Source organism: Dama dama, chromosome 21, assembly GCF_033118175.1.
Source record: "Dama dama isolate Ldn47 chromosome 21, ASM3311817v1, whole genome shotgun sequence".
NCBI lineage: Eukaryota > Metazoa > Chordata > Mammalia > Artiodactyla > Cervidae > Dama > Dama dama.
Genome location: NC_083701.1, coordinates 18483377 through 18555465, shown reverse-complemented (window position 1 = coordinate 18555465; position 72089 = coordinate 18483377). Strand labels below are relative to the sequence as shown.

The 72089-nt window shown below is 39.1% G+C and overlaps 1 protein-coding gene across 1 annotated transcript; it reads right to left on the bottom strand.

Moving 5' to 3' along the window:
- Positions 1-15195: 15195 nt before the first annotated feature.
- LOC133042565 (hyaluronan synthase 2) lies at positions 15196-46260 on the bottom strand. Its single transcript, XM_061123276.1, has 4 exons — positions 45691-46260; positions 31981-32607; positions 19723-19824; positions 15196-18066 (listed from the first exon to the last, which is right to left on the bottom strand). The coding sequence occupies exons 2-4, from the start codon at positions 32605-32607 to the stop codon at positions 17137-17139; spliced, it is 1659 nt and encodes a 552-aa protein (XP_060979259.1). The 5' UTR covers positions 45691-46260; the 3' UTR covers positions 15196-17136.
- Positions 46261-72089: the final 25829 nt, after the last annotated feature.

Here is a 72089-nt window from a genome sequence, read left to right as displayed (position 1 = left end):
CTCATGGGCTCTGTCTCTATAGGTCACTTTTTTGTGGCCATATGTACCACAGTGTCAAATCACTACATGAAATCTTTCCTGATCTCTCAATCAGATGTGTTTTCTCCTCGATGTGAGCCCCCATAAAACTTGACTAATCCAGCTGCAGCATAGTCCAGCTCAAGGCTGTTATATTTGAGAATTCCTGAATTAAATTTCATCCACTCTCCTTATTAACACTGTCACTCTGAGTGGTTTTCTTAACATTTCTGAAGCAAGTTTTCTTTTATATCAAGTTTTCTTTGTGTGTGAGGTGAGATTAGAGTTCTTACCTCAAGTATCTAACTCCATGTCTGATGCATACTCAGTTCAGTTCAGTCACTCAGTCATGTCCAACTCTTTGCAACCCCATGGACTGCAGCACGCCAGGCCTCCCTGTCCATCACTAACTCCTAGAGCCTACTCAAACTCATGTCCATCATGTCGGTGATGCCATCCAACCATCTTATCCTCTGTCGTCCTTTTATCCTCCTGTCTTCAATCTTTCCCAGTGTCAGGGTCTTTTCCATTGAGTCAGTTCTTCGCATCAGGTGACCAAAGTATTGGAGATTCATCATCAGTCCAGTGAATATTCAGGACTGATTTCCTTTAGGATTGACTAGTTGGATCTTCTTGCCATCCAAAGGAGTTTCAAGAGTCTTCTTCAACACCACAGTTCAAAAGCATCAATTCTTCGGTGCTCAGCTTTCTTTATAGTCCAACTGTCACATCCATACATGATTACTGGAAAAGCCATAGCTTTGACTAGACAGACCTTTGTCAGCAAAGTAATGTCTCTGCTTTTTAATATGCTGTCTAGGTTGAAATAATAGCTATTATTTTACATTTTTATGGGCCAGATCATATTTCTCCTTATACTGCAGAGAGTGACTGTAAATAGTGAAATTAGAAGATACTTGCTCCATGGAAGGACAGCTATGAAAAATCTAGACAGAATATTATATTATATTAAGAAAAAGAGAATGGGTGAAATTATACCATAATTACAATGCTGTAATCCAGGAATGTCTACCTAGAGTTCTGAATTTATCCCAAAATTCTAATGCATACACAACATAATATACACACTAAAATAGGTACTTTAAAGAGTGAAATTTTTATTGAAAATATAAAAGAATGGGCAAAATACTAGGAAAAGTTTTGATGGAGTGTGATGGCTATTTAAAAAAAAAAAACAGTATCTCAACTGTTTGAGTAGTCTTATTTAGCACTTAGAAAAAAATATAGTAAAAACTAACGTAAGGAATGAATGAATTTGCACACATTGGGATGAAAGGAAAAAGTTTAGAATTTAAGAACTCTTTCAAAGCCTTTGACTGTGTGAATCACAATATACTGTTGAAAATTCTGAAAGAGATGGGAATACCAGACCACCTGACCTGCCTCTTGAGAAACCTATACGCAGGTCAGGAAGCAACAGTTAGAACTGGACATGGGACAACAGACTGGTTCCAAATAGGAAAAGGAGTATGTCAAGGCTGTATATTGTCACCCTGCTTATTTAACTTATATGCAGAGTACATCATGAGAAACGCTGGGCTGGAAGAAGCACAAGCTGGAATCAAGATTGCCAGGAGAACTATCAATAACCTCAGATATGCAGATGACACCACCCTTATGGCAGAGGGTGAAGAGGCACTGAAAAGCTTCTTGATGAAAGTGAAAGAGGAGAGTGAAAAAGTTGGCTTAAAGCTCAACATTCAGAAAACTAAGATCATGGCATCTGGTCCCATCACCTCATGGGAAATAGATGGGGAGACAGTAGAAACAGTGTCAGACTTTAATTTTTTGGGCTCCAAAATCACTGCAGATGGTGACTGCAGCTATGAAATTAAAAGATGCTTACTCCTTGGAAGGAAAGTTATGACCAACCTAGATAGCATATTAAAAAGCAGAGACATCACTTTGCCAACAAAGGTCCGTCTGGTCAAGGCTATGGTTTTTCCAGTGGTCATGTATGGATGTGAGAGTTGGACTGTGAAGAAAGCTGAGTGCCGAAGAATTGATACTTTTGAACTGTGGTGTTGGAGAAGACTCTTGAGAGTCCCTTGGACTGCAAGGAGATCCAACCAGTCCATCCTAAAGGATATCAGTCCTGGGTGTTCATTGGAAGGACTGATGCTGAAGCTGAAACTCCAATACTTTGGCCACCTGATGCAAACAGTTGACTCATTGGAAAAGACCCTGATGCTGAGAGGGGTTGGGGGCAAGAGGAGAAGGGGACAACAGAGGATGAAATGGCTGGATGGCATCACTGACTCAATGGGCATGAGTTTGAGTGACCTCTGGGAGTTGGTGGTGGACAGGGAGGCCTGGCGTGCTGCGATTCATGGGGTCGCAAAGAGTGGAACATGACTGAGTGACTGAACTGAACTGAACTGAACTGAACTTTCAGCTCTATTCTGTAACATTTTAGATTGTATCTATAAATTGTTTGATGGGCATAACTATATGTTCTAGTCAATTCTATATAAATCCACATTTTAAGTACTTCATCACTGGCATGTTTGAATGTGGACTGACATTTAATTTTGTTAAATAATTTTGTTAAAAATTTTGTTAAAATAACCATTTAAATTTTGTTAAAATAACCATTTAAATAAATCATCATCCTATCTAAAATCTCCAAAGGTACATTATTATCATATGCCTCAGAGCAAAGAGAAATCTGTAGGGGAAACAAACAAAAACAAACAGCAACAACAACTTTGAAATCTACAAAGAGCATTGAAGTAGCTCGGCCTCTTTTCAGTTGCCTCCTTTTTTCAATCAACCTCTTGGCTTCACTCTAAGGCTGAACTGAAAGTCAACATGGAGTGATGCCTCCAATTACGGGAAGCCCTCCTTGGCCGACCAAGACTTCCAGATTGATTGCATCACGCCTCCTCTCTGGGTGTGATGTCAAAGGCCATTCTGGTCCAGCCAAGTGGATTAGAGGAGTGGAGCCTTTTGGGGCAACTGTTTAGGAGAGAGCGGGCAGCAAAGGTCTTCAAGGGTGGGCAATTTATTGGGCAAGGAGAGGTCAAAAGGCTCCTATGTGCACCTTCTGGGAGCAGGGTTGTAGCAGCTCACAGTGGGTGAGTCCAAGTACACTAGAAATTGTGCAATAGGACCCAGGTCTTGTAAACCCTCCTCCCCAAGTACTGCGTCCAGCTCCCTAGACCCTCTTTCCAGCCTTAATCATACTATCAGAACCATATCCTCTTCGTGGTTGCTTCAATGGCCAGAGGAAAAGTTTCTCTGGCCTCCCCATCCTTGCCCTTCACGTAGATCCCACTTCTGGACCTGCCCTCTTGTGCACACCAACCTATTTCTGAGCACTTACTCATGCTGGGCGGGAACCAGCAGAAAAACTCCACTCAGGATGTTGATTCAGTTCATTGCAACCCTGACTCTGGCTCATCTACTATATCAGGGAAGGAAAGCTGTGACTCTGGGATAAGATGAAGAGGAACCATAGCTACACTCTAACTTTCTGTGGTAAGTGCAGTCTTCTATTAATCCATATTACTTAAATATAATAACGCATTGTAGCGTCTTGTGATGGACCCATCTTATATTGGGTAACAGGAGTTGAAGCTTTAAAGAGCAGTCTTTTACAGCTTCATTTAACAACAAATTTGTCCATCTGTTTGGTAAGAACTTCTCACCACTTGCAGGTTTCTTGGCAACTGAACTATTTTTACCTACAGAGAACTAAAGAGGAGCTGGAGGGTATTTAAAACAACAAATTCCCAACTGTTAGGAATTATGAGCCTGTGTCCTTGTGTAATACCTTCCTAGACAGCTGGCTGTGGCCTGACCACCCTGGAGCCCTGCTTTCAACTGACCAGACACTTTCTGAAGCCTGCCGTGCATGGTGTGTGGAAGCCGTCAGGCATCCCAGGCCTTGTACCGATTATGAAAGATGCTCTTTATATGTTTGTCAGTGAGAGATGGCGCAAAGAGACAGGGATGCAGCTAGCCCTGGGGACTCGCTGCAGTTTATCCAATTATTTTTCACATGCAATTACTGATTACCGCCACACCTGCATTGCACATGGGCCTGAATTAAACTCTGGCTCAGAGATTCTCTGCTTGCCATACTCAAAAGGTTTCCTAGCCTCTTTGATGCTTCAGTGTCTTCACTGATAAAATTGTAAAATGATCCCCATCCAGCAAATTTGTTAGGGAAGTCACCTGATAACAGGGCCTGAGTATGAATTAAATTTGAAGAAAGAGGGTAGAGAAACCATTGTTTGATTGCTTTTTTCTCTGTCCCTTTTCTTTCACCAACAACCCAGCGTCTGTGAGGTCCTAGCTTGGGTTTATTTTTCAAGAAGTGGGAGCTTTTTTCCATTTCCATCAGATCAAGATGACGAGGTACTCCATGGTCCTAGATACCTGTGCTCAAGAAGCTGACCTGTGCGTGGCAAAGACAGATGTATATTTTCTCAAACTGCATCATTATCACCATCATCACATTCTTATAACCACCACATTGTCATCATCCTCATCAATAATTATAGCTAGCACTTAGGAGGGCTTCCCTGGTGGCTCAGATGGTGAAGAATCTGCCTGCAATCCAGGAGACTGGGGTTCGATCCCTGGGTCAGGAAGATGCCCTGGGGAAGGGAATGACTACCCACTCCAGTAAGGTCCAGGCCCTATCCTTACTTGTTTGCATAGAGCTCATTCACACATCACTATACCCCTTTCAGTTAAGTACTACTCATTTCTATCAAAGTTGGAAAAGCAATACAGCATAGTAATTGGGCACTTAATTCACCAGAGCAAGATGTGCTGTGTATAATCCTTGTCCACTGAGTGCTAACCCAGGACATGTAATTAATCTCTCTCTGTGCTCTGTTATTATTAATAGAATTATTATGCTCAATAAAACAGTGATTGGTATGACTTGTAAGAATATTTAAAAGATTACATGAGTTGAAAGCATATTTCAGAGAGTAAGAATTACACCAATGTTCACTATTTTTTTATCTCTGTATTTTAGATGGAGAAACAGACTTGGGGTTTAACTTAGTAGAATAAGCTTATGCAGTTTTTAAACACAATGCACTGAGATTTGGCCATAGGCAATCAGATTCTGTAGCTTCTGTTTAAAATCCTTTACACTCTATATCTAAATAGAATTTAATCACTAAACCCATCAACCACCGGGTGAACCAGCACCATGAGTCTAAACCTAAGGGCCGGGACTGGCACAGATAACAGGGCCTCACGTATCCCCACAGGCTGGAGTAGAATCAAAATACAACTTGGCTTGGAGATTTCCGTGATTCTTTCTAAACAGGGTAGAGACACATTGATTTGCATGCCTGTGTATGTGCTCAGTCACTAAATTGTGTCCAACTCTTTAAGACCCCATGGACTGTAGCCTGCCAGGTCCCTCTGTCCCTGGGATTTACCAGGCAAGAATACTGGAGTGGGTTGCCATTTCCTTCTCCAGGGGATCTTCTCAACCAAGGGATCAAACCCATGTCTCTTGCATTGCAGGCAGATTCTTTCACCACAGGGCCCATCTGGGAAGACCCAGAGACACAATAATTTTTTTTTAATAACATTTTTTTACATTTATTATGCACTTTCTTTTCTTTTTTTAAAATAATAAAAGGTACAATTTACAAAGAAGCTAGACATCATAAACCATTAGACACCTTAACAATAAAGAAACAAAGATACATAAAGCAAAAATCAGAAGAAATATAAGGAAAAAAATATATAATCATAGTGAGACATATTAACAATTCTCAGAATATTTTATCAAGTACAGAAAAAATAAGAACAGGAGAGTCTAGAATGATGTAATCAATAATTTAAATATAATAGATTTATATTTAATTAATTTGTATTAATCATATCCTACACAAATATATTTAAAATTTTGTATCTCAAACATTGTTATTAGATGTCCATAGGACATTTAGAAAAACTGGCAAAAAGATTAACATTACTAAATTTCAAAAAGTAGAATTCTTTTTTGTATAAGACTCACTAATTTAAAACCCTTCAAATCCTAGAGATTGAATTGCAGAAAAGGCCAAGAGCAGGGATAGAGGAATCTCTCATTCGCCTTTAGAAACCTGAGCTCAGATGGAGAGTGACAGGGCAGACAGAAATCCCTCCTTGCCTTCCCTGTTCTCTTCGGTTCAGAGATGAAGCCTCAGGACAGCCTGTTCCGAGTGTGGGTAGAGAGCAGGGGTTGGACACCCCGAGAGGCTTAAGTTACTCAACCAAACATGGAGTCCATTCTCTCTGTTGGCGATAGCTGATGGTCTGGTTTCCCTACCTGAGTAGTCCGGATCTTGAAGTCAACAGCGTTGTCAAGCAGTGATTCATACAAATCCCAACCTAGGCACTCAACTGGCAGCTCTTTCTCAAATGCATTTTAAAATGGCTGTGACTGAAGTTTAACAAAGAAGTGTAACTATGAATTAAGTTACTGATTCCATATTTTAAAAGAACAAACACACTTTTTCCCTCTGTTATTTTTTATTATGTCCTTGAGCCAAATTTTTCTGGACTTCAGGAGTATTACTTTTTTTTTTTTTTCCTTTTTCTTTGCTCAAATCTAACACCCAAGTATAGCATGGGAAAGTTGATTCAGAAGCATTCTCCAAGTCGTCTAATTGGGGGGTCCAGTCAGCCCTAAATGAAAACCATCATGGCAAGTGCTGGGGGGGGAGACTAAAGTTGGAACACGTGCTTTGTAATGGGGGCAAGTTGCCAGGGACTTTCCTCTTTGCTGCAAAGATCTTAGGATACTCAATTAGGTGTTTCAGAATGTTTCCTGCTGAGCCTCTAGAAATCTGTGTACACAGCATATGGCTCCTTGACTTATTTTTTAATTTGGGACCTTTTTTTTTTTTTTCCCAAAAATGAAAACAGAAACTTGGGCATCTTTAAGAAACCCCTTCAGATAAGTGGTAACCTTGGAATACATGAAAGTCCTGTCTGCAGGAATTAAATAAAGTAGAATCACTCCCTCCCTCAGACCACCTCTCAGTGTTTCATTGACTCCTTTCTACAGCTCCTAGGGAGCCAGACTGGCTATGGCTCTTTGCTTAGAGCATGGTCTTGTGTTGAGTTTTGTAAACTGCTTCACGAGTTCTATATGTCTCATCTTCAGGGTGTCTAAGCTGTGACTCGGGATCCAAAAGACCCCAGTGTACTTTCACTTGATGAATCTCATGTCTGAATAAAGGATTTCAGTCTGTTACTTCATTTGACCTTTTTAGTCCCAAGCTGTCCATAAAATTAATAAAGAATCATGATTGTAAAATAACCTTTGCAAGCTCCTTTCCGCATCAAAGAGCTAAATACAACACACAAACACTTCAGTACCAAAAAAAAAAAAAAACACTTCGGAAATCTAAGATAAATGGGTTGTATCAATGTCAGTTTCCTTATTGGGATAGCATACTATGATTTTGTAAGTTACTACCATCAGGGCGTGAGGATTACTGGGCAAAATGGGTAAGATCTCGCTTTATTCTTTCTTCTTTTTCCTTATTTTTATTTTTTTATTTTTTTTGCCCGGCGCCCAAGGGTCCCTTTTTTCCTTTTTTAATTGAGTAAAAAAAAAAAAAAAAAACTAGCTAGTAAAGTTTTTTCTTTACAGTTTTATGGAGATTTACTAGACACGCAGCACTACATAAGCTTAAGGTGTACAGCATAACAAATTACATTCATCATGCTATAATTAACACTTTAAGTTTAGTGAACATCCATCATTACATACAGATATAATAGGAAATGAAAAAAACTTTTTCCTTGGGAAGGGAACTCTTAAGAGTCACTCTTAACAATTTTCATCTATGACAAATAGCAGCGTTAATGACATTAACCATGTTTTGCATAACATTCTCTTGTACTTATTTATCTTATAACTGGAAGTTTATATCTTTTGACCACCTCCATCTAATTATTTCTCTGCCTACTCCCCACTTCTGGTAACCACAAATACAGTCTCTTTTTCTATGAGTTCTTGTTTATTTTTTGAAGTGTAATTGACCTACGACACTATATTAATTCTTGGTTCACAAAATGGTGATCTGATATTTCTATACATTACAAAATGATCACCATGGTTAGTCTAATTAGAATCTGTCATCATATAAAGATATTATTTTATTATCTGCTGTGTTCCCCATGCTATACATTTCATCCCTATGACTCATTTATTTTATGAGGTCTGTCTGGACCTTTTAATCTCCCTCACCTATTTTACTTGTCCCCCAACACCTATTCTCTGGCAACCACATGTTTGTTGCTTGTAACTATGACTCTGTTTCTGTTTTGTTCTGTTTGTTTGTTTGTTTTAGATTCCATGTGTAAGTGAAATCATGGTATTTGTCTGGCTCTATCTGATTTATTTAGGTTAGCATAATACTCTCCAGGTCACTCCACATTGTCACAAATGGCATGATTTCACTCTTTATTATGGCTGAGTAATGCTCAGCCATAATAAAGAATGAAATAAAGATTAGTGGTTATGGAATACCACATACTCTTTATCCATTCATCTATCAATGAGGACTTAGGTTTCTTCCATTTTTTGACTGCTGTAAATAATGCTATGTTGAACATAGGAGTGACTATATCTTTATGAATTATTGTTTTTGTTTTCCTTGGGAAAGTGCCCAGGAGTGGAATTGCTGGATTGTATGGTAGTTTTAGTGTTACTTTTTTGAGGAATCCTCATATGGTTTTCCATGGTGGCTGTACCAGTTTACATTCCCATCAATAGTGAGCAAGGGTTCCTTTTTCTTCACATTCTTATAAACACTTTATTTTTTGTTGTCCTTTTGATAACAGCCATTCTGACAGGTGTGAGGTGATATCTTATTGTGGTTTTGATTTCTATTTCCCTGGTGATTAGTGATGTTGGGAATCTTTTCAGGATGTATTGACCGTCTGTATATCTTCTTTGGAAAAATGTCTATTCAGGTCTTCTGCCCATTTTTAATTTTTTTTACCTTGATTTCTGTGTTCTTTGTATATTTTGGAATTGACCCCTTATCAGATATTTTGTTTTCAAATATATACTTCCATTGAGTAGGCAGCCTTTTAATTTTGCTAATAGTTTACCTCATGTACAAAGCTTTTTAGTTTTATGCAGTTTCATTTATTTATTTTTGTTTTTGATTCCCTAGCCTGAATAACCAAAATAAATGACTGATGTCAAAATTAATAATGCCTGTGTTTTTTCTAGTAGTTTTATTGTTTCAGGTCTTACCTTGAAGTCTTTAATCCATTTTGAGTTTTTAGTGTGAGAAAGTGTATATAGTATGAGAAAGTAACCCACTGTGATTCTTTTCCATGTAGCTGTATAGTTTCTCCAAAACGATTTATTGGTGATATTGTCCTTCCTCCATTGTTTATTCTTGCCTCCTTTGTCTTCCACTGATTGATCATGTAAGTGTGGGCTCATTTCTGGGCTCTCTATTGTGTTCTATTGCTGTGTGTCTTTTTTACACCAGTTTTGACTTAGCTTTATAGTATAGTTTGAAATCAGGGAGTGTGATACCTACAGCTTTGTTCTTTCTCAAAATTGTTTCAGCTATTTGGGGTCTTTCATGTTTCCATACAAATTTTAGAATTATTTGTTCTAGTTCTGTGAAAAGCATCATTAGTATTTTGATAGAGGTTGTATTGAATCTGTAGATTTCCTTAGGTAGTACGGTCATTTTAACAATATTAAGTCCCCTCAGTTTCAGTTTGTATGTGTCTTCATGTCTGAAGTAGATCTCTTGATGGAAGCAATTAGTCCCTTTATATGTAAAGCAATTGATAGGAATCTACTTAATGCCGTTTTCTTAATCATTTGGAGGTTGTTTTTGTATTCTTCTTTGTTCCTTTCTTCTAGTTTTGCACTCCTCCCTTATGACTGATGATTATTTTTAGTGTATTATTTGGATTTCTTTTGTGTGTATGTATTATACTATTCTAGACTTTTGTGTTGTGGTTACCATGGTATTTATATGCATGTACCTGGTCTTCCCAGGTGGTGCCAGTAGTAAAGAATCTGACTGCCAATGCAAGAGATGAGGGTTCAATCCCTGAGTCAGAAAGATCCCCTGGAACATGAAATGGCAGCCCACTCCATTATTCTCGCTTGGGAAATCCCAAGGACAGAGGAGTCTGGAGTCTTTGCAGTCCACAGGATTGCAAAGAGTTGGACAAGACTGAGTGACTAAGAACACACACATACCTGCTGGTACGGTATTTGAAACTCATCAGGACTTCAGGAGTTCTGGGGCTGGTGGGGCCCACTGATGGGTGAGGCTGGATACCAGCATGTCTGGCTTCAGTGACCAGGGGTCCCAGGGCTGATGCAGGCTCACTGGTGAGTCAGTATGGTCCCATGATATCTAGCTGTAGGGTCTAGGGTATCTCAGAGCTGGTCCTAGTGCACTGTGGCTAAGTTAAGTCCACAGTGCTAATTGGCTAGAGCAAGGACTCCAAAACGGCACCAGCTAGCAGCAATGTACTCAGGGCAGAACAAGCTCCCCAAATGGCTGCCACCTCCTGAGAAAGTTCCAGTTGCCTCCTGCCTCTCTGGGAGGTTCTCTAAGTTTGGCAGGTGAGCTTGACCCAGGCTCCATTCAAATGACTGCTTCTGTGCTAGGACTCAGAACTTGGTAGCTTTTACTGGTGCCCTTTAAGAGCAGAGTCTCTGATTCCTACAACCTTCTGATTCCCTTGTACTCAAGTCCCAACTGTTTGCAAAACCAGAAGTTCTGGAAGCTCATGCTCCAGTGCAGAACCTTGGGGCTATGGAGCCCACTGTGGAGCTTGGACCTCTCTCTCCTTGGGGATAACCTCTGCAATTGCAGTTATCCTCCCACCTGAAGGTCACTAACCCAGGGATGTGGATATGAACTACACTGTGTCTCCACCCTTCTTACCTGTATCATCATGGCTCCTTCTGTATATCTTCAGTTTTGGGAAACATTTTCATCTAGTCTTCAGGTCCTTCTCAATGATAGTTGCTCTGTAAATTGTGATTTTGGTGTGTCTTGGGAGGAAGTAGGCTCAGAATCTTCTTATTCTGCCTTCTTGGCCACTCCCGTCTGTATTATTTCTAACAATGTTGTTGAATCTACAATTATCTTAACATGAAAAGTTTAATGAAAAAAAAAAAGTTGACCCCAAGAAGAAATGTTTTGTGGTTGACATGTGGAGGTCATGCTAGTCCAGTTCTTGCTGACTCTAGCCGGCTGTGCTGTGCTGTGCTCAGCCCTACTGACTCTAGCATCTTTGCGACCCCATGGACTGTAGCCTGCCAGATTCCTCTGAATTTAGGTCTGTTAGTCACTCAGTCATGTTCAACTCTTTGTGACCCTAGGGACTGTAGCCCACCAGGCTCCTCTGTCTATGGAATGCTCCGGGCAAGAATACTGGAGTGGGCTGCCATTTCCTTCTCCAGGGGGATCTTCCCAACCCAGGGATTGAACTTGTGTCTCCTGTGTCTCCTGCATTGGCAGGTGGATTCTTTACCATTAGCACCAGTGGGAAGCCTTATTGACTCTAGTATCAATAACTCTAGAAAAAGGATTTATCTTATCTGAGAAAGGATTGTCTTGACTTTTTTCTTAAGTAAGAGGGATTGGAATTGATTAAGCTTTCTTGCTCCATGGAGGATTCTCCTGCTGTATAATAAGAGAACATGCACAGATTTTCTTTGTTACACTTGTGAGTTACCTTTGCCTACCTTAGCTTGGTAGAGAGGATTCTTGGATTTGTATTTTCAGAAAACCTAAATTTAAGTATAGGCCATGGCACCAAATTTACTTTGCTTCTCCTTTCAGATCCAGAGTCCACAGCATCCTTAGTTTACTCTTCTGAAATACAAGAAGATGTGAACATAAAGAATGACAATGATTAGACAATCTCTCTAACTTCAACTTCATCTAGAAGGTTGTGACTCTGGACTTCCAATCTTAGTGCCAATGTTCTTTATAGGCACAAATAACCCTCCACATCTGGGCTTCAAAGAAAACAGCTGGAGGTACCATGCTTACTTGTGTGTAATAAAGCATATTTGTACAGAGCAAGTCTTGGGACAACCACTTACCCAGTTTTCATTCAAGAAAAGCCAAGAGTTTAAGTGACAGACCTCCAGGAGACCCTGAAATTTCATCCCAAGTTTTGGTAATAAATTGCAATGTTTTATCACAGATTGGTTAGAGCTAGGCTTACTGCCTTTTGGAGTGATCGGCATTATTCTACAACCACTTCAGGAAACAAAAGTAGAGAAAATTATGAGTGAGAAGCAATGTAAGGAAAAATGAAAGGACCTTGTACTTAGGAACTCTCAAGTGTTAGAGAAGTCCTAAATCTAAAGATCCATTGTAGGGACTTCCCTGGTGGTCCAGTGGCTGAGACCCTGTGCTCCCAGTGCAGGGGGCCCGAGTTCAATCCCTATTTGGGGAACTAGACCCCTCACACCACAGCTAAGATATATATATATTTTTTTAAGTGATCCATTGCGGGCAATCTGGCAAGCAGAAGGTCTTCTGATAAATAGGAAAATTCTGATGGAGAATGGGGAAAAGAAGAATATTAAGAAAAGTGTTCTTCCAGTTGAGACATTGACTTCAATGTTTATCAGAATAATTTTTACCAAAACAGAAGCAAAAAGTACAAGAGAATCACTGTGGCTGTTGTTGAGACGTATATATATATATATTCCTAGGGTTTCCCAGGTGACTCAGATGGTGAAGAATCTGCCTACAATGCAGGAGACCCAGGTCTCCTGCATTGATCCCTGGATTGGGAAGATTCCCTGGAGAAGGGCATGGCAACCCACTCCAGTATTCTTACCTGGAGAATCCCATGGACAGAGGAGCCTGACAGGCTACAGTTCATGGGATCGCACAGAGTTGGACACAACTAATGCAGTTTCACTTTCACAGATTCTTAAGGTCCACCTAGGGTCTATTAGCTAAGAAGCTCTAACTACCTAGGAATCTGATTCTTAATGGGTACACTCTAGGAGAGGCAATTTCTATTTCTCTGCTTTAGGACAGAGGTACTTATGCTCCCAGTCACCAACAGTACTGGGGGCTTCCCAGGTGGTTCAGTGGCAAAGAATCTGCAGGAGACATAGGAGATGCTGGTTTGATCCCTGGGTTGAAAAGATCCCTTGGAGGAGGAAATGGCAACCCATTCCAGTATTCTTGCCTGGAAAATTCCCATGGACAGAGGAGCCTGGCAGGCTATAGGGTTGCAGAGTCGGGCATGACTGGACACAGAGCAATTAGTACTGACTGTTGCTAAATGAGTTGAGTTACTCTCCTGGAATTTCCAATTGCTGAAGTGAGCTTCTTTGCCCAAGGCTGAGTCTTTTCTCCTGTCTCCCACCCGAGAATACCTTTCACCCAATTACTGATTGATATGAAGGGAGAAGGGGTATTAACAAAAGTATGGTCCCTTTGTCTAAATCTAGGACAACTCTGGAGGGCCATTCCATTTCTAGAAACTTTGATGGATAGGCTGAAGCCTTAGATGCAACTGCATCTTTTTTTTTTTTTGCAACTGCATCCTAAACAACTTTTTCTCTGTACACTCCTGTTTCTCACACTATCTTGTTTGTTTTTTCTCTCTCTCTCAAAAAACAGACTCAATGCAAAACATGGTCCACTGGAGAAGGCAATGGCAAACCACTTCAGTATTCTTGCCTTGAGAGCCCCATGAACAGTATGAAAAGGCAAAAAGACTCAATAACCATCTGGGAAATAAAAACAAATTAATTTCAAAGAATTTATGCTGAGGAACTGGATGAAAAACACTGTAAATAGATACTGTTCTGGGTAAGTTCTTAGTTGCTCAGTCGTGTCCAACTCTGTGCAACCCCATGGACTGTAGCCCGCTAGACTCCTCTGTCCATGGGATTTTCCAAACAAGAATATTGGAGTGGTTGCCATTTCCTCCTCCAGGGGATCTTCCTGACACAGGGATTGAAGCTGTATCTCTTGTCTCCTGAATTGGCAGGCAGGTTCTTTAGCACTAGCGCCACCTGGGAAGCCCATAAAAAATGTTATTGGAACACATCAATTTGTTTACATACAGCCTATGGATGCTTTTGTGCTACAATAGCAGGGTTAAGTAGTCACATGACAGACCATATGGCCAGGAAAGTCTGCCTTGTATACTATCTAGCTCTTTACATTAAAAGATTGCCAACCTCTAGTATAGCACCAAGTGACATTTATCAGCAAATTACTGGGACTAGAACCATCACTATGTTGGTGTTGAGTGGCAGGAATGTTCAATGGCTATAGTGTGTTGTTCTTTCATGTAACTGTATGAAGTTAATGAAGGATTCTTAGGAAGTAAATAATAAAAAGAATTGGGAAATAAGATGAATTTGAGGGATAAGTGGTAAAATGAATTAATTACTATTAAAGCTCCTCAAACCATGAAATGTTATTAGATGCCCCAACCCACTTTTTGAAAAAAGCAACATTTATTGTCCTTTTCTGATCATAAAAGCAATACATAATTAAGGTACTTGGAAAATACAAAAAAATGTATACAGAATATAAATCGGTCATATTCCCACGAGTAGAGATAATCATGTTTTAACATTTTTGTTTTTACAAAATCGGTATTATCTTACAAAATGGTTGTATTTTTAAATCTAACACATCTTCAACAGCCTCATATTCTCTAGGAACATTTTGTTTAATGGGTAATTATAGTCCATTGTTTGGAAATACCATAATTCATTTAATTATTACCCACATTATTAAATCTTAAATTAGGTTAAGATTTTGTTATTTGTAAATAATGTTATAACAAACTTGCCTATGACGTCTCTGAAATGTATGTTTTTTTCCCCCACTATGATAGATTACTATAGTAAAACAACTTCTGTCTAAATTGGGGCTGTTTTCAGGAACAAAGCAGAAAAAGAAGATTCAAGAAAGACAAAGTCATGTTAATTGAGACTGTCTCTCTCATTTTTCTAAATTCCCAACCATACCAACTCTAGAGATTTCTGCCTTCTGATTAACATTAAATGACCTCTATTGTTGACTAACAATGTTCATTTTTCTATATACCCCATTCTTAAATCCATACCCTTACAATCAAAATAAAACATTGTTTTGTTTGAATTCCCCCTTCCCTTAGAAAAAAAGGCAATAATCTTATCAAAAATATTTTATTTACAAAAAAATTCAATTATACTATACATCCTATGCTGGAAATACATTGAATAATTGCTAAAATAAATACAGGCAATTAATTCAATCTTTTATAAGAATGAGAGAATCTGAATGTTATCAAGCTTAACTTAGAACATAAATAATTAAAAAGGCAAACTCAAGTTTTAATCTCATTTAATGGCATGGTCTGTTTGTTTCCCACAAGCTCTCCAATCAGTGAGAGTCTATGTTGTAGAAGTTATGTACCTTTTTGTACTCTGAAGGTAGAATGTGCAGTTTTTTCTTAGGCAGGATGGATGGACTATAGATGTCTGCATTAAAAGGAAGCAGAAAGTTAGGAAGAACATGGTCGAATACTTCTCCACATTTCTGCTTCATCACAATGCTTTCCATGAAATTCTACATGTCTTTTTTTTAATATGGGTCTACACAGCACCAGCTACAAGGTCATGCCAAAAGTCAAACTGGATAACTGAGGCCCCAGAGTAGCTAAATTAATCAGGCTGAGGGTACCTGATCCTTCAAATTTTTTATGTATCAATTATTCTTGATATAACTATTAAACCTTGATATCATGTCTACTCTGTAGACACATTTATATAGGCCAAGAACAGAAGAGGTGAAGTAATTATCTGTATAATTCAGAAAATATCTTCCCTAGAAAGCTAAAGAGGACACCCGGAGCTTGATTCTGCTGGTTTTGAATTTATATGCTTTATCCTTATACTTTATCCCATTCACCCATATAAACCTCATACTGAAATGCAAAGTAAACTAACAAGCTGGAAAAAAAAAGGGCGGGGGGAGGTAAAGTATGTTCCACATATAGGTAGAATCCAGTGAATACAGGTCACAGAACAAAAGATGAACTGAATTGTATTTGTCCAAATTATACAGATAATTTTTCCCACATTGCTCTTAGCCTGGGAAAATACTGTGAGAATGTCCAAAGACTATCTTTGATACCCAGATTTTGTCCACGGCTGGATGCCTAGTATTTTCTTTCAAGAATTAACATTCCCTTTTTCAATCTTTTGAAAAAATTGCACTTTCCTACCCCTTTGGCCTTGATTTTCAACGACTTCTTTGTACAGTATGAATTTCTACTCTCTAAGTGTGACAGGTGTATTGGCCTTTTTTAAAAGAAATTTTTTAAAAAGTTAAAACATTTAAAGTTCACTTTTTCACAGAAATAACTATTCAATTTTAAAGGTAGAGAGAGAGAAATATTTTATTCTTTCTATCATGAACAATGTCAACCAAGTTTCACATTTTGGGTAGAAATCTTTTTAAGTAGGAATTTTTTAAGAACTTATTTTATTAAAAAAAAAAAGGAAAAACAGGTGTATTTTGGCAGAGAAGTAAAATATAAAATATGCAAAATTTGTTTTAAAATTGGCATACAAAAATTTTAAAACACAGTACAATTATATAAAAATACAGCACAGCCAACGGCCTGTAAAATTTCCTTTGGCATTTCATTTGGTAGAATTAAACAGAAAAATCATTCTAAAAAAAAAAAAATTAGCTATCAACACAGTCCATAAGTTAGGTTGTATATGTTGAAAGAACTTTTCCTTGAGTTTCCAAAATCCTTTTCTTCCATGATAACCCACATAAAGCATGGCTAGTGAGGTATATAGGGCAAAACACTGTTAGGCGGATGTACAGTAAGGAAAAAGTGCATACACAAAGAATCTTCCCATTTTCATAGAAATATCAGGTTAAATCTGAGTTGTTCTTCTTGATGTATCATTTTCCTTTGGCAGAATTAAAATAAACCCATACAAATGTCTTTGTTCAAGTCCCAGCAGCAGCGATATGTCTCCTTTGGTGGCGTTATATGACGCCACAATACCATACAGTCCCTAGAGGAGCTAAGGTTTTGTTGTGTCTGCAACTGCAAACATCAAACGTAAGATCATACATCAAGCACCATGTCGTACTGTTGTCCCTTCTTCCGCCTGCCACATTTATTGATGAGAACCACATACAGTGTCAAAAGCATGACCCAATAGCATGCATAGAGCAACGTTCCAACAATTAAAACTGTCTGTTTGGATTCTGAGAATGGCTTTTTAGATTCCTTATAAATGGTGAAAATCACACCACCCAGGAGGATTGTAAACCAAACGGATACGGGAATGAGTCCGATGAAATTAACAACAATGGTTTTCCTTCCAGATGTGCCCCACCCAGCTTTGTTTATTGTTGCAATTGCAAACATCTTGGCGGGAAGTAAACTTGACATGTATAGCACTGAGTAGAGGGACATGAAGACCATGACAATGTTTCCTCTAAGGCAGCTGGCGAAAGATGACTTTATGAGACCCACTAACTGGACAGTTAACAAGAAGAGGAGGATGTTCCAAATTTTACCCCTGTAGAAGAGCTGGATTACCGTGGCAATGAGAAAGAAAGGGAAGAACCCAGTGATGACGGCTTCATAGGTCATCCACAAGTGGTGTTTATGAAACCACATCGCATTGTACAGCCACTCTCGGAAGTAGGACTTGCTCCAGCGGGTCTGCTGGTTTAACCATCTGAGATATTCTATAGGTGTTTCAGTAAGGCACTTGGATCGAGCTGTGTATTTCGTTGCATAGCCCAGACTCAGCACTCGGTTCGTTAGATGCCTGTCATCTCCAAAACTACATTGGCTGCCCATAAATTCTTGATTGTACCAGTCTTCTACAAATTCATGCAGTAAGGAGTTTCTGTACATTCCCAGAGGTCCACTAATGCACTGGACACATCCAAAATAAGACTGGCAGGCCCTTTCTATGTTAAAAGCCATCCAGTATCTCACACTGCTGAGGAAGGAGATCCAGGAATCATACTTGTTTAAAATCTGCAAGAAAAATAAAAGTAATTAAATAAAGGTAAGTCCCTGATGCAAAGAACTGACTCATTGAAAAAGACTCTGATGTTAGAAAAGATTGAAGTTGTGAGGATAAAGAATGACAGAGGATGAGATGGCTGGATGGCATCACTGATTCAATGGACCTGTTTTTTTTTTTTTTTTTTTGGACCTAAGTTTGAGCAAGCTCCGGGAGTTGGTGATGGACAGGGAAACCTGGCATGCTGCAGTCCATGGGGTCTCAAAGAGTTGGACACGACTGAGCGACTAAACTGAAGCCCCAGCTAAAAATACCAACAAAATCTGCACTATTGTGAGGTTACTACCTAGAGTCATGTTTGATTTTTTTATCCTTCTATTTTGATTTCTTTCCTTTTTAACATGATTTTCCTTTATTTTCTTCGTGTATTACTAGATTAACTTGATAAGTGGTATGTATGTGTTAAGACTCGTTAAAAATAACTTTTTTCTACTTACTTCATCACTCCCTGTACTCCTTCGTTATGTTTTCTTTCTCTTGTTGTAACATTGGGATTTTTTTAGGATTGAGTTCTCAGCCTTTAAATTATTCTGTCACTTTCTTACCATCCAATATTTGAAGGTTTTTAAGTCCCATCTTCTTCTCTTTCCTACTCATCCAACTCTATTATTCTCCTTCCTCTCCAATTTTAGCAATGCTAGTGATGAAGGGGTTTTCTCTGGCTTCACCTCAAAACTGGAATCCTGAAATAAGGCTCTACATACAGGCTACTAAAATTATTAGCTTTGGGGGAGGGGCAATATTTCTTAATTCTCTCCTCTGTCTCAATTTTGTTCCATTTTCATCTGGATTTTATATGCTTCCTTATAATCACCAGGGTATTCCTTTGTCCTTCTAGTTCATTTTCTTTGCCTTCACTGGTACCGAGCATATCAATATGGATTATACATCAACATAATACCTACATTTAAAGTCGAAAGTTCATGTGCTTCTCACTTTTTCCTAAAATCTAACTGTATTTTTGCAAAGGATTCACTTTAATCTTCATATATTTTAACATATTGTTTTCTCATCCATAAATATTAATCACCTTCGTTAATATTGCTTTCACGTATTGTTTCTCTATTGATGGCAAATAACGGGAAATAATAACTGGAAAATCCACTTCTCTTTGACTTTCTCTCTAGTGTAAATTTGAATTGCAGTTTCTCTTTTTTACTTTAGTTTTTCCGATTTGGATTTTTTGACCAGTCATATATTGCTCAGCTTTTAAATATAGAGGTATATGGTATAGTAATAAAAACCACCCACAGCCATACGTCCATTTCTTAATCCTTGCACTAAATTCCAACATCATTTTACCAGAAAATTAAGCTGTGGCTTAAAAAGATACAGCAGAAATTACACACTTACATTATATTTTATGTTAACTTATCAGCTACTACATACATGTGTTACGACCCACAGTTAAGCAAAGAAATCATAAATTACTTCAATTTAGACAGTAGAAGAGGTAGTACAGTGGGTACAAGACACATTCTAAAGTGTCTAGTCTCCAGAAACAATACCTGGCACACAGTTTGGTGTATAATAAATATATATTCAAAAAATCAATGACAAAAGTTGCTACTAAAAGTGACTCATGGAAAACATAAAGCCATACATACCTGAACATCTCCCCCAACACCTCCAACCATGGGATCTTCTTCTAAAACTTTTACCATCTCCACAGATGATGCTGGGTCAAGCATGGTGTCTGAATCACAAACCTGAAAAGAAAGTAAGTAATGAGTTAAAGAAAATAAGACAATGAGCATGCTCCATGTAGTCAAAATTGGACATATATATATATTATGCCTTCAGCCTATTGTCACAAGGCCTCAATAAGCAAGTATCATCTGAATGTGAGTTTGTTATATGATGGCTAATACAAAGAACTTGCAAACTCAGTATTTAAGCTAATAATATTGCTGAGAAGAACAAATGAAGTGATGACCTAGGCATGTCATGAAACATGGTCAGGTTTTCCTGGTTCACCATGGATGTACTCAATTTTGGCAATGAAAGTCTCATATCCCTGGTAACACCTTGGGTTTCCGGGTCTTGGAAAACATCTTGGATTGGTCACCATAAATGTCTCTCTCTCTCTTTTTAATTGCCTTAAATCAAGCTTTTAGATATCTTATTCCTCAGGTCTGAATGATGATGGAAAACTCCTATGGCAGTATTGAAAAAGAGGTATGTTTAACAGTAATTATTTTTCTCTATTTTAATATGGTAATTAAGACAGGAAGGTGTCTTCTAAGGTGGGTTGTATAACTCTGAAACAAGATGTCCATTTGACCTGGACTTAGCAGATGACATTCCATCAGAAAGGAAACTAGCTTGATGGTCAGACGACCTTTTTATTTTAAGAGTATTAAGTATTCATCTAGCTCTTTATATACAAAAGTAGATGAACCGTGAACTTCCAGATGTTCAAGCTGGTTTTAGAAAAGGCAGAGGAACCAGAGAACAAATTGCCAACATCCGATGGATCATCGAAAAAGCAAGAGAGTTCCAGAAAAACATCTATTTCTGCTTTATTGATTATGCCAAAGCCTTTGACTGTGTGGATCACAATAAACTGTGGAAAATTATGAAAGAGATGGGAATATCAGACCACCTGACCCGCCTCTTGAGAAACCTATACGCAGGTCAGAAAGCAACAGTTAGAACTGGACATGGAACAACAGACTGGTTCCAAATAAGAAAAGGAGTACATCAAGGCTGTATATTGTCACCCTGCTTATTTAACTTCTATGCAGAGTGCATCATGAGAAATGCTGGGCTGGAGGAAGCACAGGCTGGAATCACGATTGCCGGGAGAAATATCAATAACCTCAGATATGCAGATGACACCACCTTTATGGCAGAAAGTGAAGAAGAACTAAAGGGTCTCTTGATGAAAATAAAACAGGAGAGTGAAAAATTTGGCTTAAAGCTCAACATTCAGAAAACTAAGATCATGGCATCCAGTCCCATCACTTCATGGCAAATAGATGGGGAAACAGTGGAAACAGTGACTGACTTTATTTTTCTGGGTTCCAAAATCACTGCAGATTGTGATTGCAGCCATGAATTAAAAGATGCTTACTCCTTGGAAGGAAAGTTATGACCAACCTAGATAGCATATTGAAAAGCAGAGACATTACTTTGTCAGTAAAGGTCCATCTAGTCAAGGCATTGGTTTTTTCAGTTGTCATGTATGGATGTGAGAGTTGGACTATAAAGAAAGCTGAGCACTGAAGAATTGATGCTTTTGAACTGTGGTGTTGGAAAAGACTCTTGAGAGTCCCTTGGACTGCAAGGGGATCCAACCAGTCCATCCTAAAGGAAATCAGTCCTGAATATTCATTGGAAGGACTGATGCTGAAGCTGAAACTCCAATACTTTGGCCACCTGATGAAAAGAGCTGACTCATTTGAAAAGACCCTGATGCTGGGAAAGATTGAGGGTAGGAGGAGAAGGGGATGACAGAGGATGAGATGGTTGGATGGAATCACCGACTCAATGGACATGAGTTTGGGTGAACTCCGCGAGTTGGTGATGGACAGGGAGGCCTGGTGTGCTGCGGTTCATGGGGTCGCAAAAAGACAGACATGACTGAGCAACTGAACTGACTGAGATGTAAATTATCTTAAGCTTTTCTGTAAGTGCTAATTGTTATTTTGAAAAACGAACTTTATACAAGCAAAAAAAAAAAAAGCAAACCAATTTTGAAAGCAAACCAATTACAACTTCAAGAAAACTTTTAGAATTTGTCTATACCCAAGAATGGCTCACAGAAGATTCTACTGGAGGCCAAAGGTGCAGGGTTACAAATAGTACGTTTCTTTCCAAGCTGATTTATGAACTTACTGAAAAATGAAACAGAAGAATAAAGGAGATATGAAGCCAAAATATTACCTATATACTCATAAAGTTGATATGGAAAATAGGGCTCATATCAATGCAGTAGCCAGTTTTATAATTATGTTCCCCAGAATTACTAATGTATCAATTCTGAACAGCACCTAAGTGGGACCAGTCTCCTCCTGAAGACACAGTTAATGGCCCTTTGAAAGGTATGGCTGCTTCGGAGTAGCCCACTCCCAGAAGAAAGAAGGAACTAGGCTACCCCTTACACCTTCCATACTCCCCGACCAGATTAAGTCAGTTCTCATAGGGAGGAATTAGGTGTGTTATACCTGTGGATGGAGATTCTTCCACAGGATCAAAGAAAATCAGAAGTAGGAAAAGAGCTGTCACTTCTGTACTTCTAATTATATTAATAACGTCATATCTTTTTCTGGAGGACTCAGCCAGGCCCAAGAAGACATTCTGTGATCAAACTTGACACACCATGAACCAGTATCATATCCCCACACAAGCAATAAAAGACATGATTGGCAGAGACCGGAGTGTTAGCTGCAGTTCCGTCGTTTTTCTCTGTCGTCTGGCTACATCTATTAATTTAATCAAGACTTAGCCTAGTTATATCAAAAGCCAGTATTTTTACAGTTCTCTGAACTGGTTTATAAAAAATAGTAGGAATCTGATATACCAGTTGTGAATGAAAAAATATGAAAACAATTTTTAGAAGCATGAACTCTTGAGTTAACTGGAGAAGGAAATGGCAACTCACTCCAGTATTCTGCCTGGGAAATCCCACGGACAGAGGGGCCTGGCAGGCTACAGTTCATGGGGTCCAAAGGATCAGACATGACTGAGCAACTGAGCATGCACACACTTCTGAGGTCAAAGGGATTTTCTATGTGTATATTGTAGGAGACCCTCACATATATAACTAGGAAATCTCAAAATTTTTTAAAATGTATGTTGCTTAATTTTACTAATAGATTTTTCTGAAAAAATTAATGTATATTAATAACAAATAATGTTGGTGAAAACAGCAATTTAAATGTATTATTGAAATTTATAATTTAAGGAGTATATAGGGTATCCAAAATTACAGAAATGAAATCACCTCTCTAAAGTCAATTAGCTATATGAAAGTTAATTTCTGAATTTTTATATTACTGTCCCTATTTAGAAACATGCATTTTCTAAATAACTTCATGCCCCTTTTGGGTGAGTAGGGATGCATTCTATTTCAGTCCAGCATGGTCTGACTTATTTTAGAGGAGGAAAAAATAGACAGCAGCTAGGCATTAGTGTTCCATTAAAAAAAACAGAATTTTGCTAATACTTGGACTTGTATCCAAGCATCCAAAACCTCAGAAACCTAGACGAATTCTTCCAATAGCAATGTTTTTCCGCTCTCTTGCCTTGTTTATCACTGTTTTGTAAATACACGGTTATAAGCCTGGCAGGCCAGTCACTAGGGTAGTAAAAAGTGAAGGCAGAAGTTCAACCCAACTTTCAACCTCTCAGCATCCAGAGCTTATGGCCACACCCACCTCTATTGACTCAAGATGGGAAAGGTAAAACCAGAAAGCTAAAATAAGACTAAAAACAACAGGAAGGGGGCAATCTAGAATTAATGTTTAGGTAACTCCTCCTGCTTGTGAGCAGAAACAGGCTAAGGGAACTGCCTCTCTGAAATGACCAAATTGGAACCAAACTTCTGAGGTTCTGCATATTTAAGCTGGGCCTACCCCTCCCAATTTCCAACAGCAAAGTGCCAGAAGTTCTCTGAGAGAGATTGTTCACATGGTGAATTTAACTGTCAGAAGGGAAAGCTCTCAGAAATCCCTTGGGAGGGTTTGTTATAGTGGGATTAAAGAGTTCTTTATAGAAGTTCAATGTCTGGATGTTATTTGGTGATAGAATGCCAACTAGAAAACCACCATCTACGACAGTCTGTGAAAGCAAGTATGTTCATGGACATAATAGTATTGATTTGTTTGTGTGTAAAGGCTTTAACTCTAGCCCTTCTTGAAACTAGTCTAGGAGAAACAGGATTTCTAGCTCTCTCTCCACCAATAAGTGTATAACCTCACAGTGGTTGGCTGTTTAGCTCTGGGCTAGAAGCTGTGGGGGAAAATACACCAGTTCATGAAGAGCTTAACTTCACACTGGGGAAAACCACAGGACATGATCTGCACACAGGAAACTGAGAACAAATCAAACTGTCTTTCTGTCCACCCTGAATGAATCATTCTAATTTGTTTAAATTGCATGATCACCAGTCATAATATTTCTCACTGGGAGATATGGAAACAAGGCAGTCACCAAATTTTGATAAAATGAATGGAAAATACGAAGAAAGAAGATGTTATGGGGCAGAACCAGCCGCCTCAGTCATAACCACAGAATCATCAGTTAAAGTGGGTAAGGCCATGGCTCCCCCTCCATCAGTGCTCAAGCCAAGAGTTAGGGCTGCCCCTTTCTGCATGTCTACAACAGGAGTTGGCAAACTAAGGACTAAGAATCAAGTCAGCCTTGCCACCTGTTTTGGGATGGTCTATGAGATAAATGATCTTTATCTTTTTAAATAGTTGAAGAAAATTAAAAAAAAATTGTGACACATGGAAATTATATGAAATTCAAATTTCAGTGTCCATAAATAAAGATTTATTGGAACTCAGTCACCCACATTTACTTTCTTATTATCTACAACTGCTTTCACACTAAAACAGCTAAGCTGAACAGTTACAACACAGACCATATGGTGTGCAAAGCCGAAATTTACTATCAGGTGTTTTACAAGCAAACTTCACCAACCCTGGGCCTCCAATAATTGGTTGCAGGAGGAGAGTTCTCTGTCATAAAAATTTTTTTAAAAGTTGAGATAAAATATGTTCTAAGCCACAATTTTAATTCTAGTAGATTTTTAAAAAAGATCTCCTCCATCTCCACATGTTATAATTAGTAAGAGTAACTGCATAAAAAGTATAAAATATTAATAAACTAGATCTTCTTCTCTAGCCAAGATTTGCCTATTATAAGAGCAAATATCTTCAGAATCAAGAAGCCTCAATTAAGTAGTGAGTCCTATATCTCACTTCTACAATTTTCAGTAAGTCATAGTGGAGTAAGACACCAAATAGAAAAGTACCTTGTAATTACAAAGGATCATAGAGAAGTATACCATTCATTGTTCATTGTTCAGACACCAAGTCGTGTCTGACTCTGCGACTCCATGAACTACAACACGCCAGGCTTCCCTGTCCTTCACTATCTCCCGGAATTTGCTCAAACTCATTTGTACAGGATAACCACCTTTATGTTTTTATACTGTAAGTAAACCCACACCTCAAAGAGCATGGCAATCTTTACCACAGATAGATAACTCGACAGAGAATCTCTAAAAGGAACATGAAAATTGATTACATATTAAGAATCTCTTATCACAGTGAACAAATTTAAATGTGTCTGGAATTATCTATAATAGTTATAGACTATCATTGTCTAGTCATAACTTATCAGACTATAAATCCACTCTAGCTTACCTCACTTATCATTAATCTACCTCACCATAGTTTAAAGAAAACTATTCTGTTACATGTTCTATCAAATGTCTTTCAAATCCTGACTCAGGTCTAAAACGCCAAGTTCCCCATGTTTCTCCTTTTTAAAAAAACATATTTCCTTTCAGACTGACTGGTGGATTCTCCATATCTGTCTGCTCCAAACCACTTCAAAGGGCCCTGAGAGCTACGCAGCAAGAGGAAGTCTTAATTTTTTAGGCTGCCTGAGGAAACAAGGTTGAAAATAAATCCAGACCCCTACTGTTGCTACTGCCTTCATCCTCTGTCTGCTTAGAAGGCACAACCCTTTCTTAACCTTGACCTTCATCTTAACTTGGATGCAGCGAGACTATTTATTGCTAATATGTTTGAAATTTACCTTTGGTCAGGATCCCACTACTACTTTCCCTTTGACAACTTAACCACATAGTAAATGGAAAGACCCTCCTACCCTGTTTCCCTCAGGCTATTGCCTGAAAGAGAAGTCAGCCAGAATTCTGAAATTCCCCAATAGCTATTCACTAGCAAACACAAGCCAGTGCTAGGCCCCTAAACAACGTCAGAGCAAACATACTACTGCAAAGAAAGTGTCAAGCAAAACCTTGGAATCAGACAAACTGGAGTCTCAATCCACCACTGAGCAGTTATATTTACTTGCAGTAGCTTTGTAGCCTTAAACTCCTTACCTTACCTTACTTTTGTAAGTCTCCATTTCACAGTTGAAAAATATGGATAAGTCAATCCACTTAGAGTTTGTTGTAATGGAGAATAAACTAGATACTGTATGTGTAGCACTTATAAGGGCTAGCTCAGAGTAAATGCTCAATAAAAAGAAGTGATAAATTGGGACTTCCCTGGAGTTCTACTGGTTAAGAATCTTCATTCATTGCAATGCTGGGGACATAGGTTCTATCTTTGGTCGGGGAACTGAGGTCCCAGAGCCACCAACAAAAATCCTGCATGCTGTAGCTGAGACCTAATGCAGCCAAATAAAGAAATATTTTTTAAAAAATGGAGTGATCAAAACCAGAAGCAAAAAGGAAGAACACTAGTCCAACAAAGGGAAGAGTCCTTATCATTACTGTAAATAAACCAAAACTCACTCAGAGAGCAGAAACTAATGCCTAATCCAACATCCAACAAATTTAAGTTAAACAAGGTGGATTATTGAGCAGGCACCATTAAGTCCTTAGATTGGGCTGTCTGCTAGGGAAAAAGATTAGAGAGCAGTTTATGGCAGACTGTGAGTGGCAAAAACAAAATCATAAAATCTAATAATTTTAGGACTGAAAAGATCATTTGAAATTAATCTATGAAACCAATCCAGGAAAAAATAAATGCCCTCAGAAAAGAAACTTTCTTTTGGGAGAGGGACAGGGGCATGGGTAGGATTATTCTTTCTTATGCTAATTTGGTTTACAGTAAAAGATCTCAATATAGCCAATAGGAAGCCTCTAAATCACAGACACCTAAACAATTTGGTTGTTATTTGTTGCTCTTTGGTAGAATATGTTACCCAAATTGTTATAAAATATTTGCTTTCAGGTGAAATATTTAAGGTGAAAAATGAGTCATTTGGTTATTCTCTTTTCTTTTTCAGGAAAGTTAATACACGAGTAAAAGTTAAAACAGTGCAAAAGCAAAGGTGACAAGCTAGCTGGAAAATGAGAAACCAAATGTTGTCACCTCTAAGACTTAAGCCAGGAAACACCCTTTATTACAAGTGGTTGGAATTCCCATTCTAAAGAAGGGAAGCAGGAAATTGCATAATAGTGGCCTTAAATAAGAGTCTACATACAAGAACCTGACTTTGGGGAAAAGCATAGATTAAAAATGAAAAGAAAAGTCTAATGATATACTCTTGCAAAGCATAGGTAGGTTGCTAGGAAATTAAGACAGCCCTAAACTGGAGTCTTGAGCTGTAAGTGATCTCAGAAATCATCTGTTGTACAAGTTGAGGCCTGTAGCAAGTAATCAGTTAAATCAAGAATTCAGATTTCCCCATTCTTATGTCAATGTGCTCTTAATTTCATCCTCTAAAATGAAGAACATAAAGTTGCATTAACATTCTCAATAAGGTCCAACAGAAATTTTCAGAAAATAGGAACCAATCAAATGTTATACTCCAGTCAATTCTCATTATCCACGGTAGTTATGTACTACAAAGTTTCCATGAACAATGAATTAGCATACATCAGAAAATTGCTTCCAGCAGAAGTACAGAAGAGTTAGGTTCCTCAAAGCCTCTGGTCACAGCAGTTTTGCCTAGTGATCAATACCTAACCTTGTTTTATTTGTGTTTATTTGGGTCACCTTATTTAATATATATTGTTGATTCGTTCACATTGAGCTCATGTCCAACAGCACTGTAACTCAGTTGGTGATCTTAGTTTCCTGACCAGAGACTGAACTTGTGCACTTGGTAGTGAAAAATGAGGAGTCCTAACCACTGGACTGCCAGGAAATTCCGGCAAACAGCCTTTGTTCAGAACACTAGTCAGCACTTTACTTTAGGACCATTTAAATAGCTACATCACCAATAAAAAGCTTAAAAATATGAAAAGCATGTTATTAAATAGACTAAAGAAGTTGCTTGTTTATAGTGTAAAAGTTGAAACAAAAAGACCAAGCATAATCTTGTTTGACCTGAGTTGGAAATATTTACATCAGGTGACTCACTTTTTTTGCCACTTTGAGCATGTCTGTTAACAATCACAAAAGCACTGCAACTATTGATATTGGGGTAATAAATACATTTTTACTCATTAGGCTAATTTGCAAACACCAAACCCATGAACAATTAGGGTCAACTCTACTATCAGGAATGATTTAATCTTCCTTTCTCCTTCTCAGAAGAATGTTGGATAGCAAGGGTACTGCCATATAGTACCTATATGATTTAGGTATAGGTAAATCATATAGTACCTAAATCGCTTCCTATAATCTTCCCTTTGGGAAAATATTGATACTTATTGTATATTTTTAACCTGGGAAATTTTTAATAGGGACATCAGATGATACTGTTTTTTATTTTTTTTTTTCTTTCCTTTGTCACATAGACTGGTAGCCCCTTATGTGGTAACATATTCAGTGAAAAGAGATGATTATCAAATCTAGATGTCAAATTAAAATAAGGAAAAATAGAAAAGTATATGCTGAAAAATATTAAATTTTATAATCTATACATGGGTCAGGTATTTGCTTCAGATGATTTTTCTTTTTCATTGAAGTATAGCTTATTTACAGTGTTTCAGGTATACCACAAAGTGACTCAGTTATAAATATATACCTATATATTCTTTCCAGGTTCTTTTCCATTATAGATTATTATAACATGTTGAATATAGTTCCCTATGCTATACAGTAGGTCTTTATTATCTTTTATATATAATAGCTCATCTATTCATCCCAAATTCCTAATTTCTGCCATCTCTGTTGCAGATGATTTTAGTTCTGCTTTTTGCACTTTTCTACATCTTTGAAAGTTTTTCCAGAAAATACATTGATTGAAAATTAAGAAAATCTTCTTTATTCTCCTTTTTTCTCATTCCCTATATATTATTTTCTCTGTTATTTTTCTTCTGCTGCTTTTCTATCTTCTCATCTCTGGAAGCAGCCACTAGCATCACAGATGAATTTCCTACCACGCTGGGCTTGTCTTAGACTAAAGCTTCCCTAAATATTCCATGTTGGCACTTATTATTTGAGTGGCTACAAGGCTGAAAAAGTAATTATTATAGAAGGCTAGACATAGAGGGGAGAGATATAAAGAGGTGATAACTGATAAAGCCTTGTTCTTAAAGAGACCAGAGAGAGCCAACCCAGAAAGCTCAGAAATGCAGGTAGAAAGGTTAACCTTGAGATGGGGGTGAGGCTGGGGACCCTTGGAACTGTAAGCAGAAGACAGTCAGATCTTGACAGCCTTCAGAGCCCATGCTTTTGCTGTTCTCTTTTGTAGCAGGCAAAATCATCTGTTTGTAGTTAAGCAGGGAGGAGTTTGGGTAAGGCCTTGCTTGGGAGAGTGACGAAGATACGAAATAACAGACACGAGAGGAATAAGCAAGACATCTATTCAAGATCAAGTGAAAAGAGTGCTGATGAGTGCCAAGGATCCAGCTGCAACTGGAAGCCAATCATTTTGGCCATCTCTCCGCACACTTAAGCAGTGTTCTCCAGCCAGGTTAGCAAGTATGAGCAGATGGTCAATTTCTTCCCCTTGTCCCCATTCTCTCTCGTGTATTAGCACCTGAACGTTGCTTCCTTCCATCCCTAACCCACTTGAACTCCACATCCAAGTACTTGGAATGCTCAGGAGCCAAAAACCTCGACCCCCTCCCCCTTGGTCTTCCTGGGGCTTCTGCTCTGCAATTCTTGGACCCTGGGTCAGTCAGAAGAAAGGATGAGAGTACTATATTAGAGTGAATTTCACACAATTTCTGTTTTTACAGGGCACAAATGGTTAAAATAGCAAGGGAGGATGGAGCATGGCAGGATAGTTTACTGGTTTCAGAATGCCGAAAGAGTTTTTAGCCTTCTTTGAGTGCTCTGAATGGACCATAAGGCTCAGGAGGATTAGGGTCCAGTTAACAGCTGTTGCTAGGGTCAGTCTATCTGGACACATCATGCTGAAGGAAGGAAAGTTCTCAAGCCTGATTAGGGCACCAGCAAAAAGTCTATTCAAACATTTTAAACTTTGTATTATTTTTTCCTGGACAGGCCCAAGTCAAGTTGCCAAGGATACAAACAAAATTCCAAACAAAATGATGGGAGAAGGGGCTTTGGGGAAAGCAGGTTAAAAAAAGAAGAAAAACTACACAATGACGTGTTGATTAGAAAGGACAAACGTAAATTGTTTTAACTAGGATTAAAGGCAAAACATCAAAACAGATGTTTTCTCATTTTAGGGCCAGAGATTCATTCTTCAAATCTTCTGTAAGGTCCCTAGTCATCCTTTACTGTAAAAGTTTTATCTTATCCTCTCATCTGGTCGTGTATGTAAAATGTCTCGAGTTAACTAAATCAGCCTTATTTTCGAGTTTTAGAAAATAGGAGACACTTGGGGGTTGAAATCAACTCCCTAGAAGAGAGATTTTACACAGATGGTATAAACTGAAGAAATGTTTCAAGTGATTCAACTATTAGTGAAATTAACCACTGACATGTTAATTAGCAATTGAAATTATCATAATTTGCATAAGGACTACATAATATTATTAAAGCATTTGCTGTAATAGGGTATTATCTTTTATATGATTAACAGCAAATGCTTTAATAATATGAGCAATGCCATTATCAGCAACTTTGGCTAAGCCCCTTTGGATTCATAATTTGAAATAATTATTTGAAATCCATTGACAGATTGGTATCTTCTAACCAGGTAATCGAGATTTGGGAGGTGGTCCTGCTCAAGGTCAACCAGCTACTAATAACTGGGACTAAAATTTCAGTTGATTGAATTGAGTCCAGTGCTCATTCCTGACCCATTACTCAGAGACCCAGTGGGCATTACTCTGTGTTGATAAATTGCCCTAAAATATATGATGGATCTTCCAAAAACAAGGGTTTCATGTTTAAGAAGAGGAAGAGTGTCGAATATATATCTGAAGTCAGAGAATTTCTTCCTTCTCAGTATCATTGTGAACAAAGTCTAACTTAAATATCTGCAGAAAATTATGACTAGAAAACTCATAGGAGCCCTACTAATGTTCTAAAGAAGCAAGCTTCAGTGAGAACTAGGAGAGAAAAAACCCTAGCGTTAGCAGTCAGGAAATTAATGAAGAGACACAGCCTGTCTAATTTTCATGCAAACAAACACCATCACAAATGCTTTCAAAGGTCAAGTTGCAAGGAGTGAGGTAATGCTGTTTGGGGAGTGAAATAAACATGACTTAGATTTTGTTCTGAGAAGGTTGGGTTTTTTTTTCGTCTTGTTTTTGTTTTCCTTTTCCCCTTTTCTATTTCTTGGTGTCTTACTTTTGAATTTCTATACTTTCCAATTAAAATTTTCATTGCCCCCATTTTGCCTAGCTTCTGTGAAAAATATTTCATAGCCTTCCTTTGGTCCTGCAGATTTTCTCCAGCTCCTTCTGCTGGGGTACCCACTATTTTCTTACATCACTGGAGAGTTTAAGAGTGTGGAAAATGATGTTGGAATTGATTTGTCAGAACCAAGGGGGAAGAGAAGGTAACGGAGGGGAAGAGAAGGAAGGGTCTCCTGTTCAAAATAATCTTCACTTCCAACCAATCACACTGCATAAAGTAAGCATTTTCATAGATAGTTTTAACCGTTTTACAAGATTTTTTTTTTTTCTCTTTTTCAGAATGTGCTTTCAACAGTCATGCTGTTTTCAGATGAACTGAAAGAAGTACTGTGTCCAGAAGGGACAAGGATGGGCTATAGCATATGACTGGAGAAATACAAAAGATGCTTTATTTAAATGTATGTTTGTCCTGGCAGATATGGAGACCTACCTGTACATAATCCACACTTCGCCCCAGTGCTCTGAAGGCCGTGTACATGACTTCTCTTTTTCCACCCCACTTTTGCATGATGCAAATACTCTTGTTGGACAAGACCAACTGGGTGACGTGTTGCGAGCTTTCTTTGTGTGACTCATCCGTCTCACCAGGACCCTTCACGTGGTAGTTGTTCTTCCAGATATAAGTGGCTGACTTGTCCCTGCCCATGACTTCACTAAAGATGTCCATCATGTAAAGGTCATCTTCCGAGTTTCCATCTATGACCATGACAACTTTAATTCCAGGGTAGGTTAGCCTTTTCACAGATTGCAAACATTTCCGCAAATAGTCTGGATCTTCTTGATATGCAGCAATGCAAAGAGCAACAGTTTTGTTCAACTTAATGGGGGTTTCTAGAGATTTTTTCATTTTTCGGTGCTCCAAAAAGGCAAACAGGCTTTGGATGATGAGGTGTGATGCTAAAAAGGCACCATACAGTCCAAAAGAGAAATAGTAATTATCTGTTTGGATAAATTGGTAGCCAACGATATAAGCAGCTGTGATTCCAAGAAGGAGAGAGACTCCAAAAAGTGTGGTTCCAATTATTCTCAGGATACATAGAAATCTCTCACAATGCATCTGTAAAATAACCACATGATACACTTGGTTAACCACTCTTGTTCCACACTTCTTTAATTCAGGGTACCACAGGGAACACACTGGTTCCAAGTGTTCTAACCCTGAGTTTCTCACTTAACTAGCTCAGTGACTTTCTGCATCTCAGTTTAGCATCTCATTGGCAAAAGAGAGATAAGAATGTCCTTCTGGGGACTTCCCTCGTAGCCCAGTGGCTAAGGCTCTGCACTCCCAATGCAAAGCACCCAGGTTCAATCCCTGGTCGGGGAACTGATCCCACATGCCACAACTAAAACTTGATACAGCCAAATAAATGATCTGGGAAAAAAAAAAGTGTTTAAAAACAAAGAATGTCCTTTTGACACACTTCAGAGGATTCTTTCAAACATCATATGAGATGGTAGTGCATTGTACCATTGAAAACTATAATGTATGTAACAAATATATGGATGCATCATTTTTAGTACATTAGATCATTTATCTAAGGATGTACTCTGTATGTGTGGTCACAGTTAAGCATAACACCTAATTTTTTTTAGTGATCAAGGCACTCTGGCACCATCATATTCCTTCACTCATAATACTGACCACTGCAAGTTCAAAACTCATAGGCCTTGCTCAATCTCTTTTGTATCATTTTATCTCAGCTCTGATGCAAATCCCTCAGCTCACATCTTTCCCATGCAGCTAGCTGAGGCTGAACATAAAAATACGTGGATTCTATCATTCTGGCTCTTCTATCATTTAGCTTCGTGACTTTGAGCCAGTCACTTTTCCTCTCTGGGCTTCAGTCTTGAAAAATCTGTTAGGGACTTCCCTGCTGGTCCACTGGCTGACAGCCAAATAAATAATAAGAAATAAAATTTTAAAAAATTTAAATCTGTAAAATAAAGGCATTTAGACTGGATTATTTCCCAAGTTTCTGTTGCCATTAAAACTTCCTTATGCATGGATATCCTACACAGACATTTATCAAAGCTCCTGAAATTCCAAATTATAGTCCTTTGTTTATATGACTGTCTCCTTCATCCATCATCTACATCAGCCTGTTAGAACCTGGTAATTAGGAACTTTACTGGAACACAGCAAGGACACAATAAATGTTTGCAGAAGTAAATTATATAATTAAAGAAGAAATAGCATCATGCTTAATTCAACAGGTAAATTTTCTGTTGTCTGAAGAACTTTAACAACTTAGACTTTAAAACATATTTCAGTTCTTAATAATATCCAGTTTTGTACTCCTCCCCAGCTTATGAATCTCCTGAAATATTTTGAATGTGTATACAAGAGGATCATATATTTTGTATTCCTCAAAGCATCTCCAATTATGACCACAGACGAGGTGCTTGGTCTTGTTTCCTGGCTCCTATTCCTACACATGCCACAGACAATTCTCTGGACACCTGCTGGGTATCCAACAATTAAATCAATGTTGGCATCATATGCCTGACACTATCAGATTCCACAGGTTCCATCCTATGAGATTGGCCCCTCCCAGACCCACACTCTGATGTCAGTTGCAAGCCCAAGTTGTTACCTGTAATGATAAACTGGTTAAAACTCATAGGATCATGAACTCCCCTCCTGAGTTCAATTAATTAGCTAGAAGGATTCACAGAATCAGGAAACCTGTTTGCACATCAGATTACTGGTTTAATATAAAAAATATGTAATTTAAGAATAGGCAGATGGAAGAGATGCACAGGGCAAGGTATGGGGAAAGTTCCATGCATCACTCTCCCCAAATTGCCACATGTCTGTTAATCCATAGGCTTGCTGAACCCTCTTCTTTGGGGTTTTTATGGGGAATTCATTACATAGAATGATTAATTATATCATTGACCATTGGCAATTAAACTCCATCTCTAGCTTGTCTCCCTGCACCACTCCCTGCCCACACCCCACCCCCCCACTTAACTGGACAAGAAAATAGAAGTTATTCCAAAATTCACCTCATGAACCTAACAAAAGACATCTCTAAATCTGTAGGAAATGCCAAGCATTTTAAGAGCCTCATGCCAAAGATCAAGTCTATATTAGAATTAATTACAATATCATAGGTTTCCCCCGAAGTCTTTTTTTTTTCCCTCCCCTTCCAAGAATGAACTCTAACGAGGGACATAATTTGTATGACCTTCAATCGTTTATACCAACTTCAGGGGTTTTGTCATATTTGCATATAATTAATATTTAACCTTTCCCTTTAGTTCAGCTAGTTTCTGAAAAGTTAAGTAAATGTATTTTAAAAGTACCTTGGGTTAAGTAATTATCTCTGCAAAATCTCTTCCTGGATATATTATTTATATTTTCCTATTCCACATTAAGTTGAGTGTTGACATAAAATCTGTTAACATCTTGGTTGTTACTAGTTGTGTGGCCATCACATCACTCAACTCTAAGTGACACCATTTACATTCTAGGCCCTGTGGTCATCACTGAGGTGGTCCTGAGTGTATTATGCTTTAGGGTAACTTACTGTGACTGCTCACCAACTATATTTCCACTCCTGAGCAGATTACTTGATGTGGCCACGGCATTCCAGTCTTTGGAATTCTGAAATGTGCCATTTCCAGTAGGGCTTTTAAGGGATAGTGGGCATGCTGCAATAATATCTTTTTCCCTCCACAATCTTGACATACATATTAACAGGTTCTTGGAGATCGCAAAGCCCAAAGATAGAAGTAGCTTGGGCCTTGAACTGCCACATGGAAGGAAATCAGTCACTAATGCCAACAATCAGGAATACCTGCCTTGGACTCACGTTAACAATAATTTCTGAGTTTGTGTGCCTGTTATGAATATTGGCTTTAGTGTCTCCAGCTCATTACAATTCAAGTAATGTAAAGTAGGCTGGAGACCAGGGTTTGAGCTTGTAGACATTATTTTCCTTTGCTAAATGGAGTTGATGATACTTGTCAAAGACCCTTCACAGGACAACAATCAGGAACAAAACCAAAGTGTTCAGAAATACAATAGTTTAAAAGATCAGCTAACATGGAAGCTAGAAATAAAACAAAAAACCAAATGTGCATTACACTTTTAGCACTTACATAGGACACCGCAGTATGTAACATGGGAGCCTGATAAAGGTAATCATGACACAGATGCAAACTGCAAGCTGCTGGACAATGGTGAAAGGCTGAGTTTTCAGGGAAAGGCAAGAGAGCACAGTCTCCCTTGTTAATCGAAACCACTGGCCGGATGCTGAAAACTCCCAAAGTGTACGCTAACCAGTGCTGAAGGTGCTGGGAGCACCAGACTAGGAACTTGTCTTTTCCAAGACATGAGTCATTCTGACAAGAGTGAAAAATTTCAAGGGGACGAAAACACTCTGCCTGGGAGAAGCTCAGAAGTGTGTTCTGCTTGTGTGTCAAATCTCCACAGCCAGCAAAAGAACTGCCTGCCATTCTTTTCCATTATTCACATTTTCCTTGCTTTTATCAGCACATGTAGACACAGAGCGTGTTCATATAGCATCTGCTGGCCACTGCTGAAGTGGGAACACCCTCTTACATCATAGGAGTCCACAGAATGTCCTTCTGCAGCCTGGGAAAAGTTGCTAGTAAACTGCAGCAGTAGAATCTATTTCTGGGAAGTCTGGGTTGCTGCCTAGTGTGACACAAATAGCATCTCAGTGCAGACCAAAGGGTTAAAAGGCATACTTAGAGCCAGCTGCACTGAGGGACTAGATTGATCTCAGGAACTGACACACAGGATGTGTTTCTTTATAATTTCAGAGATATGGGCACCATATGTGTGAGGCTTTCTGAGACAATCCCCAATTCAAACACTCTGTTTCATAAGCAAACCCTCATTGTCAGACACATAGTTTATTGCTACATTGGAAAATATGGTTAGCTTCATCCTAGATCATTTGCGGATAGGAAGACTTAGAAATCTGCCTCCCCAAAATATTGAAAATATAAAACTTGGTTTTGCCCATTATTACATTTTATTGATTTTTAAGTTGCTGCATAGAATTCTAGGCCAAACCAAATGCTAAAAAAACAGTTTGGTGCACCATAATGTACACTCCAAGTCAACAGATAATTTGTGTGTATATGTATACAATGTGTATCTGCGTGTGTTAGTTATCTGTCACTCAGTCGTGTCTGACTCTTTTGTAACCCCGTGGACTCTAGCCCACCAGGTTTCTCTATCCATAGAATTCTCCAGACAAGAATACTGGAGTGGGTTGCATTTCCATCTCCAGGTGATCTTCCTGACCCAAGGATCAAACCCAGGTCTCCTGCACTGCAGATGGATTCTTTACCATCTGAGCCACCTATATATGTATATATAATTATCTTCACTAATGTCCCCCAAGGACATAAAATATTGTTGGACTTACAATTGGTACTCAGAAAATATTTGAATGATAGATGTAACTTTATTCATAAATATCACTGGCATCATTGTGATGTCAATTATTTTTTTTTTTGTCAATGATTTTTAATTCATCATTTCTAAGCTCCAGGCATAGTCAAGTTTTGTTTTCTTGGATAGGGAACAATCCTACTTAATTTAAACAGTAAATATAAGATACTATTAATCTCATGTTACAAACCACACATATATATGATGAGGCAGCCAAGACTGAATGTTTAAGTAGCTTGCCCCAAATCACAAAACTTGCCCCAATTCACATAGTAGCATAAATGCCAGGTGATTAGACTAATTTCAGCAAATATTGGCTGAATAGATTTGAACTTTAATGAAAAATTAGGTGGTGATCTTTTGTTTCTGCTTAATAAGCCTGTTGTGTAAGGAAAGATTTAAAAAGAACTTGAAAACTTGTTTTCCTGCTGTAATAGAAAAATGAGTATTGATCTGCACTCAGGAACAGATACAACAGCCAATTCCCAGAGATTTCTAGGCTCATGTATTTTCCTACATGGCTACAACCAAAGGAACCTGGAAAGATGTGGTGCCAAAGGGAATTGGCTGGTGGTTCCATTTAGGCAACAGCAGTGCTGTTCTTAATGTTAACAGTCAAAATCCTGTTTTACTCTAAGAAAGGCAAAGACAGAAGAAGGCCCTAGGCTCTGCCAGTCTGCACTGATTGCTTGAGTCTAAATGGATTTTTCACTTGTTTAAAATGTATTTATTGAACACCTACTCTGTGCTAAACTTATTTTTTGGATACAGGAATACACAGTTGATTGAGACACACAAGTACATACAGCCAAGGGTGCGTGCTAAGTCACTTTAGCCGTGTCTCACTATTTGCGACCTCATGGACTGTAGCCCACCAGGCTCCTCTGTCCATGGGAATCTCCAGGCAAGAATACGGGGGTAGGTTGCCATTTCCTCCTCCAAGGGATCTTCCTTCCCATCCCAGGGATAGAACCCGAGTCTCCTGCGGCTCCTGCGTTGCAGGTAGATTCTTTACCACTGAGCCGCCAGGAGAGTCAATCTATAGCCATAGTGTGTACTTACTGTTTCTTAGAAAATCAAGGGGAGACAGTGTCATAGGTTCCACCCGTAGAGCAGATATAAGCCTTGCTGTTTGCTCATAGACCCCAAGTGGGACTCTATAGGTCCCTGGGCAGCGCTGGGCACCATTCCTTCCCTTTGACTTTCCTCTGTTAACCAGAGAGCGAAGGGTGGATGAGAGAGAGTAAACTGCTCTCATTGCCCTAGTACAGTGGTGAGAACTAAGTCCCCAGAGCTTTCATCACGGGGGCCTCCATTTTGGATCAGGGAGAAGCTAAAGTGAATTCTGATGAGTCGAGTCAGCATCAGGGAAAGGCTGTGGACATTAGTCCAAGTGACACCTCTTCTGAGAGGTCCTAGCTTACCGCTCCATCTAAAGTCATTCCCCCAGTAAATCAACTCTACTCCAACAAAAAAATTTTTTAAGTAAAAAATAAGGAAATACCAAAATTAATGAAAATGAAGTAACTCCTCCTCCCTGACATCTCTTCACTGCCTGTCACTATCTCCCTTGACCCTGCAGGATTTTCTGTTTTTTCATTCATGTTTATTGGAGTATTGTTGCTTTAGAGTCAGCTACACATATACACATATCCCCTCTTTTAGGGATTTCTTTCCTGTTTAGGGCACCAGAGCACCGAGTGAAGTTTGCTGTGCTATACTGTAGCTTCTCATTAGTTATCCATTTTATATATAGTATCAATAGTGCACATGTCAATCCCACCCAGTCTCCCAATTCATCCCACCTAACCCCTGCTCCCGACTCTGCTTAATTTTCTATATTACACTAAGAACACTCCTGACTTTAGGGACTTGTGTATCTCAATCAACTGTATATGCCTATGCTATACAACAGGGTGGTTGTGGTTTAGTTGCTAAGTCGTGGCTGACTCTTTGAAATCCCATGGGCTGTAGCCCACCAAGCTCCCCCGTCCATGGGACTTCCCAGGCAAGAATACTGTAGTGGGATGCCATTTCCTTCTCTAGGGGATCTTTCCAACCCAGGGACTGAATGCAGGTCTCCTGAATTACAGGCTGATTCTTTACTGTCTGAACTACCAGGGGAGCTCTTAGAAGCCCATAAAACAGGGTATGCACTCAGTAAGTACATTTTAAATAAGTTAATATTCATTTAGACTCAAGTAGTCGATGTAGCCTGACAGAGCACAAGGCCTTATCCTGTCTTTGCTGCAGAGGCAGTGAATATGCTGAGCCCTCAGGGTATCCTTCATCCAGCAGATTTTTCGCTCTTTTAAAACCAGTTATGTAATTTCTTGCCCGGCTATTTAAAGGTAGTGGTTGGGGGGTGGGAGGGGTTGAGTATCCAGCCAGCTCTAGAAGACCTTTGGATAAAAAAGTTAGAAAAGGCAAATGATCCTAAAGTTGTAAGTTGCAGTCTGAGCAAGCTGAGTTCGGGGGTCAAGTTTGGGGTATAAGGGATAATGAGGTCATCTATTTTCCATTTAAACTCTGAGTAGTTTTCCACTTAACCTCTATTGTAAGTGGTCTTAAAATAGTTATTGTCCATTAATCTACACACTGCTTTGTGTCTTGATGCTAATGGTTGTGAACAAGTGTATGTGTTTGTGTGTGAATGTGCACACCCATATATATTGGCCTCTGGAACCACACCGAGTTGGATTAGACTCCCAACTGTCTTTCAGTGGTTTCTTTTTTTCCATCTACGCTAAGTCGCTTCAGTTGTGTCTCACTCTTTGCAGCCTATGGACTATAGCCTGCCAGGTTCCTCTGTGCATAGGAATTTGTGCATAGGTAAGAATATTGGAGTGGGTTGCCATTCCTCTGTGCATAGGAATTTGTGCATAGGTAAGAATATTGGAGTGGGTTGCCATTTGCTTCTCCAGGGCATCTTCCCAACACAGGGATCGAATCCACGTCTTACATCTCCTGCATTGGCAGGTGAGTTCTTTATCACCAGCACCAGCTGGGAAACCCTTCTTCATGTTTAAAATAGAGCTAATCATAATGACTTCACCTAATTATGAGATTAAAAGATGCATCTCATTTCAATACCTGAAAGGAAACTATCAACATTTAGAGCTCAGTGATGTCAGCTGTCTGTGGGTTACTATCCCACTAGTAATCACCTACTCAACCTGACTCCCTGTCCCTTTAAGTTGTTGTTTGTTAGTTAACAAGGGATAATTTTGACATAATGGAAAGGATAGCAGGGCAAGGAAGAAATGGATTCAATTTCAAGGTCCCTCTGCCTCATATTAGCTGTTCAACAAACCACTTGAGGGTTCTATGAATGAGCCATGTGTCCTTGGACAATTGATACCTCTGAACTTAAAAATATTTAGTGGTACAGATAACTTTATTCGTTTTAATGATTTTAACCCACAGCTGCCCACAGCTGAGTGTCTAGAAGAAGAATGGATGTAGGTTGCACTGTAGATAGTCTCCTCAACATAGTCACCTGAACAAGGATGAATATAAAGTGTAAATCTCTTTTGGTCTCTACTTTCTGAGCCTCATTTCCTCATCTGCAAAATGGGAATGATAACTTTTTGCAGGATTATTGGTAAGGAATATGTATATTTATTAGAGTCAATGGAATATTAATGGCATTAGTATCTTAACATAAAGGAACATAACTCAAGTTATAAAGTGACTTGCACTTTCCATTTCTACAAGATATTGAGTTGTTGCTTAGGATCTCAATACAAAGGGTTAAAAGGCACATTTAGGACCAGCTTTACTGAGGGAAATAGACTGACCTCAGGGACTGACACATAGGATGCATCATTATAGTCCAAAATCTAATAAAGACCAGATCAGTGTCCCTTCACTTACAGCTGATATTTTAACACACAGAAGCACAAAGGACAAGAGGAGATATTTTTTTAAATATGGTTATTGAATGCATGACTCAAGGTCACATCTAATAGCAGAAATGGTTTTAGAACATAGATTTTCCTTACTCTAATGTGTGGGAGGAGGAAGAAATAGATCAAGTCATATGCAGAATGATTAGAGTTAGAAATACTAACTTACGTAGGTGACACTAGCAAGGCATCTGGAAATGTATTTCTTTTTAACAAGACACATTCTACTTTTGGCCATTTGCCTGCAAATGGTGGATTAGAAAGGATGGTCAACAAAAGGCTAAAAAGCAGTGGTTCCCAAATATTGATGTATATCCAATTCCCAGGGAATCTGTAAAAATTACAGAAGTGTGGCTCCTGCAACGTTCTGAGTTAACTGGCATGGGGTGCTACAAGGATGTCAGGAGTTTCTAAATCTCCTTAAGTAACTATAATTGCAACAAAGTTTGGTAATCATTAGGTTAAAGTCTAAGAAAACTTTCATGACCTCATTTGAACAGATATACATCCCTCAGGTATATTGCCCCTGCTACTGTCCTCAGCTAGAAATCCTGAGACGTACCCAAATGACGCCTCCCAGGAGTCTTCACATTAGAGCACATGACCCACCCCTTCCTTCTCCCCTTCTGACCTCCTCTTCCTCTCTGGTTTTGAAGTTGACCTTTGTCTTTTCAGTACCACTGAACTTCTTCTAGCAGAGACCCAGGAGCTAATTCTGCAGGGGTTTAGCAAAACACCTTTCAAAGACCTTGTCATCTGAGCTGTCTCTGGATCCAGAACTTAAGATTTCAGATTTCTCTTCTTTTGTACCATGTTGATCAACAGCTTCCTAAGATGCCCATTCTCCCAGTTGTCTATTCGTTCCCAAACTTCACCATCCTAAGCTTCATCCTAAAGTTCACTGTGGCAAAGGGGGGAAATTACAGAAGACCTGACATGAAATCCTCACTGCGTATGTGGCCATATATACCAGTGTCAAATCCTTACATGAAATCTTTCCTGATCTCTCTCAATCAGATGTGATTTCTCCTCAATCTGAACCTTCATAAAACTTTACTAGTCCAACTATAGCATAGTCCAGCTCAAGGGTGTTATTCAAGAAATCTTGGATTAAATTCCATTCACTCTCTTTAGTAACACTGAGATTTTGAGTGGGTTGCTTTACTTTTCTGAGGCAAAGTTTTTTTTCCATAAAGTTTTCTTGTTAGGGGGCATGGCAGGGCACTAGATACAATTCATATCAAGTATCTACCTCAATGCCTGATACATATTAAACAGGTAATAAATAGTAGCTATTATTTTACTTCTTTATGGGCCAGACTGTATTTTGCCTTACACTATGGTTATTTAAAAACTTCTTTGACTATGCTTTTCCTATGATGCATTCCATTTAGGTGTGTACTACATCTTGTTCATTTTTAAAATAAATTGCAGTACAGTTGTATGCTTTTAAGAGACATTCATATTTAAATATTTTACATTTAAATTGAAGAAAAATTTAAGTGTTAAGTTGTATTTATTTTGACTCTGACATGTTTCTAGGTTGTGAACATGGCAGTATATTATGAACTCCACATAGATCTAACATTCAAAATATTATTGAATTTAAGATATATGAAGTGGGATAATACTTAGTCTATGCAGACTGCTGCTACAGAGGAAAGGATTAAAACCAAGTTGGGGTGATGAAAATGTTTTTTCTGCAGGGAGCTGTCCCTCCATACAGTGTCATACAAGCTGCCACAGGTTCTGTCCTTACAGCCTGTTAGTGGAACACAGCCTGGATGAGCATGGGTAAAACAGAACCTGTAAAAGGACAGTGGGGCTTATGCTCTATTCTCCAATTACATTAACTTATAGCTCCCACATTATATAAAAGCCAAGAAGTTAATAATACACTACTTGTTCTTAAATTAAAAATACAACTGTGTAATAAAACTTTGCTAAACGGTCTCTCCCAGTGATCCATAAATAAGGCCTTTCCTCATAGAAAATAAATGAATCAGTGGAAGGTATGAAATTCAAGAAATACTTCTTAAAACAATCTCAGTTGGTAAGGAATCCATGTGTGAAAAAAATTTATGAAATTCAATATTGTGCGACTATTCTACAGACTTTACAGTAATGATTAGTTTTGATATGACTTACTTTTCCTAGTAAGTCTGTTACCCATTTGTTGCACAATTCTTGTTTTCCAAGAAGGTAGGTGACTAAACAACATCTTTGTTTGGAGGAGAGTGGCATTCAGTGGCATTGGTACGAGTCATTGATTTAAGACCTTGAATTCTTCTTATAGTTGCCATAACTTTCTCTGAAAACAAAGGATCCAGTTCTAGGTACAGTACAAGTAACTCCGGTAATGTATATTTGTCACACTTCTACAAGAAGTTTTTCTATTCACCCAGCTCAGGTATTATATAGATAAAAAGAAAAGAGGAGAGATTATATCTTCATTATAATGCTATAATCCAGAAATGTCTTAGAATTTTGAATCATTAGTCCCAATATTGATTAATTCATTCACAACATAATATATATACTAAAATTTGTACTTTAAAGAGTCAAACTATTGAAAATTTAAAAGAATAGCCAAAATATTTGGAAAACCTCCGTTGGAATATAGTAAGCATTTTAAAAACAGTGTTTCAGTTGTCAGAATAATCTTATTTAATTTAGCCTTTGGAAAAATGAAGTGAAAACCAGTTTAATGAATGATTCAACCTGTGCACATTGGAATGAAAGGAAAAAGTTTAGAATTTAGGAGTTCTTTTCAAACCTATTCTGTAACATTTTCAATTGTATCTACAAATAATTTGATGGGCATAACTATTTGTTCTACCCAATTCTACATAAACATACATTTTAACTTTTAACCTTTCATCATTGGCATGTTTGAATGTGTGCTGACCCTCAAAATATTTGTTAAAATGACCTTTAAAAAAGGTCATAATCCTTCTTAAACTTTCAAAGGTACATTATCATATGTCTTCACTGAAAAGAGAAATCTGCCGGAAAGAATCTTGAAATCTACAATGAACATCGAAGTTGTTCTTATCTGTCGCCTCCGTTTCCCAGCAAAGCTCAACAACCAACTTCCTTGGCTTTGCTCTCAGGCAAAGTTGAAAGTCTATATATACTCAGGCCTCCAGTTGGGAAAGCCCTCGGTGGCCAATCAGAGCTTCCCACTCTATTGCGTCACACCTCCCCCCTGGGTGTGACGTCAAAGGCAATCCCAGGCCAGCCACGTGGGTTGGGTAAGTGCAGCCTTTCTGGGCAGCTGTTCGGGAGACACCAGGCAGCAATGGTCCCCAAGGGTGAGGAAGCCGGCTGGGAGGAGCCGGCAGAGCTCCTATACCCACCTCCTGGGAGCAGGGCTGCAGCAGCTCGCTGGGGCCAGAGGCGCGTGGGGTTGGTGACTCCCAAGTACTTCGAGCGGCCCTTCTGGGGGATGCAGGGAGTGGCCGCGGGAAGCTGGCACCTAAGCCTGTGTAATAGGACCCGGGTCTTGTAAACCCTCCTCTCCAGGCACCGCCTCTCAGCTCCCAGCCCCTCTTTCCAGACTTAATTATCCCTTCAGAGCCATTTCCCCTCGGCTGCGTATCCTGGGCCAGAGGAACAGCCTCTCGCCTCCCAGTCCTCGCCCTCACACAGACCCTCCTTTCAGACCCGCCCTCCTGTTCACAGGGACCCATTTTGTAGCCCTCGCTCACGCTGGGCGGGAACCAGCTTGACGAATTCCGCCCAAGGTGTGGATTAACCATCCCAACCTAGCCTCTGGCTCGCCTCCCATCTTCACCCCCGGCTCCCAGTGGCCCCCCACGCCCCCACCCGGGGCTGGGGACGGCACCCCCAAAACCCCCACCCGACCGTGCCCCGCGCTGCAGCTGCGGAAAGAGGCGTTTGCGTGCCCGATGCCACGTCGGAATTGGCTCCCGGGACGATGCAGCTGCCTGCTAGCCCCACGCGGTCCCCATGCACGCCCTGCCTCCGGGGGCTCGGCGGCCGACAGAGGGATGCGCGCTCTCCTCCCGCTCGGGTCTCCCAGTGCCACTGCCTGGGTCGGGGACCCCTGGCCGTAGTGAGGCTTCTGGAGCCGGGCTGAGCCCAGATAGACCCATTCTGACACTTAAATGGAGTGCAGAGAGTGCAAAGAGGTGGGGGGCGGGGGGTGAGACTGGGGAAAAAAGGGGAGTGGCCGAGTGAGGCCGGTAGCCGCACGGAGGTGGCGAAGGACCCTCCCTCCCTGGGGCCAGAGCTAGGACCCGCGATCGCTTTAACCCTTTGCATTCCAAGAAACAGGCTGCCTTCCCACTTAGAAGGAAAATGCGCTAGGCTGTTCAGGGCTTTTCTCCCCAGAGTGTGGGAAAAAAAGAAGAGAGGTGATGAGAATGGAAGGGGGAAGGGGGCGGCTGTGGGGAATGCATTTTCCTTACACAGTGGAGATGCTTGTTTCCTAGCTCGGGAGCCCCTCGGCAGCTCCGGAAGATGTGGAATGGAAAAGTACATCCCGGGAAGTGCAGCTTTTCCCAGGCAAAGAGGTTACCTGTGTTCCCATAAAGGCAATAGATTTCTGGCGAGCGCCGCAGAGATGGGACAAGACCCGGGGTAGGTTGCTAAGCCTGCCAGGGATCCGAAATATCCCCTGATTTGCAGCCTGTTGGAAATGTTCAGACCTCAAACTTCTGTCGAACACTGACTTAAAATTGGGTTTAACTCTTAACGTGGGGGTAATGACTTCCCCCTCCCTGGCCTATTCGAGGACCCTCACCGTTCACCGAATCGCGCCAGTGTAACGTACCTTGTTCAGCTCTTGGTCATAAAGTTGTCCTCAGCCTGTCTGTGTGGTCCTGAAGGGTCGGTGGCGGGCAGTTTCCAAAATTGAGGTAATAGGAGATCAGATGAATTTGAGACGACCGGCCAAGAAAAATAAAAAATTTAAAAACAACATTTAAAAAGGATGGGGGAGTCTCAAATGTTTAGGTCTCCCCCGCTTAAAATAAAATCACTAGTATTTTTTAATATTTCCGTTGCACTTCAATCTTCTAACTCTAAAAATGTTATCTGTGCTTTGAAAATAAATTAACTTTATTTTATTTTATGCTCTAGTTCCCTTCCCCTAATATCGGAAATTCTCTGCTCTTTTTGTATTAAAGAAGAAAAAAAAAAAAAAAAGCCTGGTGAAAACTCAGCAGAACCCAGGAAGCGTAGAATCAGGAGAATGTCTTTGGCTGGGGCTGGTTCAAGTCCCTGGTTCAATGGGCTGCTGGAAGCCAGGACTGGGTAATTCTTTCCAGACGTCTTGACTTCTCCTTCCTCGCGGTTGTTGCCTTTCTGCCTCCTCCAACTTAAGGGGGTCTTAACTGGAGAGCTGGTGGGTGTTTTAATAGGGCGGAGGAGGGAATAGGGGTGAGGGGAGTGGAGAAGGGAGGCGCGGACTGGGAAACCGGAGGGGAGGGAACTGGGAGCGCGGGCGGGCGGGCGGGAGGCGGGGAGGGGGAGAGGGCGAGAGAAATTGGCCATTCAACGCTCTCTCTGAGCTAGAGGCCGGTTCTAAACTCCAATGAATTCAATTAACTTGATTGCAAACGTGTGCAGAGCAAAGCTGCGCACACAGGCGGCCCACCACCTGAGTCCCTCCTTCCCTCCAGCGGAGGAGCCGGGAGGCCAGGCTGCGTAGACATCCCTGACTCTTCCGACTTACAGGGATCCCCACTTCGCGGTGCACTGCCACTTCTGTTTAAGTAATTTGCTTTAAGACCAAACGGTGCCCTTAGGCTAAGTAACGGCCCTGGGAAGGGAGAGCCGGGGGGGTGTACACCTGGAGCCTCCGAAAGCCGGCTGAAACTCTTTAAAAAATCAGTGACTGGTCTCCCACTGGTTAACCCTTTCTTCCCTCCAATTCAAAAGTTTCTGAGCTGATGTCAAGTGTCAAAACTCTCCTTTACATAGAAGTTTCGCCTTGGGTAGGCGAAAGAGTAGAAAAATAATTGTGTTTATTCCTTAACCTGATCCCCTAACATTAAAATATGCCAGCAGTGAGCATTATAAATAAAATATAACAAAATAAAAATCATCCTCTAGAGAACTCCAGAATAGCGCGCTAAAAAAAAAGGCCGTGTCTCAGAAGCTGCGTGTCTGACTTTTGCTTCTTGGGACTTTTAAGAAGATAACAAGTCAAAATACTTATTTTTGCTTCGTGATAACCTATTCGCATCTTTCTTCCAAGGACCCAAGGCAGGGGGTTAATTTTCTCCTTTCCTTTTCCTCCTTTCTTTATTTCTCTTTGGTCCTCGCCAAAAGCCTCCTGATGACTTCAAATGGACAGTAGGTGGCACTGTTTAGGAAAAAATGAAAGTGAGCTTACAATTTAACTCTTTCGGTTTGGGGAGATTTCGCCGAAGTTATTATAGAATAAAAGAGATTTCTTTTTTTCTTCCAACGTTCATCTGAGGTGTGGACTTACTTCGAACTCGACTAGGCCTTGAAAACTAGGTTCTTGCTCCTTATCACGTATCTTGTACGTTAATGAGCAAGTCAAATCAGAAAAGTCAGTAACCTGGGAGCGATGCTTTTTCAACACGTCCCGCAGGATGTTGTGGTGGTGGTGGGGTGGGGGATCGGGGGAGAATGTTGTGATTAGAGGTCAAGAATTTTACTGCCAGACCTGGTGTCAGCCAACCCAGTCCCCAGGGGCCGACTTGCAAAGTACTACGCATTTCCGCCCACCCCCCACACACAGCGGTCACACCTCTGGGAAGTATCTCCTCGGCCTGATGACTCTATAACGCTCCGGGGAAACCCACTTTCGAATTTTCTCCTGCAAACTTTGCAGCCTTCTGCCTTACCGTGGTCAACTCCTGAGAAACTGTCATAAATTTCAGAGCCCAGTTTCATCTCACTGAATAAGAATTAGTGATTTGTAGTTGTATGGTTGTTTTTAAATGCTGAGTTATAATTGAAAATATATTATCTAACGTAAGTATTCTTACACATAATGTGAATTAAACGGACTTAGGAGTAGGGTGGAAATTGTGGGATGTCAAATACCTAGCTGCGGAACCCCACAAGAACACAACCTCAGCTCTAAATTTCCATGAATATTATATGTAACACAGTGTTGTTGATTATTCCTTGGTACCATTTAGTTTTTTCTGTGCTAAGAGTTCGAGCAATGAGAGCATTTAGTAAAATTGAGTTTCTTAAACAAAAATACACTTGCTATTTGTCCCCTTCTACTTGTAATTTATGATTCATAAAGCAAAAGTAAAATGTCTCCTAACACTGCTGCTGCTGCTGCTAAGTCACTACAGTCGTGTCCTACTCTATGTGACCCCATAGACGGCAGCCCACCAGGCTCCCCCGTCCCTGGGATTCTCCAGGTAAGAATACTGGAGTGGGTTGCCATTTCCTCTTCCAATGCATGAAAGTGAAAAATGAAAGTGAAGTCGCTCAGTCGCTTTGGAGTTTAGAAAGTGAAGTCGCTTAGCGACCCCATGGACTGCAGCCTATTGGGCTCCTCTGTCCATGGGATTTTCCAGGCAAGAGTACTGGAGTGGGGTGCCATTGCCTTCTCCTGTCTCCTAACACTACATGAATATAAAAATATTACACATCCATGCATTTCTATCAGTCTCCCCCGAGCCTAACAACACTCCCCAAAAAAGCAGAGGGAAAAGGAAAGCACAATTTAAAGTCAGAGGAGAAAGCTTCTTGAAGGCAGAATATTGTTAACTGCCAGATTTTCTTAGGGGATTCAGAATAAGAAAGACCTCACAAATCCCACTTTTGATGCAAGATTGCATGATATAGGATCCATTTGTATAATCCTGGAATCATATTTCACCTCTTTAGACCTTTATTAGCTAGCTGATCAGTGGAGAAAATACCTACATTACAGAGTTGTTATGAAGATAGAATGTATCACATTAAATTGGATTGGCCAAAAGTTTTGTTCAGATTTTTCTGCACGATGTTAGGGAAAAACTCGAACATTTTGGCCAACCCAATGTTAGGAGATTAATGTGTTATCTTTCCTTTAGATAGAGCTTCCGAATGTAACCCAATGATCCTTAATATAACCAAGCTGGATATTAAAAAAAAAAAAAAAAAAAACTTTAGTACCCTTCTCCTTGCTTTCTATTCTTTATAAGCATTTCTATTCTTGATAAGCATTAACTGAAGTTTTATCCTATGCTCACTTATTGGACCTACTTCAGCTTTCTTCTGTCCCATCACTGACTCATAGATTAAAGATTAAATTCCTCTGGGTGCCCCTAGATATACCCCAAACCTTCACATTTAACTGAAATTCCTTTCTGAGTCCTAGGCCTGAATTACAGCTGCTGCTGCTGCTGTTGCTAAGTCACTTCAGTCGTGTCCTACTCTGTGCGACCCCATAGACGGCAGCCCACCAGGCTCCCCCATCCCTGGGATTCTCCAGGCAAGAACACTGGAGTGGGTTGCCATTTCCTTCTCCAGAATTACAGCTACTAGCCATCTAATACTGATTCATAAGCAACAAATTAAAAGACATGAAGTCCAGTTCATAAACAAGCTATTGTTGTTGTTAAGTCGCTCAGATGTGTCCAACTGTTTGCCACCCCAAAGACTGAAGTACGCCAGGATTCCCTGTCCTTCAGTATCTCCCAGTGTTTGCTCAAGCCCATGTCCATTGAGTGGGTGAAGCTATCCATCCATCCATCCTGGCCAACTGAATAACATTTGATAATTAATTTAAAATTTAGCATTCTATTTTAAACATAAGCTGCTTGGATCAGAAAGTGACAGATATTTTCAGGTTTTGATATTCTAAGACCAACTTCATACAACCTATATCTATTACATTTTCAACTATACAAGATAATGTAGCAAAAAACTTCAGAAGCAGATTTACTGGAGTCAGTATGAGTTGTTACTGATCTCCTCCCTCTCACAACACTAAGCAAGTGTTTATATGTCTGAGAGACAAAGTTTTCAAAACAAGGATTTTTTTTTTTTTAAACTCTACCATGAAGTGAAGTGAAACTCTACCATGGAGAGAAATCTGTATGCAGGTCAAGCAGCAACAGTTAGAACTGGACGTGGAACAACATACTGGTTCCAAATCAGGAAAGGAGTAGGTCAAGGCTGTATGTTGTCACCCTGCTTATTTAATTTATATGCAGAATACATCATGTGAAATGCCAGGCTGGATGAAGCACAAGCTGGAATCAAGATTGCCGGGAGAAATATCAATAACCTCAGATGCAGATGATACCACCCTTATGGCAGAAAGCAAAGGAGAACTAAAAAGCCTCTTGATGAAAGTGAAAGAGGAGAGTGAAAAAGTTGGCTTAAACCTCAACATTCAGAAAACTAAGATCATGGCATCTGGTCCCATCACTCATGGGAAATAGATGGGAATACAATGGAAATAATGAGCGACTTTATATTCTTGGGCTCCAAATCACTGCTGATGGTGACTGCAGCCATGAAATCAAGATGCTTGTTGCTCAGAAGGAAAGTTATGACCAACCTAGACAGCATACGAAAAAGCAGAGACATTACTTTGCCAACAAAGGTCCCTCTAGTCAAAGCTATGGTTTTTCCAGTAGTCATGTATGGATGTGAGAGTTAGACTGTAAAGAAACCTGAGCCCTGAAGAACTGATGCATTTAAACTGTGGTGTTGGAGGAGGCTCTTGAGAGTCCCTTGGACTGCAAGGAGATCTAGCCAGTCAAACCTAAAGGGAATCACTCCTGTTTGTTCACTGAGAGAACTGATGCTGAAGCTGAAACTCCAATACTTTGGCCACTTGATGCGAAGAACTGACTCATTGGAAAAGACCCTGATGCTGGGAAAGATTGAAGGCCGGAGGAGAAGGGAATGACAGAGGATGAGATGGTTGGATGGCATCACTGACTCAATGGACAGGAGTTTGAGTAAGCTCTGGGAGTTGGTGATGGACAGGGAAGCCTGGTGTGCTGCAGTCCATGGGGTCACAAAGAGTTGGACACGACTGAGTGACTAAACTGACTGACCATGAAGTGGCTTGCAGGATCTTAGTTCCTCAACCAGGGATTAAACCCACACCCTTGGCAGTGAAAGCACAGAGTCCTAACCAGGAGACCACCAGGGAATTCCCCAAATAAAAGGATTGACTACCTTTATAATTCTCTGCATAAGAGAGTCTCAAACATTTTGGGGTAAAGGATCTCTGTATACCCTTAAAATTATTGAGGTCTTCAATAAGCATGTCTATTTGGGTTATAGGAATCAATATTTAGCATGTTAGGAATAAAACCTGACACAACATTGTAGATCAACTATACTTGAATAAAATAAATTTTAAAAAGAAAAGCTGACTGAACGAGTTTAAAGCATATTTATTAATTCATTTAAAGTACTACACACAATGACTAGTCAACTTAATAGCATATTTTTTGTGAAATGTGGTATTGTATTCCATGTTTTCAGTTCTCTACTATCTGGTTTAATGAAAAAAAAAAAAGTATTCCCATATCTCCTTCATCATTCAGTTGTTACTTGGATTAACGATTGACATTTTAAAACTCTGGCTTCAAACAGATGTGTAATTGGGAAATGGAATATTTTAGTAGCTTTTTTTAGAAGCTTTTTTATTTTTAGCTTTTTTTGTTGTTGTTGTTCTTTGATGCTAAGTCAAAACTTCAACAAAGAGTAATTTTTTAAAGGTAAATTGCAAGGATTGCCCTGGTGGTCCTGTGGTTAAGAAAGTGTGCCAGTCACTCAGTTATGTCTGATTCTTTGTGATGCTATGGACTGTAGCCCATCAGGGTCCTCTGTCTTGGGATTTCCCAGGGAAGAATATGGAGTGGGTAGTCATTCCCCTCTCCAGGGGATCTTCTTAACGCAGGGATCAAACCCAGGTCTTCTGTATTGCAGGCAGATTCTTTACCCACTAAGCCACCAGGGAATCCCGACCACTTTCCAATGCAGGGGACACACTGGATCCCACATGCCACAGGGCAATTAAGTCGCAACTTAAGAGCCTGCAAATGGCAACTGTTTAGTCTTCAAGTGCTAGAGCTCATGCTGCATAACAAAGAAAGCCCCCATGCTGCAACTAGAGAAAGCTTGAGCCTCAACAAAGACCTAGAGGAGCCAAAAAAAAAAAAATGTTTTAAATAAAAAAGTAAAGGTAAATGGCAATGTTGAATCTGAAACAACAGGAATGAACTTTGTGTACTCTGTCAAATTAAAATCTGCTGGTTTATCTTACACCGTAAATGCATCTTTTACAACTGTTAATGAATTTGTGATATCCTGTATCAGTCATTTATAAAATATCAGCTAAGTTATATAAATTTCCCAAATGTTGGTATATTTCATTATTCCATATTTTAAAAGTCATAACCATTGAAGCACCACCAACCTTCTCCAAAAAGTCTTCCACTATTGGGAAGCTATCATGGTCATAGTGGCAAATAAAGTTTACTGAAATTCTAATATTCTTTTGAAAGCTCATATATTTTTGCTAGCATCAAATAATGTCAATCATTTTCATCACAGTGGCAAGTTCACTTATTTTTCAAAAAAATAAAATATCTTTCAAAACACCCAAGTCTGAATAATAGTTGGCCTGTGAATTATTCTTTCAGGTGAAAATGGTATACCAGGATAAAAGTGGTCCCCTCAGCTCACAGCGGAATCACAGCTTTTTCACCAGACAAACATGGTAGCTTGGTGTTTCTTCATGCAGAATGTTAAAAAGACATACTCTTAAAGATTGACATTTAATAAAATGAATAATTTTTTTTTACTGTTTTATCAAGAACTTTCTTAAAGATTTTTCTTTTTTTTGATATGGATGTGGACCATTTTTAAAGTCTTTATTGAATTTGCTGCAATTTTGCTTCTGTTTTATGTTTTGGTTTTTTGGCCACAAGGCATGAAAGATCTTAGCTCCCCAACCAGGGAGCACGTCCTGCATTGAAAGGTGAAGTACCAATCACTGGACCACCAGGGAAGTCCCTCAAGAACTTTCTTAAATTTGTTTTTTTTTTTCCCTGTATGGGGGAAAAGAATACAAAAACTGGTAGGACCTAGAGTACAGTTTAATGCCACTGCCCCGATTCATGCTAAGGTATAAGCAGCTTTATTCACCATTATTTTAGCACCATCAGTGTAAGTGTCAATGTAGTGAAAGATGCAGATAATTTCTTAGTCTTATTTTAAAAACAGTGTTGATCTTGCTGGTCCTCTGAAAGGGTCTTGGGGTACCCAAGCATCTACAGATTATGCTTTGGAAAATGCCAGTTTACATTAAGCATAGCAAATGTAGCAGTATATAAATCTGTGTGTTTCACTTTAAGAATATAGATAAACTTTCACATTGAGAAGAGATCTACCAGTGGGAATATTAGGGGAAGCACATTGACTGAAACCGGCCCACCCTGGCCAGGCACCATAGTAACCATTTGCGTGAGCTGTTTTATGACAGGAGGTCCTGGTAAGGAACACAGAACTAATAAACCACCACCAACTGGAAGAGTTCAGGAAAGATCAAAAGGAGACACCACTTGTCCGACCGCCTCCCAGAATCCTTGCTGGCATCCATCTTGGCACCAGCAGGAAGGACTCTGAGTCAGAATGACTAGCTAAAGACAAACCGGAAACTAGTCCCATCACCATAAAACGTAAGACTGGGAGAGCAGTTCTCCTGGGTCTCCTTACTCTACTGCTCACCGCCCAGGCGCCCTTTCCAATAAAATCTCTTGCTTTGTCAGCACATGTGTCTCCTTGGACAATTCATTTCTGAGTGTTAGACAAGAGCCCATTTTCAGGCCCTGGAAAGGGTCCTCTTTCCTGCAACAGGAAGAGAAATGTTAATAGTAATTCTGTCATATGAAGTATGCCTATAGGAAACAACAATGCCCAGAATGATATTTCAGAGAACAGAAAGGATTCAGAGAACCTAACAGACATGGAAAGCTTTCACAATGCTGGCATATACATGTGAGACTTAGCATATTCTCTATGAGCCAAAGGGAATTAAAACAATATGTCTCAGCCTCATAAAAGGTAGTATTTGTAAGATTCTGTATTGTGCAAAGACAGAAAAAGATTGTTCAGGAATTTAGTGAAAGTGTTAGTCACTCAATCTGTCCTGTGACCCCATGGACCATAGCCTAATGGGCTCCTCTGTCCATGGAATTCTCCAGGCAAGAATACTGGAGTGGGTAGCCATTCCCTTCTCCAGGGGATCTTTCCAACCCAGGGATCGAACTTTACCATCTGAACCACCTGAGAAGCCCATCACGAATTTAGTTTTCTATTAATAGTTCCCAGTTTAGATAATGTGAAGAAGTTTCGAAATTGGACTGCGTATTTTTAATGTTAATTCCAAGGCTGAACTCTTGAGACTCCAGGATTAATTCAGATGAAATTTTGAAGGTAAGACTAGGTTTTTCACTTGTGGGTAAAGGGAGATATTGAAGCATCTATCAGATACCCAGGAAATCAGAATGAACAGACTAATTCACTAATATATAGAAGAGGATACTTTAAATCTCATCATAGATTTTTAAGATCTTACTGTATCAGGCAGAATAATAATTTTTCAATTGTTGATCATTTAAAATTAGATTTTGAGTATTATTAAAGCTGTGTACTAAAGATTACCCAGAAGAAAGAAGAAGAACAAAACTCCCTTTCCTCATCAGATACTCTCTTTATAATCTTCTTTCAATATCCCTTTTCATGGATAAGGAAACTAGCTTTAAAATATTATGTGGCTTAGTCTAAAAGATTACTCAAAAGTACCTAAGATGAATGACTGTGATTTGATTGGCATCACAATATCCAAATACAACCATCTGAATGAATTATTGAAAAAGCAAAAAAAGAGAAAACCTTATATTTTAAAACTTTATCTTAAAGCAGCAAATATGTGAGAGCTTTGCTTTCCTGTTATTGGACTCTTTAAATTTTAAGAATTATCCCCTGGCTCATATGGGATTTAGATTAGAGGGGGACAGAGTTGTTTCATGTAACCTAAATGACATTTTTTATTACGTGATTTTCTGACCCAGATTACAGAAAAAGACAGAACTGTTTATTCTCAGTTTAAATACCAATAGCTCCATCAGTAAGGGTTTGTATTTTACATGACAAAACAATAAAAGCAGAAAGAGCTAGTTGAGGGGAAGTCTAAATCTAACTGTCCTTTGATATTTTAATAGTCTTAATTGTAATGACTAAGGAGATTTTGAAACGGTAGTGCTCACAAGCAATTGCTAATAGTTGTAATTGTGAAAATATAGCTGCATTGTTTAACTTATCTTCTTTGAATATTGGTTGGCATTTCACCTTTTTCCTGAAAAGCTTAATAAATTGATTTCCAGCTTTAAAAAAATCTTAAAGATATACTCAGTTTCTGGAAACTAATGTATTTCTTACTAAAGGGGGGGTAGTTAAAAATCTTCTAGGTAGAGGAAATTTCTTTTTGTATATATAATTAAGGGGGAAAAATGACTCTGTTCTCAGAAAAGTGAATATATGCTCAAAAATGTCCATACAATTTCAAGGGATTCACCAATTGCTTTCCCCCAAATCTGTTCAAAAGCAAATTAAAAATTTCCATGTCCAACAGGAGTGTGTTGTTAGGTCTTTGTAAATACTATAATACCCTAAACCTTTAATTCTTTAGCAACTATATCATATACTTAAAAGTTTTTTGAAAGGACAAAGAGGTAAAAAACTAAACAAACCTTTTATTTTCTCTAGTGATTCACAGTAATTTTTTTTCATGCATCAATTTAGGGAATGTAAAATCTCAAAATAAGGAAATCAGGCATTTGGGAGAAAGTCATCCAAGGGGAATAGGAAACTGGAAATAGAAGATTTTTAAAGAATACATCATTTGCCTTTCCTTGGGAATTGAAATCTGATTCTATACTTTTATACTTTTAGGAGAAAAAGAGCAACAATAACAAAAGTCCGCATTCTAATTCAAACTTTCAAGGTAAGAAGACTGCCTTCTAAGGCAAGTAGCTGAAATTATTAGAAGAAAAATGCTGAAACAATTCAGTAAAGTGAGACTTCCTACCTTTGTCCAAGCGAGGTATAAGCTCCAAAACCCAATTAGCAGAATTATCATTCCAAAGGTACCTGCAGGCTGGTGCTGCACTCTCTGTCCTACACAATGCCATTAAGAAATGTGACAGCTTGCATTGCCTTAGTCACATCCTGCCTACCTTAGACTTCAGTATAACTTGAAGATGAAAGCAGGCCATTGTCATGCTAGTCAAAGGAGTTACATTCTTCTGGCTTGTAGGAATGATCTCTCCCATAGCACTGCTTTCCAGTATTTTAAAAGTTCAAAGTTCAACCCAGATCAATGTGGATCTGAGAACTTAGTATGGAGGGGTGCCATCTATTTAACTATGCTTAAGCTAAGAAACTAGAACGTATTTTGATTTGTCTCTTGCAGACAGCACCTGTTATTTGTTCACACTGAATTTGTCAGGCTTCTAATGAAGCAATTAGGGAAGTTGCCTCATTGTTTATTTTGAAAAGCCAGGTGGTTCCAAGAATCAGAGGTGACAAGTAACTTAGACTTCTCAAAGTATGGACTGAGGGCAGCCTCCATTGCGGTAACCTGGTTGCTTTTAAAAATACAGACATGTCCGTGTCCAAACTCCAGACCCAGTTCACCAGAGTTTACAGTGGTGAGTCCTGAGAACCAGGGCTCCCCAGGTGGCAGAGTGGTAAGGAACCCACCTGCTAATGCACGGGACACAAGAGACATGGGTTCGATCCCAGGGTTGGAAAGATTGCCTGGAGTAGGAAATGGCAAACCACTCCAGTATTCTTGCCTGGAAAATTTCCATGGACAAAGGAGACTGGCAGGCTCCTACAGTCCAAGGGGTCACAAAGAGTTGGACATGACTAAGCGACTGAGCACGCACACCCTGAGAATCTATTTTGAACACTTCCTTGGGTAATTCTTGTGTACTTTGAAGCTTGGGAACTTCTGTTTTATGAGTTTCTTGGGCTTTTTACACATAGCTCTTTAAAATTCAGTTTTTGGTCTTAACTGTACTTGGTAAACAAAAGAGTAAAAACTCTTTTGCAAAATGCAATCAAATTGTGGATACCAAAGAATTTATTTCATGACACTATGATTGTCTTAAACATGATGAGGTTTGTATAATCAGTAAGTTTTCATTGGTGTATTAACCTAGTGATTTCTACCACAAGTGAGGCAATATCACATATAGACCTGAGGACTCTTGGACTAGAACTATGTGTTTTTGGCACCTACACAGCTACGACCTGTGTGGTCTTGGGCAAATTGCTAATCTCTCTAAGGTCTCAGTTTCTCTTTATGTAAAATGGGGAGATTACTAAAACTTTACCTTAGAAGCTCATGTTGAAAGTAAATAAAATTATCCCCATAACAGTCTGATACCCTGTTAGTCACTCAGTCGTGTCCAACTCTTTGCAACCATATGGACTGTAGCCCACCAGGATGCTCTGTCCATGGGATTCTCCAGGCAAGAATACTGGAGTGGGTTGCCATTCCCTTCTCCAGGGGAGTCTTCCTGACCCAGGGATCGACCCCAGGTCTCCTGTATTGCAGGCAGATTCTGATAATTGTGCGATAAATGTTAACCATAATTACTGTTGTTGTTGAAAAGAAAGTGCTTAAGAACTTGTTCCTCTGTTGTCATAGAGATGTTCAATTTCTCTTCTTCAGGTTAAGACTTTCTGCTACTATACTACTAGAATATGCTCAGAGTTCAAAAATTTAAAAAGCTGGTCAAATCTTTTTGAAGATGTAAAAGCTACAGATTTGGATTTTAATTCTTAAAGAAAATCTTTTTAAAGTACTCATTGAATACCAGCCATAAGTATATAGTTCAGAAGGTATATGACCATTCACTGAGTTTACCTAAATTATAAAAAGCCCTAGGTTGAAGAATTAAAAGCCAAATTTAAAATACTTCTTTGAAAGAGTTGAATGTTCTTTTTTTTGCATAATGTATTTACCCAAGGAAGCTTACTTAGATGGAGCATCTGGTTTTCAGCACATTCTTGCTTTACACCTATATTTCCAGCTGAAAATCTCTGAGGTGAAGAGAGGTCAAATGAATTGCCCCACGTCACACACAATGAGTCAGTGATTCAGGCCAGATTGAATCAAGGAGTTTCTTTGGTAGGTGTGTCCAAAAATAAATAGTTAACTGAAAATAAATCTTTATACCTCTGTTTTTAGAGCAAAGAGAAGGGATATATTTATTTTTCACAACTTTATTTAATTTAAATTCCTAAATAAAATAAAAGATATTTCTAAATATAACAACTTGAGCATGACTTCCCAACTCTCTTCCAAATAACTGAATTTAGGCTGTTTACTGACTATATTGAATTGGAAATACAACAATTCTGTCTAAGAAATTCTGGCCAGTTTGTCATCTGTCTGTCATCTCTCCTCATTTGGAATCATTGTGTTCATTGTTACCGACTATTTGTTCATCAAAAGTTGATTGAGCATCTACTATGGGCCATCTGAGGCAGGAGATGGATGGGCCCCGGGCTGAACAGTTTATCACCTGTAGTCAGAAACTCCATAATAGCAGAAACACCAGAAAATCAGGATGATGCAGAAGGCTGGGCCCTGCCCAGATAAGAGATGAAAGAATATATATTCCTCATTCTCAAACTCAAGGATACCTCCCTGACTACAGATGTGCAGAAAGGCTCCTTGGAGATCAAAAGAAGAGGGGCATCACCTCATAGTAAGTGATGCTGAGGCAGGCGGTAGCTGACTCCCTCCGTGCCCAGGGTAAAGTGATTGATCGTTCACTCCCTATAGACTGACAGTCCATGACGAGAATAGCAGGACAATTAAGGGAAGAGGCTAGGCCCTGCCCAGACCACAAATTTCTCATTCTCAAAGTCAGGAGACCTCTCCGACCACACATGTGCAAAAAAGCTTCTTGGAAGTCAAAGGGAAGTGATGCCAAGAGAGGCTCATCACCCACAGTCCTTTGCAGTAGAATTCATCTTGGCTAAGAGATTCATGAGCACACATGGGAGGATCCTGAGATACACCAAATATGGACGGTGAACAAGAAAAGTCAAAATGCTTGGCTGAAGGAAACCCAGAAGAAATGCCCCACAAATATAATTCAAACTACCACGAGGGTGTGACTCAGAGACTGTCTGTCTCTCTGAGTCCACGCATGTTTCTATCCATATGTACTGTACTCTTTTTTCCTCTTAATAAACAATTCATTTGTTTTACTACTTTCTGTCTTTGTGGAAATCCTTTCCTGCAAAGTTGAAGAGCCAGGGCCCTTGTCACTGACCACTAGTCTAGTGGCTAGGATCTCGTGTTTTCACCACTGCAACCCGGAAGGAACCCAAGCTCCACTCCAAGCCACTGCAGGCTGAGGCCACCCGAGATCAATGCGACTATCCATGGACCTCTTCGCTAGAATCCATCTTGACTAAAAGATGAGCATGTACACATGGGAGGACCCTGAGATATAGCAGATATGGACTCCGAATGAGGTAAAGCAAGATGACTGGCCAAAGGAAACCTAGAAGAAATGCTTCATAAAAATAATTCAAACTACCATTAGGGCGAGACTGTCCCTCTCTGAACCCACCTTTGTGTATGTCCACATGCACTGTGCTCTTTTCCTCCTCATAAACACATAGCCACTTTTTGTTTCTATGTGGGAATTCATTTCTACACAGCTGACAGGCCAGGGCCATGCCACTGACCCCTGTCCCCAGTGGTCTAGTGGCTAGAATTCAGTGCTCTATTTCTGGCTGCCTGACCTCAGTCTCTGACTGGGAACTGAAACCCTGCTTCAAACTGCTGCAAGCTGAGGCCACCTGAGATCTCATCTACAGCCTGACTACTAACCCTCATAGGACTCAGCACAAGTATTAACAGAGGCTCACATGACACATGTCTAAATGTTTAATATTGATGAGTTAAATGGGCAAAGTATTCAATAAAATTAGTTCCTCTTCCTAGCTTGAAAAAGGTACCCTTGTACAAACGTGCAAGGCCTGTTTCAAATTTAGAATTAATGCCTCAGCATTTTGTGCCAGAAACACAGTCTGAAAACTCACTACCAGCCACCAGCCACCTCTGGTCTGACAATCATTTATGTTTGTCTGTTTTTTTCCCCACTCCTGGCTATATCTTATAATGTGATGGGCAGTGCAGACATGCATTGACTATACCAGTTTACACATTCAAGCACATGCATCGTTCCCCAAATCAGGCACCCACTGCACCATTCTTTTGACCTCTGACCTCCAATTCCAGGATAGAAGCTTATGCTGGCCCTGAAAATAGGCTTAGTGCCAGGGTCCTTCATGCCTGGGTGTCAGGGTAGTACTTCCAGGCACTGTACCAGGACATCCATGAGGTGAAACTGCTCCACAGTATAATCTGAGCATATCCTTCTTCTATTGTACATATCACCACTTTCCATTGTCAACTCAGCATAGGTCCAGTGCTTCAGTCTGATGTTGTCTTGAACATTCCAACCTGACAGAAAACTTTTCCATGTAAAGTACACTGGGTTAAACAACTTACTGCACTTTTTCATCTCAATACCTTAGTCTGTTTGTCCTTTCTGCTCTTTTCTCACCTTGGTCCAAGTGTAAAAATTCTTATTATCTCTCTCTTCTCTTGTTTTTATTTATTTATTTATTTTTTTGCCTCACCAGGTCTTATTGAAGCATGCATCTTCTTTATTGTAGCATGTGGGGTGTTAGTGTGTGGTATGTGCAATCTAGCTCCCTGACCAGGGATCGAATGTGGGCTCCCTGCATTGGGAGTGCTAAGTCTTATCCATGCCTATCTTTCATATCATACTTTTCCCTTTATAATTTTATAGTTAGGCTTCCTTGGTGGCTCAGTGGTAAAGAATCCGCCAGCCAATGCAAAAGACTTAAGAGATGTAGGTTCAATCCTTTGGTAGGGAAGATCCCCTGGAGAAGGAAATGGCAACTCACTTCAGTATTCTTGCCTGGGAAATCCCACGGATAGAGGAGCCTGGAAGGCTGCAGTCCATGGGGTGACAGAAGAAATGATTTAGCAACTAAACAACAATAATTTTATAGTTATGTTTATATATACAATCTCTCCTAATTTTAGTTGTGGAAGCTTTGAAGACTAGTCCCACGCCATTTATTTACTTCCAATTCTTTGAAGATAGTTTTATTGGTTTTGTAGAAATCTTGTTTATTCATTGTAAATAAGCTATACCACAAAAGAGTTCAAAAAGAGGAAAAACTCAGAAATGGTGCCAGTTTTTTCATGTAGACACATAAATCAATGTACAGAAGTTACACAAAGAGGAGCATTTACTTTTTGCAACTCTTCTTTATTTAACTATTCTGTGTGTTTTCAGTTAATGATTTAGAGATCTACATAGTCTTTTTAATGACTGCATATGATTCTATATTGGTAATATTTTGGGGATATATCTAATCAGTCTCTCTTACCTGATAATTTATTCTGTTCTTTCTTATCTGTTATGAAAGCACTGAAGATATGACCTTCATTTAAGATCTTTTCAGGTATGCACAAGTGACCCCTTAACGATAAATTCTTAAAACTAAGGTTTCCATATAACATCAAAGGAATTGTTTCATTCACTTTCTCTTGGAGCACTAGGTACAAAGCCTTAAAAACAATAGATATTTCATAAATATTGACTGAATGCATTCAAGAGTAAATTCATGATTGGTTATTTAATATTCATTTACATAACTAATCTAATACAGTATTGTGATTAGATGTTCTGGAAGGAGCCAATCCAGAGATATGCTACCTTTTTACACAGAAAAATGTTTAAAAAAAAAAAAAAAAGAAATAGTAAGGCATGAAATAAATAGAGTGAGAGATATTTGTAGTGAACATTACAAGTGTTTATTTGTTCTTCCTTCTCAGCAATGCTATGAGAAGCTAAAACTAATATCATTGCATCCATTTTGCAGAGGAAGCATTTTACCATTAAGACAAATTATTGACCTAAGGCCACGGGACTTACAGTAAGGAGGAGCCTCACACTTTTTCTTGCCACCTCTAGCCCCCTCACCGTGTTTTCTTAAATATGCCACTCTGACTTTTAGCTAAATGACAGTTTTCCACCATTGCATCTTAATAAAGAACTCTGAGTCAGGAACTGGTTTCTTAGAATAGCTGTTTGTACGGAGGATCCTCTTTTACCAGGAAACACAAACTGGAGAAGACTAACAACCTTTGTTTCTTCAATGACCTCTAACTGACCGGTTACACCTGAACATGACTAGGCATTTTACTAAAAAACCTGCTTTGCCTTTTTTCCAGCTGGTAAAGACTGCAAGTTTGTTGAAAATTGTATACCTTGTTTAGATGAGAAAGGAATGTGCCCTGCTGACTTAAACACACGTAGTTCGCTTTAGAACCACCCCAGTTTTTGATTAATCCTTAGCACCAAGCATACTCCCTGGACCATGATAGACTGACATACATACATATATATATACACATACATATATATATACTTCCCCGGTGGCTCAGCAGTAAAGAATCCTGCAATGCAGGAGCCCCAGGAGTCTGGATTGTGAAGACCTCCATGTGGAGGAGGGCATGGCAACCCACTCCAGTATTCTTGCCTGGAGAATCCCATGAACTGAGGAGCCTGGCAGGCTTCCATAGAATCCTGAAGAGTGGGACACAACTAAAGCAAATTAGCACACATGCACACATATAAATTTCCATATATACATATACATATATATATGCAGACAGGAAGAGGAGGGAGAGAGAAAGCCTAATGTCTTCTACAAAGCATTCACCTTTAGCAATGGCTGTTACTGGTTTATTTTTATTTTGATAGATAAAATTTTAATCATCCCTAAGCCTCTACAAGTGACTGATCCAATAAGGTTAAATCAGCTTTCAAATGTTCTTTGTTCTTCCTTTCTCCAAATGCTCCTATTTATATTTTGAAATAGGGGACCCAATCTGAAAGGCTAAGAGGTTTTTTTTTTTTTCTTCTTGAAATGAAAACATTTAAGATTAGTGGGAGAAAATAATTATATTTAAAAAAATTATTTAAACAAATGGACATAAATTGTGCTTAGTCTAACTTTTACAAATATTTGTTTCCTTTGTAGAGACAAGCTTAAAAATGTTTTCTATCACTATTAAAATACAATCAAGCTGAAATAATTATCCATTCATCCTCTCATCCAGACATTTTTTTTTTCAGTGAATTGACCACATGGTGAAGATTTATTGTTTCTGTGTTTTAGTCACTAAGTCATGTCTGACTCTTTGTGACTCCAACAACTGCAGCATGCCAGGCTTCCCTGTCCTTCGCTACCTCCTGGAGCTTGCATAAACTCATGTCCATTGAGTTAGTGATGCTATCTAACCATCTCATTCTGTCTCTTCCTTCTCCTCTTGCCCTCAATCTTTCCCATCATTAGGGTCCTTTCCAATGAGCTGGCTTGTCGCATCAGGTTTCAATTTCAAATATTATAAACAATTGTTCACTTAATATTTATCATACGATTCATGCAAATTTGAGTTTGGGAGAAAAAAGTGGTGTTGATCCCTACAGCTAACATAAATAGTATGTTCTATAGGATAATAGTGAAAGTTATTGGCATACTGTATGATAACTAGAACACATAAAACCAGAGATAAAAATAAGTCCAATTATTACAAAAGAAAAGTGAAAGTATTAGTCAGTTGCGTCCAACTCTTTGCGACCTCATGGACTATAGCTCACGAGGTTCCTCTCCTCATGAGATTCTCCAGGCAAGAACACTGGAATGGATTGCAATTCCCTTCTTCAGGGGATCTTCCTGACCCAGAAATTGAACCTAGGTCTCCTGTATTGTGGGCAGGTTCTTTACCATCCGAACCACTAAAGAACGTAATAAGTATGAATACACGTATTAAGTTTACCTGGAAAAGACAGATTTCCACTCTATCACACACATATACACACATACAAAAGATTTTACTATTTTTCCCCTAAATAGACAAATTTTCACCTAAAAAGAAAGCCAAGCCAAAAAAAGAAATTTAGAGGAAACTAGCAGAAATTTGGAAGTGATGAATGACACACAGAAAATGAAAGATAATTTAAGTTGCTACCTTATTCTACTACTCCTAAATTGTGGGCACATTTCTTACATTTTTGACTTGTTATTCATTTTGGTAATTACAAATATGCTTTTTTGTCTCTTAGATGTCTAAATTTATAAGTTAGTAGTAGTAGTAGAATAAAGTAACAACTGGTAGGATTTTAAAAATATATGGATTGGGATTTCCTTGGTAGTTCAGTGAATAAGACTCTGCATTCCCAATGCAGGGAGGCTGGGTTTGATTCCCAAACAAGGACTTAGATCCCACATACCACAACCAAGAGTTTGCATGCCACAACTAAGACCAGGTATAGCCAAATAAATAGATACATTTTTTTTCTTCAGAAAAGAAAATATGGATTAATCTAAATTAATAGCTATAGTTTTAAAATTTTCTCTCATGATTATTTAGATATGTCTTTTTTTCTAATGTAAGAGTGTAGAACTACACACTTCCCTCTCATCAATGTTTTAACTATATCCTACAGTTTTGTTATACTATATTTTTATTTTCATCTGTTAAGTGTAGTTTTGATTTACCTTGAAAGTTCCTCTTTGACCCATGGATTATTTCAAAGTATGTTGCTTAGTTTTCACACATTTGGTGATTTTCTTCCCTTTGTGTTAACAATTCCTAGTTTTAAGTTCATTGTGGTCAGAAAACACCCTCTGTATGACCTTACTTCTTTTACATTTTTGTTTTGAGATTTGTTTTATGGCCATAATGTGGCCATTTAGGAATGTGTTCTGTGGGTACTTGAATATATTCTGCTTTTGGTGAGTGGAATGTTCCATAAATGTTGATTGAATTCTGTTGGTTGATGTCATCAGTGCTATTAATTTCATGATTTTCTAACTGGTACATATTTCAACAATTCTCGAAAGATGCTGAAGTTTCTAACTAAAATTGTGAATAAATCTATTCTCCTTTCAATTCTATTAATTTTCCCCTCACAGAATTTAAAGCTCTATTGTTTAATACATGTACACTTAGGAGTACTATGTTTTCTTACCTATCACTTAGTATGTGATATTTCTGTTGTTTTGAAAGCTACCATAACTGATATTAATATAGGCACTCTAACTTTGCTTTCCATTTACATGATATATCTTTTTTTATTCATTTACTTCTAACCTGTTTATCGGAGAAGGTGATGGCAACCCACTCTAGTACTCTTGCTTGGAAACTCCGGTGGACGGAGGAGCCTGGTAGGTTGCAGTCCAAGGGGTCGTGAAGAGTTGACACCAGACTGAGCGACTTCACTTTCACTTTTCACTTTCATGCACTGGAGAAGGAAATGGCAACCCACTCCAGGGTTCTTGCCTGGAGAGTCCCAGGGACGGGGGAGCCTGGTGGGCTGCCGTCTACGGGGTCGCACAGAGTCGGACACGACTGAAGCGACTTAGCAGCAGCAACAGCAGCAACCTGCTTGTACCATTATATTTGAAGTGAGTACCTCATAGACTGCATATACTTGCATCATTTTTTTAATCTACTCTGCTTATCTGCATCTTGTGATTGGTATATTTAGAATATTTACATTTAAAATTATTATTGGTATGTTAGCACATAAGCCTGCCATTTAAATCTTTGTTTTCTGCCTCTTCTGTTTTTCATTTCTTTTTCCCCACTTTCTTATGGCTTGCTAAAACATTTTTAAAAATTCCATTTTGTTTCACCTACAGTTTTTTTCACTGTATCCTTTTATATAATTTTTTAAAGGGTTGCTCTAGGTACTACATTGGGTTTCCCTGGTAGATCAATCAGTAAAGAATCTGCTTGCAATGCAGGAGACCTGGGTTCAATCCCTGGGTCAGGAAGATCCCCTGGAGAAGGGCATGGCACCCCACTCCAGTATTCGTGCCTGGAGAATCCCAGGGACAGAGGAGCCTGGTGGGCTACTGTCTATGGGGTCGCACAGAGTCAGACACGACTGATGAGACTTGGCAGCAGCCGCCGCAGCAGCAGCAAGCGACGAGGAATAGCACAACACTGGTACTACAATATATATATAACTTATCACAGAAAACTGGTGTTGAGATGTTTATTAGCGTGAATAAAATTTTAAAACTTTATTTCCCTTTGTGTTTCTTTAAATTCTATTTTTATAATTGTTCTAAACATTTCCTCTTCACAAATATTAGATTTGTGGTGATCCCACTGATTCATAGGGCTCTGTTAATCTTTTTTTATCCACTATGTATATTCTTTCTGTTTTTCAAAAACAGACCTTTCAAGGTCTTTTTTTTTTTTTCCTGCCTTGCATATAATTTCAAAAATTTTATCTTGGTATACTTAGTAGTAGGAATAGGGAAAAATATATCTATTCCATCTTTTTAAAACTAGAAGCTTAAACAAATAAAAACTAAAAATAGAAGCTTATTCCATCTTGTCAGAAGTAGAAGCTTACTCCATTTTTGATAATTACTATTATGATTACTTAGTTTAGTAAATTATACAAGAAAACAATGTGGGAGATTAATTGATCTGTAAAACTAAAATTGTTTGAAATAATTGTTATCAAACTAGGTATGGATGAGAAGGAATATTGAAGGTTTCTGCATTGAGATTTGAGTTTCAAATGTTTCCAGAGTTTTCACTCCATTCTAAGGAAACCAGAATCAGAAATAATAAAAATTCCATTACTGGCATGGCTTATAAAGAATAGATGGCACAAATTAGTTGCTATGTACTTCACTCCCCCTTAAATGCCATAACTACATCAAAAGACTGACAAATTAATGTTCATTTATATGCAAACCTTAAATATAATATTTATTATTATTTTTTAATACTCTAACTTTTGAAATATTGATTGGGAAGGATAAGAGAGATAAGCATCCTGCTTGAATTTGATTTCCTACTTTTAAATATACTCTTTCCAATTAGCTGGACTAGAAAATTTAAGTTGTTTCTTAGAAAGCTTAGTTTTGTTCTTTGCTTTTTTTGTACAAGACCTAGATTATTATTGACTGAACTCTAAACGGCTTTGACAGTAACAGAAAAATCTACCCGAAGAGCAGTTCTAATTTAATTTCAAGCTTTTATAACTTATCTTTTAAAATATGCATTTTATAAAATCTTGTCTTTACTGTGCATGTGCATACACACACATACAAACATGAATATGCTTCGTAAAACAAAGCTGGCTATATCCTTGCACCTGCAACTTCTGGGTGGTAATAACTTGAGTTACATTGAAACTCATGTGATGGAGATGTTAATTTCTCTGTTCTCTTTGGATAGTGAAACAGATGCTATCTTAAACTTCAAAGGAATTTGACTACTTTCTGAGTTTCGTTAATGAACAACAACTTTTCACAGCCTGGTTTAAAAAAAAAAAAAAACTAGCAAAATATACAAAGGAGAAAGATCACTGAAGAATTCATCAGTCTTCCTTCTGAAATATTTTTTAGGGGTAGAAAGGAAGTCAAACTCAAAACATTTGATCTTTCCCAGGAAACTGAAATGCACTGTATTTATTGCTTTTCAAATCTAACAGTTCATCCTGTGGCCTCATATGTGCAGAAGTTGCTTCAGTTGTGTCCGGCCCCGTAGACTGTAGCGTATCAGTCTCCTCTGTCCATGGGATCCTCCAAGCTAGAATTCTGAAGTAGGTTGCCATATTCTCCTCCAGCGGATCTTCCTGATCCACGGATCCAACCCATGTCTCAGGTCTCCGGCATTAGCAGGCAGTTTCTTTAAAAAACTAGCACCACCTAGGCCTGTGACCTCACATCATGGTAAAACCACCCAGTCCTACCAGGAGGAGATGGGCTTTGGGAGATAATTGTTAAAGAATTTGATTTTTAAAAGAGAGAGAGAGAGCACAATTGGTGAGAAGTATTTTCATTTTCGTCCTTCACTGGGCTTCCCTGGTGGCTCAGATGGTAAAGAGTCTGCCTGCAATGCAGAAGATCCAGGTTTGATTCCTGGGTTGGGAAGATCCCCTGGAGGAGGACAAGGCAACTCACTTCCGTATCCTTGCCTGGAGAATTCCATGGACAGAGGAGCCTGGTGGGCTATAGTCCATGGGGTCACACTGAGTGACTGTCACTTTCTCTTTTTTTCACTATGAGTTAGAAAAAGAGAGAGAGAGAACCCAATTGGTGATAAATATTTTCATTTTTGTTCTTTGCTGTTTAGTTTAGCTCAGGTAATGCACTGCTGTGTGGCCAGGTGATTGGATTCTAGGACCTTCCGTGTTGTTAACTGATATAACATAACAGATAATGATGGAATCTGACAGTAATTATTTCTTATGAATCAGGCAGTGATCTTAGCATTTTGTGGTTGTTGTCATTTAGTCACTAAGTTGTGTCTGACTCTTTGTGACTCCATGGACTGTAGCCCACCAGGCTCCTCTGTCCACAGGATTTCCCAGGCAAGAACACTGGAGTGGACTGCCATTTCCTTCTCTAGGGACCTTCTCATCCTAGGGACTGATCCTGTATCTCCTGCTTGGCAATCATATCCTTTACCGCTGAGCCACCTGAGAAGCCCTCAGCATTTTAAATATGTTGTTATTGAATCTCTTTACCAACCTTACACATAGAAATTATTATCATCCCTATTTTTTTTTTTTTTTTGGCAGTGCCACATGTCATGTGGGATCTTAGTTCCTCCACCAGGGATTGAACCCTTGCCCCTTGCAATGGAAGGCAGAGTCTTAACCACTGGACTACCAGGGAAATCCCTCATTGTCATTTTACAGATACTTAAAAAGGCACAGAAAGTTTAAACAACTTGCCTAAAGTCAGAGAGCAAGTAAGAAAGCAGTAGAGGCAAGATTCAACTAGGCATTCTGCCTCTAGAGGCCATGTCTCTGAAACACCCAGCTCTGTCTCCACAACTCTGTTAACATCCCATCAACTCTCTGAGCTTTGGCTTTCTAATTTTTGAAAGGAGAATAAAAATGCACATTTTAATTTACTTGATGTTACAAACTCATCAAATTTGGCATTCAACAAGGATTTTAATGGTTACATAGGCCAAATTAACATGCTATAACTAAAGAAATTAAGTTCTAGAAATTAAGCAATTTAGGGCCACACAATTAGTGACAGATCTGGAACTTCGTCCTTTCAGCCAATCCTTACTGAATGTCGAACACATCTAATGAGGATACACATACTGATAGGATTGAACATGACAGCCCACATTTCGTAGTTTGAAAACTAATAGTAAACACATTAATTTATCACTTTGCTATTAGGTACTATAACAGATCATCGACTCAATGGACATGAGTTTTTGCAAACTCAAGGAGATAGTAAAGGACAGGGAAGCCTGGCGTGCTGCAGTCCTTGGGGTTGCAAAGAGCTGGACTTGCCTGAGCGACTGTACAACAACTATAACAGAGGTATATGATAGAGTACCATACAAAACTGAGGACAGTATAGTTAACATTGTTAGGATTGTGTGGGAAAATAGTAAAACTGAAAAAAACAAAGAAAAAGAGGAGACAACTTTTGAACTGATTCTTGAAGGATATGGAGGAGTTGCTTTGAAGACAAAGAAGGTTCAATGAGGCGGGGAAAAGTGTTGGTTCAGGTTACCAACTCAGAAAGCATACTCAAAGAAAGGAGATTTCCTTGTTGGTAAACTTCAGGCCATTTGAGCTCCAACTGGAAGTTCTGTGACTAGTGTAAGACCACAGATGTCTTTGGCCAATTAGAGTCTCTAACCTCTTATGTGGGTTTCCCCAGTAGCTCAGAAGTAAAGAATCTGCCTGCAATGCAGGAGACACAGGAGACATGGGTTTAATCTGTGGGTCAGGAAGTTCCCCTGGTGGAAGAAATGGCCCTTTAAGTATCAAGATCAAGAGAAGGTTTTGGTCAGCTGGAGTTTCAGAAACATAAAGATTTATGTTCAGAAACACAAATATAAAGGCTCTAGTGCCCAGGTTTCCCAGCTCTCAGTTGTGAGAAGCTAATTTTAATTCTTTCTTTGGTTTCTTCTAAACAAAGTAGGACTAAGGACAGGATCCTTTTTCTTATCTTCGTGTCATCATGGCCTGATACAGTAGCTGAAACTGAGAAAAGTTTATTTAACAATAAAAAGAAATTTTTGTTGTAGATTTATAGATGCCAGGCACTGTTCTCAGAATTACATGTACATTTTCTGTTTTAATCCCCACATCTGACCTATGAGAGAATAATTGAGATTGGATCAGAGAACTGGAAGCTTAGAGAGACTAATAGTATGTCCAGGACCCCCGATGACACAGGGGCACAGACTTTGAGCAATACCCCCGCCTTCAAAACCTGCAGCATTTTCAAAGTGTAATGAATTCATTTACAATAATTTGCATGACTTTAATGTATTTTATAATTTCCCCAATGCAAAATGTACCTCATGAGAACTGATATGTAACTTAAAAATACTACTTTGCATAAAATGAATAAAAGTGTTTATTTGTTTTAAAGACAAAAATCAAGAAGAGGTTGCTCTGCTTTTCAAGAAAAAATTGAAATTAAAAAATTAAGTGTTCACTGATATTTTTAATGTACAAATACTTTTTAGAAGTGTAATATAAGAGCATTCTTCTACTTTCTTTTAGAAATCATTAAGCATTTTCTTTTTAAATATAGCTTATACAGAAAATGATTATCATATGAAAAGCACTTTTTAAAAAGCCATTTAAAAAACTGTTAAGTATGTGTAAACTCAAACACATGTGAACAATTGCAGCCTTCTTTCATTCTGCTTGCTTTCAAACCCAAACCTATGGAGAAGGCTAGGCTCTCCCAGAAGACACTTTCAGAATTAAAAGCATCCGGAGAGTTGGGGAGTTCATACATATTCCAGTCAGCCTGTTGATTAAACCAGCCCTAGTACTCAATTCATCAGGCTGACTCTTTCTAAAAGAAAAGGATAGAAACTCTACAAAATAATTGGCTGGGGATAGATTGTAGGTGCTCATTTGCATGTCTCTACAGTACTGCCTCTAAATCTCTTATAATCACTCAGGGCAGCCCCACCCCACTCAATTCTGTTTGCTGTTTTAATTGAGAATCTCGAGAAACTAAATTAACAATACAATTCCAGAAAGAGGTAATTAGAGTAAACTGTGTATTTGTTTATTTTCTTTTTGGCCATGTGGCATGTGGTATCTTGGTTCTCTAGCTGGGGTTCACACGCATGCTCCCTATATTGGAAGTATAGCATTTTAACCCCTGGGCCACCAGGGAAGTCCTTGAGTAAATTGTGAGGTTGACCAGGACTTGAGAAGCAGCAGGGGCAAATGACCTCACAAACTGCCATCAGTCTGATTCCAAATCAGTCAAATCAGACTGATCCCGACTAAATCAATCCAGTGGGATCTTATCAAATGGGACAGAGGCCCACCATGTTCCCTATGCTGTTGTTGTTCAATGGATAATTCATATTGACTCTAAAGTTTCCTATACTGGGAGATAAAAATTGAAGGTGACTCTGCTAAAAGGATGTTTATAATCTAATAGAAATAAGCCATAAAAACCAATCAGGCCATTCTATGCAGTGCTGTGGACAGGTTTCCATGGATTAACAGAGGCCAGAGAGGCATGTACTCTACTGTATTTGGAAGGAAGAGAGAAGGGGAACTGTGAAAGGCAGATAGGGGTGTCGAGAAAGTGTAATTTTCTCGATTCAGTCTTGCTGCAACAAAGATTTGAAATAGCAGACCAGTGTTACAGCTACAGCTCCGTTAGAGCTCAGAGTTTTATTTGGTAAGCAAAGGATAGTACACCCCAGATTCCAAAGGAGAGGCCTCAACGAGGCTTGGCTCCCTTTATTTATTTATTTATTTTTATTTTATTTTTTTCATTTATTTTTATTAGTTGGAGGCTAATTACTTTACAATATTGTAGTGGTTTTCGCCATACATTGACATGAATCAGCCATGGATTTACGGCTCCCTCTTTTTAAACTTTATTATGTCTCCTGCTCCCAACCCCCCTGCACCCTGCCCTATGCAAATCAGGGCTAGTAACCATCATCGATCAGGAAGAGGGACGGGTTTGTTTCATCTGAGGTTCCCACTCCAGTCTGTAGATTTTTGCTTTGTTCCCTTT

Coding starts and splice junctions, on each gene's coding strand:
- LOC133042565 (XM_061123276.1), bottom strand. CDS start 32,607: ATGCATTGTGAGAGATTTCTATGTATCCTGAGAATAATTGGAACCACA. Junction 19,825..31,980: donor GAAGTGTGGATTATGTACAG/GTAGGTCTCCAT, acceptor CTTTCTTTTCAG/GTTTGTGATTCAGACACCAT. Junction 18,067..19,722: donor GTGTTGGGGGAGATGTTCAG/GTATGTATGGCT, acceptor TTTTTCTTGCAG/ATTTTAAACAAGTATGATTC.